We start from the raw sequence: 72,089 nt of genomic DNA, 5'->3' as shown, positions 1-72,089 counted from the left end.
ATTTGATGAATGAGTCTAAAATGAACTAATGAATGTATTGACTTTAGGTTAAGAAAGAATATTAAATGAATAACTACTTATCTGAGGTAGTTAAGGGTTGTCTAGTTAAGGTATGAAAGGGGCATAAGAATTGTCACTTCGTATCTTACCTAGTTAAGTCATAAGAATGACTCTAGTTAGAGAAGATAGTTGATTATGTAGGAATGATCTAAGCATTAGGCAGACTTAGGGATTATTTAAGTAATAGTGAAGAGTTCAATCATGGACGTTATCTTCTTTATTTACTTAAGTATGTCTTTTGATAGACTTTGGGATGAGATTATCATATTATGTATATGTTTTTATATTCAGTGAGAGTCATCTTATCCTAGTTAATCAAAATGATCGCTTAACTGGGTGTAAAGGGATTATATGGGAGGTCACTTCACAACTCACTAAAGTGAGACTTAGAATTACGTTTGGTAGGAGAATCTCATGTTGATGTGTATGATGTATTGTAAGTTTGTATATGTCATTATAGGTGGGCTAAAGGATCATTTAGGCGCGCCTATAGAGAGTGTATGGGCTCTCTCTGTTCGTCTTACTTAACGTAGTCTTAGGATAACTTATAGTGAGAGGTATGAATTCTAGAAAGTATTGCTTGTGAAGTTGAGAAACTTCATTTTAATAGTGAATTTAGTCCAATATAATTTTGCATGAGTTCACTGTATTGTTGTTAAAAAGGTGATAAATTGATTAAGTGATTTCTTATGTGTTTCTGAGGTGTTAAATGTTATTCTTATGGTTATGATATGACATTTTAATGAAAAAGAGAAATTTTCCAATAAATAACCTTTTTCATGGTTTTATGCATTAAGCATACTTAGTGCAATTGTTTATACTAATTCCATATATTTTATTATCTCTAATTGTGTTGGTGAAAGGTGAGAAGTATAGTGAAGGAAATTTTGGATTCTAGAGTAGTTCAATCAAAGTAGAATTATGTCCTCAATTTACTTGAGATCATATATATGTCTTTTATTTAAATGTATTTTAATAGACTATATATTTCTATGTTAGTGTTGTATGGGCCGTGTCCCATGTATTCTTGAGTCTAAGAATGGCCGATGTTGAGACTTAGCAATTCAGTGATTTTAAAATGAAAAGATATTTTAAGATATGAGTATGAAAAGTTTTAATCTGCACTACTTTTCATATTTTTATATGCAATGAATGATACCAAAGGACTTGTTCAAGACCTCCGAGAAGTCAAGTACTCCAGTTGCATTCAGAGAATGCCATATCTTCTAGGGTGTGATTTCGGGATGTGACAAGTTTGGTATCAGATCATAGGTTTATGAAAGTGTTCTTAGAAATTAAAAAGTTTCATAGTGCCACGTCTTGTAGAGTCTTGACCATAGATGTGACTCAGGACATATCTATGGGCGAGAGGCTATAGGAAGATAGAGTTTCACTTTCTTCAACAATCTTGTGTCGTGCGTATACAATTGAGGTTTTAAGTGTCGATTACTAATCTCTTCCCTTGTGTTTATAGGAGATGAATACTAGGAGGATGACTTCTAGAAGGTTCAAAAAGAAAGGGTAGAAGAGGAAGTTCCTCGTCAAGTTTTGCAAGTGTAGCTAGCTGCTCAAGGTGATCAAGTCCATATTTGAGGTCAAGCTAATGATGTTCTATTGGTTCCCCTAGAAATAACTAATGGGTAGACTAGAGAGGCTTTACTTGCTATACCCGAGCTTTGACTAATATGCGTTTGGCACCAAGAGTGATGTTGTGAAGAGAATTATGACATCTAGATTGAGAGACTTTGTGAGGATGAATCCTCCTATATTTCTTTGCTTTAAGGTGGTAGAGGATACCCAAATGTTTCTATTTGAGGTGTATAAGTTAATGAATGCTATTGGAGTGACTTATAGTGAGAAAGCGGAGTTGGCTTCGTATCAATTGACAGATCTTTCTCAAGTGTAGTACACAAATGGAAAGGCAGTTGTCCGGTTGATTGGGTCCTATGGAGTTGGAAGAGTTAATGGAAGATTTTCCAGGAAAGTGCTTTCCCCGTGAGAGGAGGGAAGTAAAGGTTGAAGACTTGATTAATATCAAGCAAGACAACATAGTGTGGAAGAGTACTCTTTGAATTTCCCTATTTTGTCTAAATATGCTCCATCCCTTGTGTCTAACCCTAGGGATGAGATGAAAAAGTTTATGACGGCCGTTGTAGACCTTGTGAAAGAAGAATGTCGTAGGGGCATTCTACATGATTACATGACCTTGGATAGACTTAAGGTGTATTCTCAATCCATATTGAATTCCAAACATAAGAGGATGTGTATAAATTTGAAGAGGAGTAGACAAATAGAGCAAAATAAACCTAGGTTCAAGAAGAGGGCTCAAACTCAAGATGGACCTAATGCTCCTAAGGTGAAACTTGAGAAAGGAGGTGGTTCTCAAGATTGAAAGCCTACTTGTTGCTACTTGTAGGAAGGAATATAATGGGAAGTGTCTAGCTGATGCTACATATTTGTTTGGTTGTGGGAAGGATTATAATAAGGTGAGGGGTTGTCCAATCATTGATTCTTTAGGAAAAGAAGGTAAGCAAGTTTCTCCTAATTTTCTAAAAGATGATGCTCCCAATAAAAGACGTTAATATGCACTCCGGACAAGAAGACCGAAACTGGATGAGGATGATGCAACATAGTTCTATTAAACTTAAGCTTGAGGGTAGAAATTTATAGAAGTATGTTGCGTGTTGCATTGTGTTTAGGTGTCTTGTTGAAATATAATTTCATTGATTTATTGCATTGTGCATTCTACAAAGTTATGATCATGGTGTAAGATGTGTTTATGCGGTTTTATCTTTCATATTAGCATGTTTCGATAAAGAATTTTCTAAAATATGCATTTCTTAAAAATTTGCATGATTCATTGTAGCTTTGGCAGTTCACTGTATGATTTTGCAAAAATTGACTAAGTCATTCTTTGGTCTAAAATTGTTGTAGTGAGATTATAACTTATGTATTAGCATGATATTGAATAGACAATGAGTTTTTGTTAGTTAGAATTAAGGATATGAGTTCAATGACATAATGAGTTGTACAGTTGTTTCTAACTTCTTGTTGTGTTGTGATTCTCTTAATAATGTGGAATTCACGTTTCTCCTTGATTGTGTGTTGTATAATGTGATGTATGGTATGTTCATGACCATTTAAGTTTAATCTCTATTCTTGGAAGTGTTCGGAGAGTTGAAAGTTTCATTCCAAGACGAATATTGTCCCAGTGGGGGAGTTTATAATACCTCTAAAATGACATAGGTGAAGCTAGAGCCAAACATGTTTCTCATGAGGGTATAACGTCCATAAGTTGTTTATAATGTTGTATTGAGGCAGTGTATAGAATTTAAGTTGATTTGGAAGTGAAACGTCATGGGACGACTAAGTCACCTATGTACCACATGTGTGGTTATGACGCCTTTTTCAAGTGTGATGAAGTTTGTAGGTTAAACATCCAAGAACGTCCATGACGTTTGAAATGTTTTACTTGAAACGACCATGTGTGTCTTTGCATGCTTTTTCAAGTTTTACGTGTTCGTTGTGGGAAATTATATGGGAGGTCCTAAAATTTTATACGAACCTATTTGGGTTTGAAACGTCCAGGCAAACATCCACAAGGACCATCCAAGTTTCCTTCAGGAAAGACCCTTCATTTGAGCCAAGCCGGCCTAGACCAGGCTCCAAATGACTGAGGTAAATGACGGCTCGTGGGCCAGTCTATGCCCCGTAGATGGGTGTAGTTGATCAATACATAGCCTACAGAGATAAATCTCACAAAGGCAAGTCTCTGAACCAAACAACGAGAGGGCACGACTGTCCAATTATGAACAAACAGTCCATCGACTCCTAGTCTTCGATGGTACAAGTTCCTGCACAGGTTTATCGTATTTTTAGGGGTGAAGTATTAATTTCACCCCACATCCAAATAATAGTTTGGGAGGTTTCCTAAGGGTCTTTTGGGTAATGTAAATGTGTTTATAAGTCTTAACAACATAGGAGAATTCATTCTTCAAAAATCAAAGCCAAAATATCTAAGAAATTCTCTAGAAGTCTGTTGAAGCCAAAAGTCAAGGAAGAGCTTGGATTGGAGATTTGAGTGGTGATTATCCTCCAATTGGTTTATTAAAACCCATAAGGTATGGTTTTTGATCCTTGAAACTCATTCAACATGAGGGGATCTTCAACGTGATTTTCAAAGGTTAATTAAATGATGACTTTTCTAAATTGAAATCTATCCATGGGTTCTTGCATTAAAGGTTTTAAAGAATTAATATTGATTGAATTATTGTTAATTATATTATTTTACTCAATTAACCTATGAACTCATGTAATTGATGAACACTTGTTTTTGACTACTTTATGGGTTAAGTGATATTGTTCTAATAATGCTTATGAATTCTAGTGTAGTTTTATATAGGTCATTGAAAGATGTAAGAATTGTATTCAATTTATTTCTAATTGGTTTTATTTTGATAATTATATATTGGAGTGACTAATATTCATCTAGTATTGTGATTATTGTATTGAATTGTTGGTTATGACCTTGGGTAAGGGCCTTATCGTATTGGATTGGATTTTTTTGACATTAATTGAAGTGTAGAGAATGGATTGTTGGTACAATGACCTAATTCTTTTTATTTTATGTTAACTAGACTTGAACTACGTTATAATTGTTATGGTCCACTTATGGTGACGATGATATGTGCTTTACTTGCAATTGATATGGCATCGTCGACGTTACTTTATGTATTATGATGATTACTGACTTATAGATACTAATTGAACTATTATGATGATTTGTGTAGCTTATATATGTGAAATATTAGCATATCGATCTACATGTGGTTAAATGAAAGTATGTGTTCTTTCATTCATGTTATTAGGTGATCATGTTACACTATGACAATGTTATATGTGTGTTGTCATAGAGTTGATGAATGGTTATTCTTATTTGACTATATAAGTATAGGGTGGTTATAATAATAATGTTGAGTAATGTATAGGATGTCATAAAGATTATAAGGGTCATTCCTATGTGCTTGAAAGAATGATATGCTATGTGTGATAAAGTAAATTATGTGTTGTCTTGTTTTGGTAGACTTGTGTCCCTTACTTGATACGTGTATGAATGATATGTGAATATGAGATGTCTTGACTAGGTATGTTTTGTTCAACATTGTGATGTATGAATGAATAATATGTGAGACGTCAAATGACTTTTAGAAGGCCATGTACGTGGAACCTCAAACCTAGTGGTAAGGTTATGTTATGAACTTGGACTAGAGAGCCATAATGATTTCCTTCTTTTAATAAATGACGGACTTTGGTTTGATTGTCTAGAACGACATCATATCATCCATAGGAAAGCCATGATGAGCTATCCTAGTGTCAATTGAAAGGTAGGCTAGTGCACCTCTTTGGTAGAGTGAATATTTTTTGCTTCTGCACTAGATATGGAACCTTTTCATGTGATCCATTAATGTTAAATACTCGATGAGAAGAGAGGATAACACCGAGTGATTATACCATAAGAAGTATCTCTACTTGAGAAGGAGAATAGGGTACAATGTAACTCTACTTGAGAATAAGACTAGAGTACATGAAAGCTCCTCATATTTATTTTCCATGTGCCACATAGGATGTGTCCTAGTTCTACCCTTGGCATGTAAAACACCCTTATTGGAGTAAGTTAGAACTGTGGATTCCATGTTTATATATCCTGGTTTAATGTCGGTTATTAACTATTCTCATCATATGGGATACCTACTACCATAAGAAAAGTTATGTGAGGTTTAGGTGGTGGTATAGGACGCTATGTAGACATTGCACGATAGGCTTTGAAGATGTTAGTGAGAGTCCCTAGGTCTTCTCCAATAACATTACTTTAATTTACTTTATGTGATGAATAAGTCTTAAATGAACTAATAACGGTAATGACTTAAAGTTAATAAAGCATGCAAAATGAATAAGTACTTATCTAGAGTAGTTAAGGGTTGTCTAGTTAAGATGTGAAGCGGGCATAAGAATGTTCACTTCATATCTTACCAAAATAAGTCTTAAGAATGACTCTACTTCGGGAAGATTGTTGATTATGTAGACATGATCGAAACCTTAGGCAGTCTTAAGGATTATTTAAGTAATCATGAATAGGTCAATAATGGATGTTATCTTCTCGATTTACTTAATTAAGTCATTTGATAGCCTTTGGGAGGAGAGTGTGATATTATGTATATGTCGTTGTATCAAGTGAGAATGACATTATCCTAGGTAATCTATATGATCTCTTAAGTGTGCATGAAAGGGATTGTATTGGCGGTCCCTTAACAACTCACTTAAGCGAGGCTTAGAATTAACTTAGGTAGGAGGATCTCATGTTCATGTGTATGATGTATTTTAAGTGTGTGTATCTCATTATAGGTTGTCTTAAGGATAATTTAGGTGTTCCTAGAAGGATGTATAGGCGGTCTCTCTTTGTCCTACTTTACTCAGTCTTAGGATAACTTTTAGTGAGTGGATGGCACGGTAGAAAGTAGCCCTTGTGAAGTTGAGAAACTGAACTGTAACTGTGAACTAAGTTCACTGTATCATTTCTAAAAAGGTGATAAATGTAATAAGTAATTTCTTCTGTGTTTCTAAGGTGTTAAATTCTTTTCTTATGATTATGATATCACCTTTTAATGAAAAAGAGCTTTTGTCCAATAAATGTCCATTTAGTACAAGTGCTTGTACTAATTCCATACATATTGTTATCTCTAAAGGTGTAGGTAAAAGGTTACAAAGATCGTGAAGGAAATCTTCGATTGTAGAGTCGTTCAAGAAAAGCAGAAGTATGTCCTCAATTTACTCGAGGGTGTATATATGTTTTTTTTTCAATGTATTGTAATAGACTAAGTATTTTTCTGTTAGTATTGTATGGTCCCACTTATTCTTTAGTCTAAGATTGACATATTTTGAGACTTAGAATTTCTATGATTTTAATATGAAATGATGTTTTAGGATATTCGTGTGAAATTTTTTAAGTTCGCACTACTTTTCATATGTTTATATGCAATGAATGATATAGAAGAGCTTGTAAAAGACCTCCGAGAGGTCAAGTACACCGGTTTCGTTCCAAGAATGACATATTTTCTAGGGTGTGGTTTTGAGATGACATTTAATCAGTGGTTAGTAGGGGTTTCTAGTGATTTAATATCCTAGATAAACCTATCTATAAGATACCAACCCAATTACCCCAAGTCATTCCAACTCAACTCACAAAAATCAAAACTAAACTCTCTCAACTCAAGACTCCATTGAAATTGGAGATCAAGCTTCAAGTAGGGATTCAAGAATGAGACTTTCCTCCATAAATACTTAAGCATAAACAATGTATGGTTGATTTCGCTCTAGGGAATCCTTTCCCTAAGAGGTCCTCTAATAAGATGATTTCAAAATTCTCCCAAATTCTAGGTTTCAATCTAAAATGTGGCTCTTCTTCCGAAAGTTGATTTTATTGATATAAACTGATATTGTATAATCATATATGAATGTTTATGGATGATAAAAAAATGTATTGGGGTTTTTTGAAGAATACCCCATAAGACCCATGCTTCCCCTTTTTCTAATTTCTAAATCGTAGCTTGTATTGGATAGTGATTCAAGATTGGGAAATGAATATGTTATTATGTAGTTCATGGTTTTATGATTATATTTACCTAAATTATTCATTATTACAATGTAATTAGGGTTGAATCTATAATAAAGCCTTGAACACGAAAAAGTAAACTTATCAACATAATGAAGGATATTCTTACTGATTGATTGACCCTCATTAGGTGGATCTAATTTCTTGATTCATGTATGATGGATTTGGAATATTGTTTCCTATTACATATTATGAAATCTGGTAATAAATCATATTTATGATAATATGATGCAAGTATAAATGTTGTGAGATGTTGACAATAATGTTGGTATGTTTAATAGAAGGTAATTTCATTAGCAATTTATGAATTGTCTACGAATGATGTAATCTCACATGGTGTTTGTTTTCTGATGAAAGGTCTTTCTTATGTATGAACTCTTAATATATTTTTTATAAAAGGGGAATTCCCTAAGGTAATCTTTAGGAACAAAGGCTTAAGTAAAGTCCAAATTTACCTAAATGGGCGTTTGTTCTTAGCACCGAGAGGATATTTATATGAGATAGCATTCCTTCAGAAAGGAAAGGATATTTCCAAAAAGTAGGTCTCATGAAATGGAAACCAAAATGCTAATGAAGTATAAAGAGGGTTTCTAGAAGAAGTCTTCTTATCCCTTAACTATGTGTCAAAATAGGAATGAGTAGCTAGTGGATACACCTAGATGCTATTGAGTAATGTATGTTCTATCTTTGCGAGTTTAATACTCTCGTTTTGATTTTGGAGGAAGACACTGAATTCCATAGTAACTCCTATGGTCTATGTCGGTTATGGAAAGTATGTGTTCTTTCATTGATGTTCTCAGGTGATCATGTTAGACTATGGCAATGTCTTATGTGTGTAATCTCAGAGTTAATGCATGGTTATCCTTATTTGACTATATGAGTCTAGGATGGTTATTTTAATGATGTTATAGCAATTTATAGGATAACATTAAGATGATAAGGGTCATTCCTAAGTGCTTCAAAGAATGATATGCTATGTGTGATAAAGTAAAGTATGTTGTGTCTTATTTTGGTAGACTTGTTTCCCTTACATGATACGTGTATGAAATGACATGTTAATATGACATAACTTGACTAGGTAAAATCTCTGCACCCTTGTGATGTATTTATGAATGATATGTGAGACCTTAAATGATGTTATGAAGGTCATGTACGTGGAACCTTAAATCTAGTGGTAAGGTTATATTATGAACTTGGAGTCGAGACCGAAATGGTATCCTTCTTGTAATAAATGAAATACTTATGTTTGATTGTCTTTAACGCCATCATATCATTCTTAGGAAAGTCTTGATGAGCTATCTCATTTGCTATTGAAAGGTAGCCTAATGGACCGATTTGGTAGGGTGAATGTGATTGATTTATACACTAGATGTGGAATCTCCTCATGTGATTTTTTAATGTTATAAAACGTATGAGAACAAAGGCTAGTACCGAGTTACTATGTTATGGGAGGTATCTCTACTTAAAAAGGAGACTAGAGTACAATGTAGCTCTACTCTAGAGTGAGACTAGGGTACGTAAAATCCCCTCATATTCCTTAACCATGTTCCTACATGGGATGTTTCCCAGTTCAACCCTTGGCATATAGAACTTCGTCATCGAAGTAGTTTAGAACTCCGGATTCCATGTTTATCTATCATGATATATGTTTTTTATTTCCTATTCTAATCATATGGGATCCCTACTAGCATTAGAGAAGTTCAATGAGGTTTAGGTGGTTGTATAGGACACTATCTAGACATTGCTTAATAGCTTTGATGATGTTAGTGATAGTCCCTAGGTCTTCTCCAAGACTATTACTTGCATGTAATTTATGTGATAAATAAATGAACTAATGAATGTAATGACTTAAAGTGAAAAAACCATGTTAAATGAACAAGTAGTTAACTTGTGTAGTTCAGGCTTGTCTACTTAAGGTGTGAAGGAGGCATAGGAATGACCACTTGGTATCTTACCTAGATAAGACTTAAGAATGATTCTAGTTAGGGAAGATAGTCCATTTTGAAGACATGATATAATCCTTTCGTAATCTTTTAAGGATTATTTAACTTATCTTGAAGAGGTAAATCATGGACATTATCTTCTTTAATTCCTTAACTTAGTCTTTTGATATCTTTTAGGAGGATAGTTTTATATTATGTAAATTTTGTTGTATTAGGTGAGAATGATCTTATCCTAGGTGTTCTATAGGATATCTTTAGTGGGTGTGAAAGGGATTCTATGGGCGGTCACTTCACAACTCACTCAAGTGAGAATTAGAATCACCTTTGGAAGGAGGATCCCATGTTCGTGTGTATGATGCATTGTAAGCGTGTATATCTCATTAAAGGTTGTCTTAAGGATAATCTAGGTGTGCTTAGAGAGGGTGTATGTGCGGTCTCTCTTTTTCTTACTTAAATGAGTCTTACAATAGATTTTAGTGGGAGGATTGCATGCTAGAAAGTATCCCTTGTGAAGTTTAGAAACATAATTGTAATAATGATGTTAGTTAACTGTAACTTGACATGAGTTTGTTGTAATGTTTCTAAAAAGGTGATAAATTTATTAAGTGATTTATTATGTGTTCCTAGGTGTTAAATGTTTTCTTATGACTATGATATTACATTTTGATAAAAAAAAGAGCATAATTCCAATAAATGTCTGTATTCATGTTTTGCTTTAAGCTATACTTAGTGCAAGTGTTTGTCATAATTCAATATTTTGTTGTCTGTAAAGGTGTAGATGAAAGTTGAGAAGGATTGTTAAGGAAAGCTTGGAATGTGACAAGCTTTGTAAAAAAGGGATTGTACAAGAGCTCCGTAGTGTGTGTTTAGGAATGTTACAAGCTTGGTTTTAGAGCATAGGTTTTTGAAAGTGGTCATAGGAATTAAAAAGTCTCATAAAGCAACGTCTAGTAGAGTCTGATAATGGGTGTGAGTCTCAACACATCTATGGGAGAGAGGGTATAGGGCAATAGAGTTTAACTTTTTTCATCAATCTTGACTCTTCCCTGTAGTGTTCAGGTTGCAAGTGTCTATTCCTAATATCTTCTCTTGTGCTTAAAGGAGATGAACACAAGGAGGATGGCCGCAAGAAGGTTGGAAGATGGATGGGTAGAACAGGAACTTCCTCCTCAAGTTGAGAAAACTAAGCAAGTTTCTCAAGGTGATCAAGTCCTTCTTGGAGGTCAAGGTAATGATGCTTCGGTGGTTTCCCTTGAAATAACCAATGGCGAGATTAGAGAGGTTTTACTTGTGATAGCCCGAAATTTGACTACCCATGTGAATATGTGTTTGGAACCTAGTGAATATTGTGGAGAGTAAAATGACATCTAGATTGAGAGGCTTTGTGAGGATTAATCATCGTATCTTTCTTATCTCTAAGGTGGGAAAGGATCCCCAAGAAATTCTACATGAGTTGTATAAGATAGTGCATGCTATGGGAGTGACTTCTAGGGAGAAAGCAGAGTTGGCTTCGTATTAATTGAAAGATGTTTCTTAAGTTTGGTACACACAATTAAAAGGCAATATACCGTTTGAGTTGGGTCCTATTGAGTTGGAAGAGTTTAAGGAAGGTTTACAAGGAAAGTGCTTTCCCTATGAGAGTAGGGAAGTAAAGGTCAAAGAGTTCATTAATCTTAAGCAAGGCAACATGAGTGTGGAAAAGTATTCTTTGAAGTTCACTATGTTATCTAAATATGCTCCATCTTTGATGTCTAACCCTAGGGATGAGATGAGTTGGTTTGTCACGAGTATTGCCGACCTTGTGAAAGAAAATTATCGTATGACCATGCTACATGATGACATGACCTTGGCTAGATTATGGTGTATGCTCAATCCATAGAGGATTCCAAACTTAAGAGGATGTTTAGAATTTAAAGAGGAGTGGACCAAGTGAGCAAGATCAACCTAGGTTCAATAATAGGGATCAAACTAAATATGGACCTACTGCTCCTAAGGTCAAACTTGACAAAAGGAGGTGGTTCTTAAGATGGCAAGTGTACTTGTGCTAGCTGTGGGAAGAAATATTATGGGAAGTGTCTAGCTGGTACTAGTGGTTGCTCTGGCTGTGGGAAGGATAATCATAAGGTGAGGGATTTTCTAATCATTGCTTCTAGATGAAGAGAGGGTAAGAAAATTGCTCCTTATGTTCCAAAAGATGATGCTTCAAATAAGAGGCATTTCTATGCACTCTGTACTAGAGGAGGAAAGCCAGATGAGGATGATGTTTTTAAGTCCTTGTTTCTCTTTAGTAGTATGAGATCCTTCTAAGTGGGGCTTTATGGTGAATAATGGAGTTTTGATTGATTGTCTCATCTCTTTTATTCAACTCAAGATTGAGAGTAGAAAGTGATAGAAGTACGTTGCATGTTGCATTGTGTTTAGGGATCTTCTTGAAATTGAATTTAAAAGATTCCTTTCATTGTGCATTTTATGAAGTTATCATTATGTATTAAGATGTTATTATGTGGTTTAATCTTGCATATTAGCATGTTCCCATCATGAATAGCCTAAAAGCTCCATTTTTGAAAAATTTGCGTAATTCATTTTAGCTTTGGCAGTTCATTATATGTTTTTGCGAAAATTGACTAATTCATTCTTTGGTCTAAAAATAATGTAATGAGGTTATAACTGATGTATATGAGTATTATATTGATTATAAAATGATTTTTACTATTTAGATGGAAGGATGTGAGTTTAATGACATAATGAGTTGTAGATTTGTTTCTAACTTTTTGTTGTGTTGTGATTCTCTTAATGATATGGAATTGACATTTTTCCTTTATTGTGTGCTGTATAATGTTTCTCATGGTATTATCACGAACTTTTAATTTTAATCTCTATTCTTGGAACTGTTTGGGGAATAGAAAGTGTCATTGAAGGATTAATGTTGTCCAAGTAGGGGAGACTGTAATACCACGAAAATGACTTAGGTGAAGATAGAGTCTAAATTGATTGTAATGATATAAGGTCCTTAATTTTATTATAACGTGGTATTAATTCGGTGTGTAGAGTTGTAGGTGATTTGGAAGTTAAATGTAAAGGGACGACTAAGACGTTCGATGGCTAAGTCACCTATGTTCCTCATGTGTGGTTATGTGCCTATATATGTGTTTCATGAGTTAATGAGGTCATTAGATGAGTTATTACAGTGTTTAATGACAGTGTGTCAAGTTTCATGAAGTTTGGAGGTCAAACATCCAAGAAAGTCCATGACGTTCAAAAAGTTTACCTTGAAACTACCTTGTGTTTCTTGGCATGTTTCATCAAGTTTTACGTGTTCCTTTTGGGAAATTGATGTGGGAGGTCCTAAACTCGTACGAGGACATATTTGGGTTGGAAATATTTGGGAAAACATACCCAAGTACCATCCAAAGAACCTTGAGGAAAGACCCTTCACTAGAGCCAAAGCTGCGTAGACCAAGCCCCAAACGACTGAGGCAAACGACGGCTCATGGGCCAGTTGACGCACCGTCAATGGGTTTTGTGGGTCAATACTTAAAATAGGGAGATAAATAACACAAATACAAGTCTCTAAACCAAACGACGAGAGTACATGATGGTCCGTTTGTGGACAAATAGTCTATCGAATCCCCGTCGTCAATGGTACTTGTTCCTGCGCAGTATTACTGTAATGTTACAGGTGAAATGGTTATTATAACCCACGTCCAAATAAGAGTTTGAGAGGTTTCATAAGGGTATTTTGTATATTTGAAATGTTTTTATAAATTATAAACACTTAGGAGAATTCATTCTTCAAAAATCAAAATCCAAAACCCCTAAGAAATTCTCTAGAACTCCTTTGAAGCCAAAACTCAAGGAAGAGCTTGGATTGGAGATCTCAGTGGTGATGCTTCAACAAATTGGTTGATTATCATCAATAAGGTATGGTTTTTTATCCTTGAAATTCTATTAAACAAGGAGCCAATCTTCTAAGTGATTTTTAAGGGTTAATCAAAAGATGATTTTTCTAAATTGAAATCTATCCATGGGTTCTTGAACTAATGGTTTTGAAGAATTGAATATTGAACAAATTGTTGGTATTTGGATGATTTTAAATTAGTAACATATTGAAATATGTAATTGATGAATTCTAGTTTTGACTATTTTATGGGTTAAGTGATATTGTTATAATGCTTCTGAATCATAGTGTAGTTTTCTATGGGCTATGGAATGATGTAATAATTGTACTCAGTTTATGTCTAGTTGGTCTTAGATTGATAGATTCACATTGATTTGACTAAGATTCTCTGAGTATTAAGATTATTGTATTGAATTGTTTGTTATGGCCATGGGTAAGGGCTTTATGGTACTGAATTGGATTTTTTCGACATTGATTGAAGTAGAGAGAACAGATTGGTTGTATGATTCCCTAATTCTGTTTATTTTATGTTAATTAGGCTTGAATTATTTTCTCTTTTGTAAGGTTAACTTATGGTTATGGTTCTATTTGCTTTACTTACAATTTATGTGCCTTCGTCGGTGTTATTTTATATATTATGATGATCATGACCTTGTTTGCACTACATTAAGTATTATGATTAATTATGTGAAGTTTGAGTATATCTCTAAGACTTCAAATCCAAGATGTTTTCTAGAGACTAACATGAGTTTCATAAGGTTTAGACACTTTTTTAAGGTCCATTTTAATGAATATAAGTCATTTAGGAAGTCAAGACACCAAAACATCCTAGAACGTCCTGAAATTAGTTCAATGAATTACTAGTGTGCTTTAGCCTATTTGACTAGCTTTTTGAAGTTGGAAAATGACGGAAATTGGTGAAAGGGTTTATAAAATGTGTTTAGGTTGATTCATATTCCAAATGTCCGGGTACGACTCACAAAGGAACAACCATGGTCCCTTGAGAAGGACCCTTTCGTTTGGGGTATAAAACACTACCTGGGTAGTTTGCACCCACGAGGGGAGTAGACGGAACGTCTGTGGAGCGACGGGGCATCGATGCAATCAATCTACCAACACTTAGACAAATACCCGAAGGACCTATTTTGGCAGGTCTCTGAACTCATCGAAGAAGTGCAGCACGAAAGGGGGGCAAGAGTAATCGACACACAATGGGCCATTGGTCGAGGTCTATTCTGTGATGGCCTAACTTCTGCATGTATTTAGTTTGTTCAAATTAATGAATTAAGGTGTTAGTTTGTAACGACCTGTTTAGTCGTTTTGAGCAGCAGATTTTATTTCTGGAAAAACAGGCTGAGGCGACGGACCAAACGATGATCCGTCATGGGCACAACGGACCGTCGCAGGGTCTCGTTTAAAAACACTTAGAAAATCTGAAATTGGGTGCTGAAAATTGACTCTCTAAACTTTGTAACGGAGTGGCAGGACGGACCGTCACAGGCCATTCACCCAAAATCCAGTTTCTGAACTATGCGACGGACAGCAGGAGGGTTTGAATAAGAAAATAGAAAGAAAAAGAAGGGAGAGAGAGAAACGATCGAGAAGAAGAGGAAAACACCAAGCTTTGAGGATTAACTTGCTTGATTTCAATTCTTCGGTGGGGGTAGGTTATGGTTTCATGCTTTCATAAGTAAACTCTTAATAGTGAATGATATGTATTGGTAGTATTGTAAACCCTACTATATTCTTAATGGTATGTTTGCATGAATATGATTATGTGATTGTGATAAGATAAGCATGATGAAAATATTGAATCCCAAATCTTGAAAAGAAACTTTAATATAAATTATTAATGATATGAGGACTTGGTATAGAAGAAGGCTTGATGAATTAAAGTAATGGGAGTGATGAGGAGTAACGACCCGTTTAGTCGTTTTGAGCAACAGACTTCAATTCTGGAAAAACTGGCAGAAGCGACGGACCCCACGACGGAACGTCTTGGGCACGACGGACCATCGCAGGGTCTCGTTTCAAAACACTTAGAAAATGTGAAATTGGATACTAAAAATCGACTCTCTGAACTTTGTGACGGAATGGCAGGACGGACCGTCACAGGTGTGACGGACCGTCACAGACCCTTGGTGGAAATTTGGGTCTCTGAACTCTACGACGACCTGCAGGACGGACCGTCGCAGGCACGACGGCCCATCACAGGTTGCGCAAATCCCAGGCAGAGTCGGATTTCTGGTTAAGTTTTAAGGGACGTTTTTGACTATTCTTGCCTTAATTATAAAGTTCGTGGGTTTATATTAATAACTCAAATTCTTGAGGGGTTAAAAGAGGTAACCCTAAGTTAATTAGTGGGGTTTTATTGCCATCTTTTATTCTTAATTATATACTAATTAGGGTAAAAGAAAGAGGGTTGGAATAAAGAAATTTGAAAGAACAAGAGAGAGAGGGAGAATCGAACGAGAAGGGAGAAACAAAGCTTGGAGAAAAATTTGCTTGCTTGATCACTAATCTTTGGTGGAGGTAGGTTATGGTTTTCATGCTTTCATAGTAAACTCTTAATAGAGAATGATATGTATTGGTAGTATTGTAAACCCTACTATATGCTTAATTGTATGTTTGCGTGAATATGATTATGTGATTGTGATGAGATAAGCATGATGAAAATATTGAATCCCAAATCTTGAAAGGAAACTTTAATATACATTATTATTGATGATGCCTTGGTATAGAGAAGGCCTAATGGTTTACAGAATGATGTAGGGGATCGGGTGTCACGAACCGACACGTAGAATTAGGGGATCGGGTGTCACGAACCGACACGTAGAATTAGGGGATCGGGTGTCACGAACCGACACGTAGAATTAGGGGATCGGGTGTCACGAACCAACACGTAGAGTTAGGGGATCGGAGTGTCACGTACCGACACAAGAGGAATAATGAATATGAGGGATCAGAGTGTCACGTACCGACACAAGAGAATTAAAGATAATGAATCTTGAAAGATGTTAATATACTCAATCTAACGAACATAATTCCCAAATGAGTATGGTGTTGAGGCTTGAGCCCTCATGGATGAACTTGAGGGTACTTATTGATAATTATAATACTTGTTGTGGCTACATGTTGAGTTTTATAGTTGATTTACGATAATATTGATATATACTGTTCCCTATTTTGAGTTGGCCGATGATATCTACTCAGTACCCGTGTTTTGTACTGACCCCTACTTTTATGTTTCCTTCTTGTTTATTTGTGGAGTACAGCAAACGTGCCATCGTCTTCAACTCAATAGTAATTCAAGCCAGTCTTACTACATCGGAAATTCAGGGTGAGCTAATGCTTCTAGCTTGGACTGGATCTTCTTCTTCAAGTCTTGATGCCTTGAACTTCCGGCATGGACTAGCTTCTTATGTATTTTTAGCTTTTAGAATACTCTTAGTTTAGTCATTGATTGTAGATGTTCTTGTGATGATGACTTCCAGATTTTGGGGATGATAATAATAGTTTTGAATTGTTTTTATTAATGAGTTTAAGTCTTCCGCATTACTTTCTGTTGATATACGTTGAAATGTTAAGGGTTAGATTGGTTGGTTCGCTCACATAGGAGGGTAAGTGTGGGTGCCTGTCGCGTCTCGGATTTGGGTCGTGACAAACTTGGTATCATAGCATTAGGTTCGTTGGTCTCATCACACAAGAATAGGTCTAGTAGAGTCTTAAGGAACGGTAGGGGGACGCCTTTACTTTTCCTTTAGAGGCTATAAGACTTAAGGAAAAAATTTCACTCTTTCATTTTTTCTTTCGTGCTACTACTTGAGTCCAATTGGTATCAGGGCGATACGAATTGGTATCTGACCATCTTCACTCTCTTTCGCAGATGGTTAGAACTAGAGCAACGACTACGTTAACACCAACACCGGCCAGACAAGAAACAACGGAGCCAGCCACCGGGGCTTTGGCTCGAGGAAGAACAGCGGCGAGGGGCCATGGTAGAGGTCATGGGAGGATGTCCTCTAGAGGGAGAGGACAAACACCTAGCCTATCTGATACTAGGGCAGTGACTCCCCCACCGACTGAGGAAGTAATAAGAGAAGGGGAGGATGGGGAAACTGAACAAGTGAAAAATGAGGAAACGCCACCCAAACCTACCCCAGAGATGATCAATCAGGTTCTGGCTTATCTTAGCGGGTTATCTGATCAAGGTCAGGCACCTCCAGTGTTTTCTGCGCCAACACCTCCGGTTTCAGAAGTACAACATGCGGCTACTATGGCTCCCCGCATGGATGTTCCATTGGAAATATGCACGTTTCCACGTCTGACTACTAGGCCTATAATGACAAATGATCAGCATGAACTTTTCAATAAGTTCTTGAAATTGAAAACTCCGGTCTTCAAGGGTGCTGAATCGGAGGATGCCTATGATTTTCTTGTTGATTGTCACGAGTTAATACACAAGATGGGTATAGTAGAACGGTTTGGTGTGGAGTTTGTGACTTATTAGTTTTAAGGGAACGCCAAAATGTGGTGGCGGTCACATATCGAGTGTCAACCAATAGAGGCACCACCTATGACTTGGGCCTCATTCTCTAGTTTGTTTATGGAGAAGTATATCCCCCGGACTTTGAGGGATCGGAAAAGGGATGAGTTCTTGAGCCTAGAGCAAGGTAGGATGTCGGTTAATGCTTATGAGGCTAAGTTTCGTGCACTATCTAGATATGCCACTCAACTCTGTTTCAGTCCTCAAGTGCGGATTCGCCGGTTTGTGAAGGGGTTGAGGTCAGAATTGCGGATTTCGGCCTTACAGATAGCGGCAACGGCAAAATCCTTCCAAGAGGTGGTAGACTTTGTGATAGAAGTGGAAGGAGTGAAGCCAGACGACTTCACCACAACATCGACATCAAAAAGGCTTCGAAAGGGAGGTGAGTTTAATGGTTCTTACACTAGAGGACAAGGTTCGGGAAGTTACTCAGTCCGACCAATTAAGTCTTCACTACAGACTGTAGTTGGGGGACCACCTCAGACCGATCAACACTTCTCCGAGGGGCATATGATTGACTCCAAAGAATGTTATGGATGTGGGGAGATTGGACATATTAGGAGAAATTGTCCCAGACCAAGTTACAGACCCCCAATAGCTAGAGGTAGGGGTGGTCATGGTAGAGGCCGTTATTCTGGAGGACGTGGTGGTCGAGGTAATGGTGGTCACCAAAACGGCAGAGGTAATGGGCAAACTGGGGCCACTACATCACAACATGGTAGGGGCAACGGACACACGAACGATAGGGCCCAGTGTTACGCTTTCCCTGGGCGGTCTGAAGCGGAGGCATCTGATGCTGTCCTCACAGGTAATCTTCTGGTTTGTGATTGCATGACTTCTGTATTGTTTGATCCTGGATCCACGTTTTCTTATGTATCTTCCTCATTTGCTAATGGTCTAAATTTACATTGTGAATTACTTGGTATGCCTATCCGTGTCTCTACTCCGGTGGGTGAGTCTGTGGTAGTTGAAAAGGTATATAGGTCTTGTTTGGTAAACTTTGTGGGGAGCAACACTTATGTAGATTTGGTTATCTTAGAAATGGATGATTTTGACGTGATTCTGGGTATGACTTGGCTTTCTCCGCAATTTGCAATCTTGGATTGTAATGCTAAAACGGTGACGTTAGCCAAGCCTGGGAAAGACCCGTTAGTGTGGGAGGGTGACTACACTCCCAATCCGGTTCGCATCATCTCCTTTCTTTGTGCTAGGAAAATGATTAGTAAAGGGTGTTTAGCTTTCTTGGCACATCTCAAGGACGACACTACCCAAGTACCTTCGATTGAGTCGGTTTCAGTAGTTCGTGAGTTTCTGGATGTGTTCCCTGCAGATCTTCCTGGTATGCCACCGGATAGGGATATTGACTCTGTATTGATCTTGAACCCGGTACTCGCCCCATTTCTATACCCCCTTATAGAATGGCTCCCGCGGAGTTAAGAGAGTTAAAAGCACAACTTCAAGAGTTATTGAACAAAGGCTTCATTAGACCAAGTGCATCTCCTTGGGGTGCTCCGGTTTTGTTTGTAAAGAAGAAGGATGGGAGTTTTCGAATGTGTATAGACTACAGACAACTAAAGAAGGTAACCATCAAGAACAAGTATCCTCTTCCCCGCATTGATGATTTGTTCGATCAGTTACAAGGTGCTTGTGTCTTCTCTAAGATTGACTTGAGATCCGGTTATCATCAATTGAAAATAAGGGCAACGGATGTGCCAAAGACTGCTTTTCGAACGAGGTATGGGCATTATGAATTTGTAGTGATGTCCTTTGGTCTTACGAATGCCCCTGCTGCGTTCATGAGCTTGATGAACGGGATTTTTAAGCCATATTTGGACCTCTTCGTGATCGTATTTATTGATGATATATTGGTATACTTAAAGAGCAAGAAGGAACATGAAGAGCATTTGAGAATGGTATTGGAAATGTTGAGGGAGAAAAAGCTTTATGCCAAGTTCTCTAAGTGTGAGTTTTGGGTAGATGCAGTGTCCTTCTTGGGGCACGTGGTTTCTAAGGATGGAGTGATGGTGGATCCTTCTAAGATTGAGACAGTGAAGAATTTGGTAAGACCCACTAATGTGTCAGAAATAAGGAGCTTTGTTGGGTTAGCTAGCTACTACCGCCGATTTGTCAAGGGATTCTCTTCTATTGCTTCCCAATTGACGAACTTGACTAAGCAGAATGTCCCATTTGTATGGTCGGATGAATGTGAGGAAAGCTTTCAGAAGCTCAAGACTTTGTTGACTACCGCACCTATCCTTACCTTGCCAGTAGAGGGTAAGAACTTCATTGTTTATTGTGATGCATCCTATTCTGGTTTGGGTGCAGTACTAATGCAAGAGAAGAGTGTGATTGCTTATGCTTCAAGACAATTAAAAGTGCATGAACGTAACTATCCCACTCATGATTTGGAATTGGCCGCGGTAGTGTTTGCATTAAAACAATGGAGACACTATTTATATGGGGTTAAGTATGAGATCTATACGGATCATCGTAGCCTTCAGTATGTCTTTACTCATAAAGATTTGAACTTAAGATAGAGGAGATGGATGGAGTTACTAAAGGACTACGATATCACTATCTTGTATCATCCGGGGAAGGCGAATGTTGTAGCGGATGCTTTAAGTAGGAAGGCGGGAAGCATGGGAAGTCTAGCTCACTTGCAAGCTTCTAGACGCCCATTGGCTAGAGAGGTTCAGACTCTAGCTAATGACTTGATGAGATTAGAAGTAAATGAGAGGGGAGGATTGTTGGCTTCTGTGGAGGCAAGATCTTCCTTTCTTGACAAGATTAAGGGAAGACAGTCTGATGATGAGAAAATGCGCAGAATTCAAGATAAAGTATTGCGAGGAGAGGCTAAGGAAGCACAAATCGATGAGAAAGGTGTTTTTAGAATCAAGGGAAGGGTATGTGTACCCCGCGTCGATGATTTGATCAACACTATTCTGACAGAGGCTCATAGTTCAAGGTATTTTATACATCCGGGTGCAACCAAGATGTATCGTGACCTAAAACAAGACTTTTGGTGGAGTAGAATGAAGCGTGACATTGTGGATTTTATTGCCAAATGTCCAAACTGTCAACAAGTAAAGTATGAATACCAAAGGCCCGGAGGAACACTTCAGAGAATGCCCATTCCGGAATGGAAGTGGGAAAGAATTGCAATGGATTTTGTGGTTGGTCTTCAAAAGACAATGGGTAAGTATGACTCCATTTGGGTGATTGTTGATAGGTTAACTAAATCTGCTCATTTCATTCCGGTCAAGGTGACTTACAATGCAGAAAAGTTAGCCAAACTTTACATCTCGGAAGTGGTGCGATTGCATGGGGTTCCACTATCCATCATATCAGATAGAGGTACGCAGTTTACTTCTATGTTTTGGAAAACATTGCATGCGGAATTGGGTACTAGATTTGACCTTAGTACTGCGTTCCATCCTCAGACCGATGGTGAGTCTGAAAGGACGATTCAAGTGTTGGAGGATATGCTTCGTGCATGTGTGATAGAGTTTGGTGGCCATTGCGATAGCTTCCTACCCTTAGCGGAGTTTTCATACAATAATTGCTATCACTCAAGCATTGACATCGCTCCGTTCGAAGCATTGTATGGTAGGAGATGTAGGTCTCCCATTGGTTGGTTTGACGCATTTGAGGTTAGGCCTTGGGGTACTGACCTTTTGAGGGATTCGATGGAAAAAGTGAAGTCTATTCAAGAAAAGCTTCTAGCGGCGCAAAGTAGACAAAAAGAATATGCAGATCGAAAGGTTAGAGACTTAGAGTTCATGGAAGGTGAACAACTCTTGTTGAATGTTTCGCCCATGAAAGGGGTGATGCGGTTTGGAAAAAGGGGTAAACTAAGTCCAAGGTACATTGGACCATTTGAAGTACTCAAGCGAGTAGGGGAAGTGGCTTATGAGTTAGCCTTGCCCCCAGGGCTGTCCGGAGTACATCCGGTATTCCATGTGTCGATGTTGAAAAGATACCATGGGGATGGAAACTACATCATCCGTTGGGATTCAGTTTTGCTTGATGAGAACTTGTCTTATGAGGAGGAGCCTGTTGCTATTTTAGATAGAGAAGTTCGCAAGTTGAGGTCAAGAGAGATTGCATCCACCAAGGTGCAATGGAAGAATCGACCGGTTGAAGAAGCCACTTGGGAGAACGAGGCGGATATGCGAGAAAGATACCCACATCTGTTTAAAGATTCAGGTACTCCTTTTCGCCCTTGTTTTCCTTCTTTTGATTGTTCGGGGACGAACGATGGGTAAATTGGTATCTAATGTAACGACCTGTTTAGTCATTTTAAGCAACAGACTTCAATTCTGGAAAAACTGGCAGAAGCGACGGACCCCACGACGGAACGTCTTGGGCACGACGGACCGTCGCAGGGTCTCGTTTCAAAACACTTAGAAAATCTGAAATTGGGTACTGAAAATCGACTCTCTGAACTTTGTGACGGAATGGCAGGACGGACCGTCACAGGTGTGACAGACCGTCACAGACCCTTGGTGGAAATTTGGGTCTCTGAACTCTACGACGACCTGTAGGACGGACCGTCGCAGGCACGACGGCCCGTCACAGGTTGCGCAAATCCCAGGCAGAGTCGGATTTCTGTTTAAGTTTTAAGGGACGTTTTTGACTATTCTAGCCTTAATTATAAAGTTCGTGGGTTTATATTAATAACTCAAATTCTTGAGGGGTTAAAAGAGGTAACCCTATGTTAATTAGTGGGGTATTATTGCCATCTTTTATTCTTAATTATATACTAATTAGGGTAAAAGAAAGAGGGTTGGAATAAAGAAAATAGAAAGAACAAGAGAGAGAGGGAGAATCGAACGAGAAGGGAGAAACAAAGCTTGGAGAAAAATTTGCTTGCTTGATCACTAATCTTCGGTAGAGGTAGGTTATGGTTTTCATGCTTTCATAGTAAACTCTTAATAGAGAATGATATGTATTGGTAGTATTGTAAACCCTACTATATGCTTAATTGTATGTTTGCGTGAATATGATTATGTGATTGTGATAAGATAAGCATGATGAAAATATTGAATCCCAAATCTTGAAACGGAACTTTAATATACATTATTATTGATGATGCCTTGGTATAGAGAAGGCCTGATGGTTTACAGAATGATGTAGGGGATTGGGTGTCACGAACCGACACGTAGAATTAGGGGATCGGGTGTCACGAACCGAAACGTAGAATTAAGGGATCGGGTGTCACAAACTGACACGTAGAATTAGGGGATCGGGTGTCATGAACCGACACGTAGAATTAGGGGATCGGGTGTCACGAACCGACACGTAGAATTAGGGGATCGGGTGTCACGAACCGACACGTAGAGTTAGGGGATCAGAGTGTCACATACCGACACAAGAGGAATAATGAATATGAGGGATCGGAGTGTCACATACCGACACAAGAGAATTAAAGATAATGAATCTTGAAAGATGTTAATATACTTAATCTAACGAACATAATTCCCAAATGAGTATGGTGTTGAGGCTTGAGCCCTCATGGATGAACTTGAGGGTACTTATTGATGATTATAATACTTGTTGTGGCTACATGTTGAGTTTTATAGTTGATTTACGATAATATTGATATATACTGTTCCCTATTTTGAGTTGGCCGATGATATCTACTCAGTACCCGTGTTTTGTACTGACCCCTACTTTTATGTTTCCTTCTTGTTTATTTGTGGAGTACAGCAAACGTGCCATCGTCTTCAACTCAATAGTAATTCAAGCCAGTCTTACTACATCGGAAATTCAGGGTGAGCTAATGCTTCTAGCTTGGACTGGATCTTCTTCTTCAAGTCTTGATGCCTTGAACTTCCGGCATGGACTAGCTTCTTATGTATTTTTAGCTTTTAGAATACTCTTAGTTTAGTCATTGATTGTAGATGTTCTTGTGATGATGACTTCCAGATTTTGGGGATGATAATAATAGTTTTGAATTGTTTTTATTAATGAGTTTAAGTCTTCCGCATTACTTTCTGTTGATATACGTTGAAATGTTAAGGGTTAGATTGGTTGGTTCGCTCACATATGAGGGTAAGTGTGGGTACCAGTCGCGGCTCGGATTTGGGTCGTGACATGAGGCCTTGGTATAGAGAAGGCTTGATGATTTACAGAATGATATTAGTGGATCGGAGTGTCACGTTCCGACACATAGTATTAGTGGATCAGAGTGTCACGTTTCGACACATAGTATTAGTGGATCGGAGTGTCACGTTCCGACACATAGTATTAGTGGATCGGGGTGTCACGAACCGACACGTAGAATTAGGGGATCAGAGTTTCACATACCGACACATAGCAGTAGGGGATCGTAGTGTCACGTACCGACACAAGAGGAAGAAAGATAATGAATCTTGAAAGATGATAATATACTCAATTTAATAAACTTAATTCCCAAATGAGTATGGTGTTGAGGCTTGAGCCCTCATGGATGAACTTGATGGTACTTATTGATGATTATAGTACTTGTTGTTGCTACATGTTGAGTTTCATAGTTGATTTACGATAGTATTTGATATATACTGTTCCCTATTTTGAGTTGGCCGATGATATCTTCTCAGTACCCGTGTTTTGTACTGACCCCTACTTTTATGTTTTTCTTCTTGTTATTTGTGGAGTGCAGCAAACGTGCCGTCATCTTCGACTCAACAGTAACTCAAGCCAGTCTTCGTCACACCGGATCTTCAGGGTGAGCTAACGCTTCTAGCTTGGACTGGATCTTCTCCTTCATGTCTTGATGCCTTGAACCTCCGTCATGGACTATCTTCTTATGTATTTTTAGCTTTTAGAATACTCTTAGTTTAGTCATTTGATCGTAGATGTTCTTGTGATAATGACTTCCAGATTTTGGGGAATAATAGATGTTGAATTTTAGAAGTTAATGAATTGATTTTATTAATGAGTTTAAGTCTTCCGCATTACTTTAGGCTGATATTACCTTGAAATGTTAAGGTTTAGATTGGTTGGTTCGCTCACATAGGAGGGTAAGTGTGGGTGCCAGTCGCGGCCCGGATTTGGGTCGTGACATAGTTTGTTATTTGGGGGTTAATATAAGAATAATTAAGTGAATTAACACCCCATAAAAAGACCCAAACTCCATTAAACTAATCTAAGCACTCATAAGTAACAAACCCAAACTCTCTTGCTTCTCTCTTTTTTCTCTCTCTAGCAAAGAACTCAATTGATGTTCCAGATAGGGGAGGGATTAAGGGATACAAATAGTCAAGTTTCACCATCAATATTCATGACTTAGTAAGATATAATATCTCTTTCACTTTTGATACCTCTTTCCTCAAAGGGTTCCATCAAATTAACTTTAAAGTTGGGTTTCAAGTGGGTCTTTCCATTCTCAAAGTTTATGTTATTAATTGATTTGTTTATGATTTACTTGTTTATGAATACATAACATGTGTTCTAACTTAAATATGATATATCTTTATGGTTTGGTCTAGTTTGTAGGATATGACTTTTACCCCTTAACCCTAGGTTATGATCTTGATGTGAATTATGTTATATTAGTTCAATTGACGTGGTTATTGGTTCAATTACTGCAAAATGATGTTTTTTACTAATCATTGATAAATTAGGGTGAGTTAAAGTCCTTCCATTCTAGTTCTTGCGAAATGATCAAGGTTATGAAGTATGTTGTGAGTTTCATCTAAGTATTTTATCTTAAGCTATGACCTAGTATTCAATTGTGATGTAGTGATTCTTTTAGCCTTGTTATAATGTTGATAATTGAATTGTGATGATGTTATACCCTAATTGGGTTGAAATAAGAATTGATAGTAGGACTTTGATGACGAATTATGAAGGAGACTTTGTAAGTCTTGTGATTCCTATTCTTTTCTTCAAACTATGATTAATTATGATTTAAGTAATGATGTTGTGATGAAGTATGCTTTGTATTAGGATTTATAGGGTGATATGATGTTGAATTAAAAGTCTTGACTATGGTTTGTGAGTTGTTGGCATAAGATGTAGACGTTATAAGGATGGTGAATGATATACCAATGTTCCTTATTATTAAATGATATGTAAATGTTCTAACTTCACTTATATGAATTAACATGAAAGGATTATACTCATGAAATCCTTATAGACCTATGATGATGATGAATAGAAATGTTATGCTCATGCAATCCTTATTGACATATGATGATGATGAATATACAAGGTACTAACAATAAGTTATGATGATTAAAAAAGACATTTAAAAAGGGACTTAGCTTTGCACCGAGTAAACTTGACAAAGGGAGGTGATGACTGTCCATAGAGGAATGTTCACCCTATATTCCACATGTGGTGTTGAGTCCCCAATTAAGTATACTCATCCAATCTATTCCCATGAGAGGAGGCCCCAAATTGCAATGTGGTATGTAGAGGGATTATACCTATCTCTTAGTTCATGAACAATGTTGCCCCCATCGGAAGACTAGCTAGTGGATCCACATAGAAAGCTACGTTTATATTTGGTTTGTGAGTTGTTGACATAAGATGTAGACGTTATATGGATGGTGAATGATATACCAATGTTCCTTATTATTAAATGATATGTAAATGTTCTAACTTCACTTATATGAATTAACATGAAAGGATTATACTCATGAAATCCTTATAGACCTATGATGATGATGAATAGAAATGTTATGCTCATGCAATCCTTATTGACATATGATGATGATGAATATACAAGGTACTAACAATAAGTTATGATGATTAAAAAAGACATTTAAAAAGGGACTTAGCTTTGCACCGAGTAAACTTGACAAAGGGAGGTGATGACTGTCCATAGAGGAATGTTCACCCTATATTCCACATGTGGTGTTGAGTCCCCAATTAAGTATACTCATCCAATCTATTCCCATGAGAGGAGGCCCCAAATTGCAATGTGGTATGTAGAGGGATTATACCTATCTCTTAGTTCATGAACAATGTTGCCCCCATCGGAAGACTAGCTAGTGGATCCACATAGAAAGCTACGTTTATATTTGGTTTTACTTTGGACGGTAGACCACCTTTCATGGGTGTAAGGTTTTACATCACTGATTCCACACATAGCTCTTATGATCTATGTCGGTTAAGGCAAGTGTTCCCTAAACTAAAATGAAGTAATGAAGTACAAACTAACTAGGGTAACTTGAAAGGTTGACTTAGCTTCAGTAGGGGTGTGGGACTCTAACTATGTCTTGCTTTGTAGGGGTGTGGGACAATAACTATTGTGATACGCTCAGACTTATTTCTCAAATAAGAAGTAAAGCGGTCGTGTCAAGTAAATAACCCAACTAGTGAGGTTGGGATCGTTCCCACGAGGAAAATAGTCTAGACTTAACTTCAACCTGTTATTACTATTGTTTGGTCAATGATTTCCTTGGAAAATAAAAACAATAAAGGGGGGTTTCTATTTCTAAATGAGTAAAATTAATTAACAAACTTGACAGAGACACTTAATAACTTTGAATGTTGGATTTTAATTAATTAATCAAAGTAACTAGGGTTTACGTGTTCCCTACAGGTTCATAACTTGATAGCTCTAACTATAACAATTCTTTCCTAGTATCTTGCATGAAAAGTGATAAGTTATGTATTTCTAAATCCTTGGTTCGGCATCTAGAAAATCTCACTCCGCACCTTGGTCCGGCTACGTGTGTTGTTGTCATATTAAGAATCGTATTCGATATTTGACTAAGTTATTTCCTCGTACCAATCAATACTAGCCTATTAGATAGTATACACTAAATCTATGTTAATAATTCTTTTCCTATTATCTACCTCCTTTGTCCGGCATGTATCATTAAGGCGAGTTCTAACGTTGGTCATCCGTTAAAAGGACTTCTAAGCGAAATAATTATTAATACATGCAAGAGACTATTCTAGAATTTTTATTTTTAGTTAGGGTTTATCTCATTATTTGCTTAAGGTTCCCACAACCCTAGTTATGGAGTTTATTTACTCATAGCCATAAACACAATATTCAAATATAGTAGATAAGACTTCATGTACTTACATCAATGAGAAAGAGTAAAATCCAAAAGTTTGCTTGATTAATCTCCAAAAGTCACTTGCAAGAATCTCAAAGTAATCAATAATCTCAAAAAAAGTCTAATGATTATCAAGAATCTCACAATAGAATGTTTACCAATAAGGAATTTTACAGTCTAAGAGTCTAACCTAACCGAGTCAAACTTCAAAAACGAGGTTTTTTGAACTATTTATAAAACATAAAAAATCTAACTAAACAAGGACTCTGTTTGCTGGAAATCTGCCAAAACGCGGCTGGGTAGACGGACCACGCGATGGATCGTCATTGTCACGACGGACCGCCATGGACTCCGTCGTCCCATACTTATGCAATTTCTTCTACTTCTCTCTTCACCACCCTCGAAGGCAAGTATGAAGGACCGTCATAGGCACAACGGTCCGTCGATGGCCTCCGTTTCAAAACACATCAACTCTTGGATTTTGGGTACTGGGATCATTTCTCTGAACATTATGACGAACCTACAGGACAGGCCGTCACAGACATGGCGGACCGTCACAAGCTTCGTAACCCCACACTTGGTCAGACTTACCCATCTTCCTGCAGCAGCTGCACTACGCTGCCACCTACGGACTGTCGCAAGCACGATGGACCGTCATAAGCTCCGTAGGTTGTCTCTTCTGTATTTCTTCGCTCAAAATCTCCGCATTCTGCTTTGGAAAGATTTCCTGCAAAACAAAGAGAAACTTATATAAAAATTAGCACAAAAAGACTTTCGGACACACTAAACTTAAGGAAAAAGTATTAATTATACCATGAAACCACGGTATGTCAGTCTCTAACCGTGAAAAATTATTAATTGCTCTAAAAAGTATATAAACCATGGTATGCATGTTGAGTTGACTAGTTTTTATGTTGCTGGTCTTGTGATGTACATGTCTATGACTTAATGAATATGTCTTGTTGAATTTTTTATGGTAATATTTTCAATGTAAATTGAATACTTAATGAAATGTCCTCTTTTAAGATGTTTCATGATATGTGCTCATAGGGTCTTAGTATAAGGGGAGTAATAACACCATTTCTTTCTTTTACCCAACATTTTAGGTTCCGGTCTTTGTAGAAATTTTGGATATGACTTGAATAATACTTGGATTTCTAACTCATCAATGTAGGGTAGGTCCTCACTTTTCGAGGGCAATGCCACTATCAAGCCTATGATGTTGCTTTAGTTCTAAGAATCTTATGTTTTTTCCTTTTCTTTTGGATATTAAACATCGTATGACCTATAGGTATTCTTATTTCATTAATGTATGGGATAGTCTAAACTTGATATACTCTTATTAGATGGTTATGAGATGAGACAACTATTTGAGACTATGTAATGTTCTGTATAGTTATGCTCAATAAAAGTAGAACACTAAGTAATCTTCCTATACAAAGGTCTATGTAAACTCGATATATATATATATATATATATATAGAGAGAGAGAGAGAGAGTTGATGCATTTTTATCCTTATTTAACTATATGAGTATAGGATGGTTATAATGATGATGTTAAGTAATGTATAGGAGGTCATAATGATTATAAGGGTCATTCTTAATTGCTTAAAAGAATGATATGCTATGTGTGATAAAGTAAATTATGTTGTGTCTTGTTTTGGTAGACTTGTGTCCCTTACATGATACGTGTATGAATGATATATGAATATGAGATGTCTTGACTAGGTAAGTTTTGTGCAACCTTGTGATGTATGAATGAATAATATGTGATACGTCAAATGATTGAAAGAAGGCCATATACGTTGAACCTTAAACCTAGTGGTAAGGCTATGTTATGAACTTGGAGTAGAGAGACATAATGATATCCTTCTTCCAATAAATGATGGACTTAGGTTTGATTTGATGGAATGACATCATACCATCCATAGGAAAGCCATGATGAGATATCTTAGTGTCAATTGAAAGGTTGGCTAGTGTACCTCTTTGGTAGGGTTAATGTTATTGGCTTATGCACTGAGTTATTATACTATAAGAAGTATCTCTATTTGAGAATGGGAGAAGGGTACAATGTAGCTCTACTTGAGAAAGAGACTAGAGTAGATAAAAGCTCCTCATATTTATATACCATGTGCCTACATGGGATGTGTCCTAGTTCTACCCTTGGCAAGTAGAACACCCTTATTGGAGTAGGTTAGAACTGCGGATTCCATGTTTAGCTGTCATGGTCTAATGTCGGTTATTGACTATTCTCATCATATGGGATACCTATGAGAATTAGGGAAGTTATGTTAGGTTTAGGTGGTTGTATAGGACGCTATCTTGACATTGCACAATAGGCGTTGAAGATATTAGTGAGAGTCCCTAGGTCTTCTCCAACAACATTACTTGAATGTCCTTTATGTGATGAAGGAGTCTTAAATGAACTAATGAATGTAATGACTTAATGTTAATAAAGCATGTAAAATGAATAAGTACTTGTTAGAGTAGTTAAGGGTTGTGTAGTTAAGGTGTGAAGGGAGCAGATGAATGTTCACTTCATATCTTACCTAAATAAGTCTAAAGAATGACTCTAGTTTCGGAAGATGGTTGATTATGTAGACATGATCTAAGCCTTATGTTTTCTTAAGGATTATTTATGTAATTATGTAGAGGTCAATAATGGATGTTATCTTCTCGATTTACTTAATTAAGTCTTTTGATAGACTTTGAGAGGAGACAGTGATATTATGTGTATGTTGTTGTATTAAGTGAGAATGATTATCCTAGGTATTCTCTTAAGTGTGCGTGAAAGGGATTGTATAGGCGGTCCCTTCACAACTCACTCAATTGAGACATAGAATCAACTTTGGTAGGAGGATCTTATGTTCAATGTTATGATGTATTTAAATGTGTATATCTCATTAGAGGTGGTCTTAAGGATCATTTAGGTGTGCCTAGAAGGATGTATGAGAGGTCTCTCTTTGTCTTACTTTAGTAATTCTTAGGATAATTTTTAGTGAATGGATGGCATGGTAGAAAGTATCCCTTGTGAAGTTGAGAAACTGCACTGTAACTGTGAACTTAGTTCAATGTAACTTGGCATGAGTTCGCTGTATTGTTTCTAAAAAGGTGATAAATTGATTAAGTGATTTCTTATGTGTTTATAAGATGTTAAATTCAATTCTTATGATTATGATATCACGTTTTAATGAGAAAGAGCTTTTTCCCAATAAATTTCCATTTTTCGTGATTTTAGGCATTAAGCCATACTTAGTACAAGTTCTTGTACTAACTCCATACATTTTGTTGTCTCTAAAGGTGTAGGTGAAAGGTAACAAGAACGTGAAGGAAAGCTTCGATTGTAGATTCGTTCAAGCAAAGCTGAAGTATGTCCTCATTTTACTCGAGGGTATATATATGTCTTTTTTTCAATGTATTGTAATAGACTAAGTATTTTTATGTTAGTATTGTATGGGCCGTGTCCCGCGTATTCTTTAGTATATGAATGACATATGTTGAGACTATGTATTTCTATGATTTTAATATGAAAAGATGCTTTAGGATATTCGTGTGAAAAGTTTTAAGTTCGCACTACTTTTCATATGCTTATATGCGATGAATGATATAGAAGAGCTTGTACAAGACCTCCGAGAGGTCAAGTACACTGGTTTCGTTCCAAGAATGCCATATCTTCTTGGGTGTTGTTTCTAGATGACATTTAATTATTGGTTAGTAGGGGTTTCTAGTGATTTGATTACCTAGATAAAATCTAGTGATTTAATTACCTAAATAACCTTTACTATAAGTCACCAACCCAATTAACCCAAATCATTCCAACTCTACTCACAAAAAGCAAAACAAAAATCTCTCAGAGCTCTCTAAACTCAAGAACCAATTAAAAAAGGAGATCTTGCTTCAAGTAGGGATTCAAAAATGGGACTTTCCTCCATAAATACTTAAGGATTAACAAGGTATGGTTGATTTCTCTCTAGGAAATCCTTTCCCTAATAGGCCCTCTAATTAGATGATTTCAAAGGTCTCCCAAATTCTAGATCTCAATCCAAAACGTGGCTCTTCTTTTGAAAGTTGATTTTATTGATATAAACTGATATTTTATGATCATATAGGAATTTGTATGGATGATTAAAAAATGTATTGGTTTTTTTTGGAGAATACCCCATAAGAACCATGTTTCCCCTTTTTTCTAATTTCCAAATCGTAGCTTGTATTGGATAGTGATTCAATATTGGGAAATGAATATGTTATTATGTAGTTCATGTTTTTATGATAATAATTACCTAAATTATTGATTATTACAATGGAATTAGGGTTGAATCTTGAATAAAGCCTTGAACACTAAGAAGTAAAGTTATCAATTTAATGAAGGATATTCTTACTTAATGATTGACCCTCATTAGGTGGATCCAACTTCTTGAATTATGTATGATGGATTTGGATTATGGTTTCCTATTACATATAATCCAATTTGGTAATAATGGTTTCCTATTACATATAATCCAATTTGGTAATAAATCATATTTATGATAATATGATGCAAGTATAGATGTTGTGATATGTTGACAATAAAGTTGTTATGTTTAATAGAAGGTAATTTCAATAACAATTTATGAATAGTCTACGAATGATGTTATCTCACATGATGTCTGTTTTCTGTTGAAAGTTCTTTCTTATCTATAAAACTCTTATGCTATTTGTTATAAATGGGGTAATTCCCTAAGGTAATCTTTAGGAACAAAGGCTTAAGTAAAGTACAAATTTACCTAAATGGGTGATTGTTCTTAGCACCGAGAGGATATTTATATGATATAGAATTCCTTCACAAAGAGAAAGATGGTTCCAATAAATAAGACTCATGAAATGGAACTCAATATGCTAATGAAGTATAAAGAGGGTTTCTAGAAGAAGTCTCCTTATCCTTTAACTATCTGTCAACAAAGGAATGATTAGCTATTGGATACATCTAGATGTTATTGAGTAATGTATGTTCTATCATTGCTAGTTTAAAACTCTCTTTTCTATTTTGGATGAAGACATTGAATTCCATAGTAACTCCTATGGTCTATGTCGATTATGGAAAAGTCTCCCAAACAATGTAAGAATAAAAAAGTGTATGAAAATGACTATGAATGAGGTTATGAACTCTTATAAGTTTTCCTCATATATACCACTTCATATACTTATGAGTTATGTTATGGTTGTGTCGATTTATTATAATGATGATTATGCAAAGACTTTACCTATGTCTTCGTAATAGTTTTACTTAGTATATATTTGGGTATGGGACTTCATGTATACATTTCATAAGTAAAATAAAAGGGGGTCATGGGTGGTATTTTTGATAATATAATATTTATTGACCCAACCATGTGATATATTACATATGCCTTGTACAATGTTTGTTAGAACTATGAATGTTTCTTTACCTTATCATTGGATTGATTGCATGTTCGTGAATGTTCATTGAGGCTTTAAACTTGAAAGTGTGTTATACTAACCTATATTCTTTTCCCCTTTCCCACTAACGTAGGTCTGGGCCATTGAGGTACTTCTAGGCCATTCTTCAAGAAATTTGGATTGTTATTCCCAATATGGTGAGTCCTCAAGTCATAGGAGGAGACACCTATGATTCTAGCTTTAATTAGTTTACTTTTCATTTGTGAAAGTCCATGTTGTACTTTCCTATTCTAAGATTCATCATTGATGTAAGGGCTAGGTCCCAACTTTCATATTCCTACGTCTAAATTGTATTGTGAGACAAATTTATTTCCCATTTTCATATATCTTGCATACATTGTAAAATTATCAACTTTTTCTACTTTTATTCTATGATATATTTAATAATTAATGTGAAGGAAAATGTATAAGATCTATTCTATATCGAATATGCCGGTTATGACTAGGTGGTAATCTCAAGTCGTGACACTAAGCTTGGAGCGGTTAGTCATTTTAGTTTCCAAATGTTCTAAAAGAGTACTCTTATGGATGCTCACAAGATCTTTGTAGTGCCTTGTGAAATAGCTACTATTGGCTTCTCTTATATTCTATATGATTAATTTCATTGGAGGAGTCATTTGCGAGGGTTCCGATAGTTTTCGTTTCCTCTTGCCCCTCTTTGATGGCACTTGGTTGCTGCGTAAGTTGTTTAGAGACACTACCAGTGGGAGTATATTTTCCTAACTACACAAATCAAGAGCTAGAACGTTGCCTTCGGTGGGCAAGAATAAAAAATAAGTTATTGTATTGAAGTTCTCACTGAACTCTTTCCGCAACCTTTTCCCCAATTATGACACTTCTATTGTTTATTCTTCCAATGCGCAGAGGAGATCCTCCATTCCCTTATGTCAATATGTTAGAGCTTCCAGCGCTAACATAGTGCCTCCCCGGGGTTTCCAATAGGTTGTTCACGCTTTACATTGTAAAGCTAAAGAGAGTCTTCATGATGTTTGGGGTCAAAGGTGGCCCTAGGAAGAAGGTTTTTTCTGGTAGACTTGGTGAAGGAGGTTGTTATGATCACTTCTATTCAATAGTGTAAGATCCCCATAGACACGGGCTTGTAGGACTATTTGTAACCAGAGTTGTTGTCCAAACATTGATGTAGCTCAGATCATTCCCTATCTCACCAAATTGACCAGGAATCATTGGTGTAATTGATTATCATGATTTTAGGTTGCTTCCCGATTGTCATGTTCAATGAAGGGACTTGTTTTAGGGCACCAGCTCCCTCTACTACTCCGGGACATGGTTATTTAGTGGGGGGGAGGGGTTGCAGTGATGATGAGTGTGTACGTCATTGGGGGTGGGTACTCATTTGAACTACCAATTTTTTGAAAGAGAGCTAAGACCTTTTTTGGCCGAAGGATCCCTAATAGGGTTTTCTTTATCCTTGGAGTTAATTGATGTTATGTCCATGGTCATATCCAGACTAGAAATATGATGATTACTCTCCAAAGTGGAGAGAGGAAGTTATCATGTGGCGGTTACAATTTCATTCCCCGTAGACGGAGGTTTAGGTTTGCATCTAGGAGGGGAGGCTATATCATATCTATTACCATTAGCGGGACGAAATTATATGATGTGGAGAGAGTAGGACGAGTTTAGCGTTTAGAATTAATTGATTATCTAAAAGAGAATGTTACTTCCAACCTTGTTGACTTTTCTCAAAGCAGTGGGGACACTTGGGCATTTTCAGACATTTGAAAAGGTAGCATGCCTCTCCACAAAATTTGGATCGTGGTTTTTGGGTTCATGTCACGACCGGAGAGCACCCCCTAGACGTAACGACGTTGATAGAATAGCCCTTAACATTATTCATTACATGTTATATGTCAAAAATGCAGAAAATTGAATGCTTTTACATAGGGAGGTATACATAGATCTCTCACTTATCATATATAGAGTTTACATAGCTCCTCTCTTAGTGAATCTTACTTAGGATTCTTGTTCAGACAACATAACCAATACATACGATATAGACTAATAACATCGTCTCACATTTAACCATCTAAAAGGAGTTCAACATTGGACATATCATTACAACTTTAATACGCCATTATAGGCTAACACCAATAGTCACAAATAATAATGGAATGAAATATTATCTTAGACATATAATCAAAATAGTTAGAATAGTGAGATGGTACATCCCAAACATTGAGGACTTACAAAAAACATGGGGAAATTAGTCCAAGTCTTCTTTCTTTTTTCCTTTAAGTAATTCAACGACCCGAGCTTACGTTGTTTTGGAAAAAGGGAAAGAATATGGCTAACTACGTATTGAAACATATGCAAGTAAAAACTTTGACATCATGATAAAAAATACACTTTGTTCAAAACAATGCTAACTCACTTTGAAAAGCCTTTATGCACAATTAAGAACATACGCAAGCTAATATACATAGATTTCACTTAAGAAAATTCCATATTTAACACAACACCGACATCCTCATAAAGTCAAATAAACATGGATATTATCAACATAAGTTCACATCAAGATGAATGACATCATATTAAGACCATAAAGGCATAAAATGTCACGACCGGGGAGCCCCCCCAGTAGTAACTTGAAGTACTTGACCTCATAGAGGTCATATACAAGTCCATAGTTATCTTTCCTCGCACAGTCATAAGTAAATTTAGCAAAAAGTTTAAAACATTCATAGCACATCGTATAATAGAACATCACTTCCGTTATATATAAAATTATCATAAGTACATTGTTAGAATCTAAGTCTCTTTTGACATCTTAGACTCACCATCATTAGAGTATAATAGGGACACGTCCCTTATTAACATATAATCATAACTAAACTATAACATAACTATAAATAACACCTTTGACATAGGCAATTCTTGAAATATTAAGGATCCTTTTTCTTGAACTTGGGAAGGACATATAAACCCCTTCATTTTAGAGACATCATTTAAGCATCCCTAATCTACACTTTGTGAATAAAGGTAAAGAAGAATGTTGTTAGTACAATAATTCTCTAAGTATGACAACCATGCTAAAAACATACATTTAAAATGGACATTGAATTTAAAACCATGCATGATGCCTTTTTGTAGAACTTCTTAAAACTTGATACATTAACCATCATACAGTTCACATTCTACATATTGACATATATAATGGTCATAACATCTCATAATCCATTTATTTCATTTAACACACATTTACATTTCATTTACAGTAACTTCATTTCGTTTACAATAACCTCATTATTTTTTTACTCCTTAACTTTCCAAGTAACACTTTAGTGATATTTGGTTCGATGTGTTCATAACATCCCATTCCACTATCAAAACTCAAGAATTACCTTAAAGACACAAATTAAACAAATATACGACCTTCGTTAACCTAATATATATATTCATATAAGTATAGCATATCATAAGACACATACTTCATATTTGACCAAACATAATTTATGAACTAAATTAAAGAACTCATTACAAGACCATATGCTAGTCAAGACTTCCAATATCTTCATAAAAAGAAAATAGACAACAGTAACATACTTTAACATCACTTCACATAAAACATCATCGAACTCCACTCATAATTCCAATCTAATATTACTCATGGAATGTACTGTGAAGTCCAATAACCTCACGCATACTGAGTAAACCTATAAAGAGACTACAAGCAGCTGATACTCCATTCATCATCAAGAAAAGTATAGACAACTTCATACATTTGAAGTAATTCCTCATCACATAGTCAACAAGACCGATATTATGCATGTATAGTAAGACTTCATCATATAGACTCTATACAACTCAAGCAATTCATATCATGCAAATAAGTCTATACATAATTTCATGCATAAGAGACATGTACATAGACATATACACATAGAGCACCTTCCTACAAATCCCTTCTAGAGATACTTGTGCAATACATAGGTAAAGTCCCATACCCTCACCTACACTACACAACTTTCCTTAGGTTATCCTAGTTAGGGTGCAATACTTTACTTCCATTGTCCATTTTACTTTAGGGAAAACATAGGCTTAACAAACAATAAGACCATCTAATCCAAACATGGAATTTTGTGTCACCTAACCCCACACAAAAGGAGGTGTTATACTGGACAAAGAATAACATCAAGTCATCCTAGCATCTAAGGGAATACACTTGCTAGGTCCTATGGGGGCATCATAGTTTTGGAACTAGGAGATGTATATTGATACCCTCTTTATACCCTTGGGAAGTATAGTTTCCCCCTCATGAGGAAATTTGGTTAACAAACCTTCCTCATTACAAAGGGGCACCTTCTCATTCGGTTAAGTTCAGTCACTTATAAGTTATGTTCCCCCTATTAAAAGTCTTTATGAACTTTTCTTCATAAAAATGTCCTTAGGAGAATTTACCCCTCATATGCTTATCTCATAGGTTTTAGATTAGAATGTCCTTTCATCAACCTATTTCATGTGAGTAAACCGTTCACATGGACATAGCATATTCAAGCACATCTGGTTTAAAGTAAAATTTAGAATACCTTTCAAGAGAATCCCTCTTTTCTAGATTACCATACATGCTTCATCATAAACATTCATGTGTCTGTATGTGCATAAAATGAGAAGATATTTTACAAAAACACATTCAGACACTACATGCTCATACTTCATCATATCATATACTTGACATCATAACATATAGGACATGTTCATATCTTAGTCATGCATTGATATTCATGTTCATATAGATTCAACCTAGGAAATATCCTATCAAGTCACACATGTGCAATGTATAGAAAAGGTCCCATACCCTTGTCATTACTAGTACACTATCAATTCATCCTAGTTAAGAAATACTTTCATACTTCATGGACACATACTTTACATGTATAGTAGTAGACAATAGTGGATGTGACAATTAACCTTTCATTAGACACCATTGACCTATATTAGTTGTAAGCATACATGAGGTGTGAGTGTGTTTACAGTGGTCAACATGATAACACAATGACTATAAACATAGTATTGAGGTTGCCACCCTCTTAAGACCATAATGAACATTCAAGCATACACCACAAACACATAATAGCATAGGAGACAAGACAACTTGAACATTTTTATTCTAAACTAATAACATTGGCTAAGATCACACATTAATCTAGGGGTTCATAGGTAGAGTCATAAACAAATTATTACTTCCTCCATGGCAGAACCTAAACCATACATAAGCCTAACACTTCAATCAATTATAGAAGACATCAAAGTAACCTATATCTTGAATTAGTATGGGACTGTAGGCATATAACTTTAAATTATATGATCATCATAAAAACACATTCATAACACAATTTCAAGGATATGATCATATGTGGACAATACAACACAGTTCCATACAAGGCCAATTCAATTAGAAATTCTATAGAAAAGTAGAAGAAGTAGATCAATCTTACCAATTCACCAAGCTTTGATAATTATTAAAAATAATCATAATTCATGTATAATGCCATTGATAAAAGTACATTAATATAATCGAAATCATAATTCAACTATCACAAGAGGAACATCACATTATGTACACTACATCATATATGCTATAAGACATAAAGGAATATAGATCAAAATTGCCAAACCTGAAATCCTTGATCCTTATTGATAAATTATACGAAATTCATCATCAATTAACATAGATGACGGTATCTATATTCAATTTACCATAATTAAATCACACTACAATTAATCTAACATCAAGATCACAATAACCAAAATATAGGCTAAATTGAAAAATTGGGAGGATCATGGGTTCATCATGAAATTTAATTTAAAATCACATTCAAAATAGTATTTAATAATCAATTAATAATAATCATGATTTTGAAATCATTTTAGAAAGAATCCACGGCTAGATTGAAAGATATAGAATTTGACAATAAATTATCTTCGAAATGTTTTGAACGAACTCTTTAGAGGAGAGGTTATCTAAAAATGAAGGATAACCAAACCGCATTATAGGATAAGATAACGAAACCTTGATGAATACACCATCAAAATCCAATCTAAAAAACTTAATCTTGAGATTCAACTCCAATGGAGTTTTTTATATAGGTTTTTTTTAGAGGAAGTCTAATTTTTGAAGACTGTATTGGATATGGGGTTTTGATCTTAATAACAAACATAATATACCCATAAATACATGAAATAATTGCCTTGGGTAAGTTTTGTAACATTTTATCACATCAAGGACTTCAATAACTCATAGAGCAGCTCATAACATTAAACACATCATCACATAGAAGTCAATGAACAAAATTTACAAGGAACACAAACTTTCATACCATTTTTTCTCAACGCACACAAGCAAGCAAAATCTTTTTCCACTCCCTCATTATTATGCATCAAATATATAGGCTCTTGTCATGTACATAGGAGGAACATCCTTCTACTAATTATAACATGGTATTTCAATTTCAATTCATTAAGAACTCATATGCGACGACCTTTAAGTCACACATAGAAAAGTTAAACATCATTCAAGAGGAAAATAAGAACTCATACTTCAATGCAGATAGAATGATTCAAGTAACTCAACAAGGATACTTAACATCTAGAAATAATTCCATGATAGACGTACTCAACAAGACAATGCTTAGTTATGTTTAAGGAGGAATTTCCTTCTCTGCAACACACTTACATGTCTTAATGAGTTCATACACAAGCAATGCACAAAGGTCAATTAATTTTAATAAGAAGTTCTCAACTTTTTAACCAAAGCATGCTCATACTCCCTTCTTAGTAAAGTCTAAATGGAAAATCAATGACCACCCACAAGTACACCATACAAGAAATGAGTACTCTTGAGTTGGAACAAGGAATGCTCGACCTTTTGAAGGTCTTTGACAAGTGTCTTAGGTATCATTTAATAGATAACACATGAATGTAGTTCAGAAATTAAAACTTTTCACTACAATGATAATAAGAAAATTCTTTTATAAAATACTAAAGAGTAAGTCTCGTCATCACAAGCCAATTATAAAGACACATCTAAAATATATTAGTGATATGACCCTTTATATTTACAGAAATACATATTACGTCTTATATAAGTGTTAAAGAAGAACTTAAAGAAATATAGACTATGACCTCGAATATATGAGGATATACTTAGTCTTGATATAGTCATTTCCCAAGCTTGCCTTGTACCTTTCAACTCGGCTAAAACCTATATATATAAAGTATAGAAAAGTATGGGGATATTACAAACATGTACTAAGCACGGAATATGAAAAATCATGAAAAAAGGGACAATTTAGAAGAAACATACAAGTCATGCTTTTTTGGTAAAAGCTTTATGAATTAAGTTAGAAGACATCATATGATCATCATTTAATACATCATGTGAAACTTCATTTTTTCTTAACATACGGACATATTTACAATGAACCCAAAGTATCACATGAATTGTACCTATCCTAAGTTGTCCTAAGGTGCCCTTAGGTAAGACAAGGAGATTGCTCATAGAACCTACCCAATACTCACCAAATAGATCCGTAAGACTACTTAAGGACAAGCATACTTCATTAGATTTAAAAAATCAACACACCATACTAATGACACTAAAGAAACGTACTTGTATTTAAGAACTTCACATAAGTACCCTTATCAAGTGGACATACAAGTCACAAAAAGTTCAATGTGAGAGTAACGTTCCATACTACTAACCCCACTATGTGCTCCTTGAGTATTCTATGAGAATAGATACGCTACGTTCATCATTTATAAGTTCCACCAAACAAGAAATAACTTTAGCATGCTTTCTTACCATTAGACATAAAGTCACATTACTTTCTTTTACATAACATCATGACACATTCATATATTTCACATAAGGACACAACAAGACTCCCTCAAATGTGTACTTAGTTCTTTAGATTCTTTTGTGGGGGATAAATTTAACCAATATAGACCATGAAAGCTTGACATGGAATCTCAATACTAACTTTACCGTATGAGGGATCCCTACTTTCCTAAGGTAGGGTAATAGTCTTTAGCCTTTACGTGGGTTCTCCAAAAGCTACACCTATGCGGGCACATATTTAAGAGAAGGAGAGTGCTACTAAGTAACTCATTCTCTAGTAAAGAGGAGTACACATATCAAGAGTTACATTAGGTACAACATCTTTTCTCACGAAGTATACCCACTCTTATTCAAATCTTCTCGGTGCTAAGCATAAGTCCCCCATTGAATCTTAAACATTCATTGACTATATGTTTGAAAATAACTATTGAACACCTCATCTAAACTCAGAAGGGTGTCAAACCTCAAACCTATCTTCAAAGATCATTGGAAATATCAAGGTTTGTACTAAACACTTCATCTCTACTAACGAAGAGTGATCACCCCAAAATTCCCTACTAAAGAATAGTAGGGATGGTCTATACACTTTCTCTTCACTCCCAAATAGTGTCCTCCCTATAATCCCCCATTTTCATTCATTGGCTTCATTCTTGCATTTAAGTGTATGTTTGAGCACATGTGAGCACACCTTTCACATAATGACCACTATTCCTAACACTAAATTCTAGACATGCTCAACTCTCATTTATCACAATTCACACGGAATCATACATCACATGTCAAACGTATACTTTATTTAGACATAAACCCTTCAAAATACTCATATCAACATTCCAACGAATACCATACATATACATATAAAAAAAAATCACTTCACTTCACATATCATGCCTTCAATGACATTCTCACAATAGACATATAAGTTCATATATTTCAAGTAAACCGCCACCAAAGATAGACCATAACACTCAAGAGTTACTTCAACGTAATTTAGCTAAGATAGAATAACTTACCCTTTATCAAACCCTTCATAACCTACTCACAATTTAAAAAATAATCCATAATAAAATAAACCGTAGGGAAGTAGCTAAAACTCAATAAAACCACCATGAAAAAGTAACTTTAACATTCTTTAGTCATACTCATAGAACCCTTTTCATAACCAAAAAGTTGACAAAAAGAATAGACATGATTCCATTGGGGTTTTTACATTGAAATCACCATTTAAATCTAAGAACAACTCAGTTTAAGCAATAAAACTTTTTCAAGCAACGACCCATACTTATAGTCAATGAATAAAGAAGTTTGAAGTTTGGAATGCTTTTTGAAATTTTATTGAAAGGGATCCTTGAATGAAAGAAGGTTCAAGGATGACTACCATACCTTTATATGAGTGAACCCATGAAAATTTGGTGAATATAATGTGAAGAATTTGGTCCTCTTCATTGGAGCTTCAAGCTTCTTCAATGGAGGTTTTTGGAGAGAAGTATTTTGGAGAAATTTGATTTGATCTTTAGGGTAGGAAATGATGGGTGAAGTTAGGTTTAAAATTACCTAAGTAAGTTCACAAATGATCCTCAAAATTCCGAAAAGATCCCCACACTATTTGGACCCTTTTCCTACCTTATTTTTGACTAAAAAGTCGCGTCCAAATCTGGGTTTTTTCTGCACATCAGGATAAAAGTTCAAGATTTTTGCCTCCAAAAAATTTTGAGGCAGTATACCACATGTCAACGGCGTTTCGAGAGGTAGGGCTTCAGATCCTGCCCTTATATGTTGCCTTGGGAAGCATCTTGACGCATGTTTAGGTCCTCCTGTGGGGCCCTTCGTGTAGTCCTGGAGGAGTCGTACTCAGATGTTTTGACACTTAGTACATCCCTATAAAGCATAGAAACCATTGACACTCAATTTCACTCTCAAAACATCCGCCAAAACTTCACTACAAAACACTACGACACACTAGTTAATTTTTGAGTAGTTTTGGACGTCTTGGGCGTTTAACTTCCAAATGCTCCCAAACATTACGAACTGACTTCTAATGCTGAAATATACTATTTTAGTAAATTATTTAATCATGAAACAGATGTGAAGTTATAGTTTGATCTTTTTAATTTTCAGGGTTGTTACAATCTCCCCCACTTAGAACAACATTCGTCCTCGAATGACACTTAACACTTTCAAGGATATCAAGGACACAACTAGAAGCATACCACACAAATAATAAAGGTCAAGACATTCATACACAACTCACAAACTCACAAGGATCACCAACTTCACCTCATTAAGCATTCATGCAACATAAGCAAGTTGGAACAAGTTCTACAATTCACACCACATACTCATTTCATCATTCATGGACAAACTTCCTTCTCCAACATTAATCATGCTCTTACACCTCATTTCTACACATAGTGAGACTATCATTTAAGAAAAAAATTAAATCAAAAATCAAGAATTCATATTCAAGAAATTCTAACATGAAGGAATGGAAAAATAAGAGACAAGACCACATAAAATCATATAATAAAATAAACATAACAGCCAAAAGGAATTATTATTTGACGGGGCCTTCACTCTGATTAGTCGTTGTTTTATCTCTGAGAGCTTATACATGATTACTCTTTTGATCATCGGTATTTGGACAATCATGAGAATCTTGGTTAACGTCTTCTCCTTTTCCCTTGAGGTGAGGAAAATCCCTCATCTTATGGCCCCTATTACCACATAAAAAGCAACCATCCATACTGTAAAGACACCTAGCTAAGTGTTTTTTTACACAACTAGTACACCTAGGCCTCTCATAAGCATAACCACCTCCTTGAGAATTTTTATTGTAAAGCCTATCTTTGTTCCCCAGTGAAGAGTCTTGATTAAAGAACCTCTTCTTAGCCTAAGGTTTACTTGACTCCTCCTATCTAGGCCTTTATCCCATCTCCCTAAGCTTTCACTACTCAATAGTTGAGCATAGATCATGAGTCTAGATATATCCATATCATTAAGTGGCATTATCATACAACACCTTTTTCCTTCAAGCTATACACCCCCATCACACATTTGTTCATCCTAGTCCTAGGATAGGCTATGAATGTTGGGACATACTTAGAGAGTTGAGTGAATTTTAGAGATTACTCTTTCACACTCATTCCCCCTTGACGAAGGTTCATGAATTCCACCAACTTTATCTCCCTAACTATAAGGGGGAAAATCTATCAAGAGAAGCCACTTTGAACACTCTCCAATCTACCGGACCTTCCCTTAGGGGATTCTCATCCCTCCATTTCTCAAACCACAGTTGATCCACATCTTTGAGTTGATAAGAGGCTAACTCCGCATTCTCTCATGGAGTCACACCCATAGAATCCACCACCTTGAATACCTCATCTATGAAGCCTTGTGCATCTTCATCCATCATAGTACTACAAATAATATGAGGGTTCATCCTCATGAAATATAAAATTCTAGAGGCGGGATTACTTGAATTTTGTTGAGGTTGAGGCACAACTCCTAGGTTAGCTTGGGCAAACACCTGATTAGTGATGACTAGTGCTTGAGTCATTATGAGTTAGGTCAAGACCCTAAGAGAAGCCTTTATCTCCGCATGCATTAGTAATATCCCATTTAAGATAGAGAGATTGAGGACCTTTGGGCATAGGAGGAATTTGGGGCATTTGAGGTCCTTGATGTTTCGGAGGGGGGACCTCTTTATTCATGTACTTTTGGTAAACTATAGGAACTTGCACATTCCGTGAAGGAATTCTCTAATTAGCTACATGTCCTTCCTCCCTTATATAGGGTGTCCTCCTTGTATTAATATACTATAAACAGAAGGGAAGATTTTGAGAAAAGGAACTTATATAACTCAACTCTAAGGCACAATACTAGAGAAATGAAGAAAAAGTGAAACTTTTATCTTCCTATAGTCTCTCTCCCATAGATGTGTCACGACTCATCGATGAACAAGACTGTAACAGATGTGGCTTCTGAGTATGTATATACTAAACTATTTCCCAAACCTTATTCTCTCATACCATGTTTGTAATGACCCGCAAGAACACCCTAGAAGAAAAGAGTAATCTTGAGTCGGAACAAGGCGTGCTCGACCTCTCAAAGTTCTTGAAAAAGACAGTTAGCTATCATTCATTACATAAGACATGAAAAGTAGTGCAGAAATTAATACTATTCACTACAATAATAATAAGAAATTTCTTTTACAAAATACTAAGGAGAAAGTCCAATCGTCACAAGCGAATCTTAAACACATATCTAAAATATATTATGGACACGACCCGTTACATTGAATGAAATACCTAATAAGTCTTATATAAGTTTTAAAGAAAAAAATTAATGAAACATACACTATACCCTCAAATATATGAGGACATACTCAGTATTGAGAGAGTAAATTCCCAAGATTGCCTTATACCCTTCAACTCGGCTCCAACCTATATTTATAAATTATAGAAAAGTATGAGTTTAGTACAAACATGTACTAAGTATGACATACGGAAAATCAGAAAAAAAGAAACAATTTAGAAGAAACTTACAAGTTATGCTATTTTGATAAAAGGTTGTATGATTTAAGTTAGAAGACATCATACGATCATCATTTTATACATAAGGTTAAACTTTCATTTTTCGTAACATAAGAATTTACTTACAATACACCAAAAAAATCACATGAATTATTCCTATCCTAAGTTTTCATAAAGTGCCCTTAGGTAAGACATAAGGATATTGCCCATAAAACCTATTCAATACCTACAAAATAGTTCCTTAAGACTACTTAAGGACAAGAATACATCGTTACATTGAACAAATAAACACTCCATACTAATGATACTAGAGAAACATACTTGCATTTAACAACTTCACATAAGTACCCTAGTAAAGATGACTTACAAGTCACACAAAGTGCAATGTGAGTTTAGTATCCCATACTACTACTACCCTCTCTATGTTCTACTTAAGGATTCAATGAGATTGTATACACTACATTCATCATTCATAATTTCCAATCATACAAGACATAAATTTAACATGATTTCTTAACATCAGACATAATGTCACATTACTTTCTTTTACATCACATCATAAGCCATTGATACATTTCACATAAAGACACACCAAGGCTCCCTCAAAATGTCTACATGTTCAATGGATAAGAAGGGTCCCATTCCACCACCTAACCTAAGTAGTACACCCATAAGAAGACGTAGTTCTTTACATTATTTTGTGGGAGTTAACTTTAACCGACATACACCATCAGAGCTTGACATGGAATCCCGGTACTACCCTTACAAGATGAGGGATCCCTACATGCCTAAGGAAGGGTCATATTATTTAGCTTTTACATGGGTTTTCTAATAGATACACCTACGCGGGAGCATATTTAAAGGATAATGACATTGGTACTAACTAACTGACCCTCTATTAACAAGGAGCTCCCATCTCACGGGGTACATTGGATACAACATCTCTACTCACAAATTGTACCCAACCCTTCTTCAAATCCTCTCGATGCTAAGCATAACTTACCCATGGAGTCTTAATCATTCATTGACAATAGGTTAGAAATTAACTATTAAACACCCCATATAAACTCATGAAGGGTGTCCAACTACAACCTATCTTGGAAAGTTCAATGGGAATAGTGAGGTTGTTACTAAACACTTAATCTCTACTCACGAAAAGTGTTCACCCTATAATCCCCCATTTTAATACTTAGGAATAGTCGGGATGGTTTAGACACTTCATCTTCAGTCACGACGAGTCCACCCTACAATCCCCCATTTTCATTCATTGACTTCATTCATGCATTCCTGTATGTGTGTAAGCACTTGTGAGCACACCTTTTACATATTGACAACAATTCATAACATTGACTTCCTGACATGCTCAACTCACGTTTATCACAATTCACACATTATCATATTTCACATATCAAAAGTATATTTCATTTAGCCATAAACCCTTCAAGATACTCATATAACCATTCCAACACATACCATACATATACATATCAAAGTTATCACTTCACTTAACATGTCATGCCTTCAAGGACATTCTCACAATATTCATATATCTTCATATGTTTCAAGTAAACACAACCACTAAAGGTTGAAGATACAACTTAGGAGTTACTTCCACGTAACTTTGACAAGATAAAATTATTTAACCTTTATCCGAGCCTTTACCAACTAGTCACAGTTTAAACAATAATCCATCCTAAATTCGCCCTTAAGGAAGTAGCCAAAACTCAATAAAATCACCAAGAAACAATAACTATAACATTATCTAGTCATACTCATAAAACCCATTTCATAATCCAAATTTTGATAATAAATATACACATGATTTCACTGGGGTTTGGACATTAAAATCATAATTAAAAGATAAAAACAACTCATTTTAATTAATTAAAAAATTTTCATGCAAAGACCCACACTTAGAGTAAAGGAATAAAAAAGGATGATGTTTGAAATCCTATTTCAAAACTTCCTTGAAACGTATCATTGAAGGATTACTACCATATCATAATATGAATAAAAACAACAAAAAATTTGTAAAGAAAGCGTGAAGGACTTGGTCCTCTTCCTTGGTGCTTGAAACTTCTTCAATGGAGGTTTTTTGGGAGAAGTTTCTTGGAGAAATTTGATTTGATCTTTAGCGTTTGAAATGATTGGTTGAATGAGGTTTAAAATGACCTAATTCTTTCTAAAAAAGATCCCCCAAAGTTCCCAAAAGACCCCCATACAATTCGAATCCTTTTCCAAATTGATATTTCACTTGAAAAGGTCGTGGCCAAATAAGGGAATTGGCTGCACGTCGCGAGGTAAGCTCCAGATTTTTGCCTCTTAAAAATATTGAGGTAGTAGACATCATGTCATGGGCACTCGCGATATGGGGCTTCAGATCCTGCCCTTGCACACTTCCTTGGGTAGCATCTTGACCCATGTTTGTGTCATTTTTGGGGGCCCTTCAGGTAGTCCTTGAGTAGTCGTACTCTGACGTTTTGACACTTAGTACACCCCTCTACGCATAGGAATCATTGAAACTCAATTTTACTCTCAAACTATCACAAAAAACTTCACTACAAAACACTACGATATACTTGTTCAACTTCGACTAGTTTTAAGGACATCTTGGGCGTTTGACTTCCAAATGCTTCCAAACATTACGAAGTGACTTATAATACTGAAATACACTATTTTAATACATTATTAACTAATTAAATTGATGTGAAGCTCTAGTTTGACCTATTTCATTTTTAGGGTCATTACAAAATCACTCCACACACATTACAATAATAGGAAGTCATTTAACATAGTTTTGATTTCTAGCATAACACTAGCTTTCATAAACATGCATCATTTAGGGAATTTCTTACTGTTTATAGGAACACAGAAGGACATGGTGTAAACATACCTTCACTCCTCAAGAATTATCCTACAATCATCATTCCAAAACCATAAAAGTCACAAAGTTAAGAGACTTATCATTTTTCATTTTAAGGACACTCAATTTCTCATTGATGTCTTAAAACACAACACATTAAAAGTGACATCAAACCTGTTCCTTACATTATCTCATGATGTTAAATTCACAACTAACATATAAAGATGCATAATAAACATTAGAAAATATCAATTTGATTAAAATCTTTTTTCATGCAATTTATAATCTTCAAAACATGCTTAACATAGTGTCAGTTAAGATATACATAACATATGGAGAACATGCAACTCTTGCTTTTGTACAAGTCTTCTATCATGAACAAGCTACTACGAACTCTTTTGTTTCAAGCTCAAGAATTAATTGAAGGACAAGATAGAGATATCTACAACCATACTACTCATATCATTGTCATCCCACTTAGGGTAAACCAATTTAAAAGAAACTTCACTCAACCTTATGAGAACTTTAGCTCACAAACTTTAATAACCAAGCACATCATCGTACTCTTAGGACTTAAGCTTAAGAAAACCCTTCATCAACATCACAAAAAGTGATTCTTAACATAAAGAAGTTCAAAGAAATCAACAAAGGGACATCAATAGAACTGATATATCACCATCTACGAACATTATCCCTCACTTGGGGTAAGCCTAATAACATTATTCCCTTAAACTCAAAGGCAAAGGTTAGTCAAAACTAACCCTACAAGCTCCTCACGTTAAAAGTTTTAACATATTTAAGAGTTATCACTCCTTATCTGATCAAGTAGTCTACTCAACCATTATCATTTTTATAAGTCTAACATCCAAAGGAAACTAATAAAAACTAATTTAGGTCATACTAGCCAACCACATGATGTCTCAACTATACCATGATTACCAAGGGTCATGAAAACCTTAGGGGAAATATATAGAGGTGACTTAGCCATAAGGTCTCTTTTTTTTCCTTCAACACCAAAGGCAAGGTAAATTCTAGTTCATTTAAACCCACATTCACATCTTTGGTGGAACCTTTCAACAAACTATGCCCAAGAACAATCTAAGAACTTTTTTTCAAATGGCCAAACTTATGATCAAACATAAAAGAAAACTAACCACTTTAAAAGAAGGCCAACATCAATTCTTTCCGCCTCTTTAAGGTGTAAGGGGTACATACTACCCTCTAGGTAAACCCTAGGCAAAACATAATTCCAAACTATGTAACAAAACTCATTTCTCCCTTTTTTCCCAACATATAATAGGATCATAAAGAAAGCAATCAATTACTCATAAGAGTTCTTCCATTACTAGAATACTCCGTCTTCACCTCACAAGGTAAACAAACTTCCATCACTTCTCGGACCAAGCTTATAAAAAGGACTCCCATCCATACAAGGCAACTATGAAGAATAAAAAATAAATGGGAACATGCATATTTGGTTATTTAAAACATTTCTTGAACGCATTTAAAGCCTAAACCATATCATTATGGTATCACCATATCATTTATGTAAAAACTTATCATTCCAAAAGGAAAAATATTTTATCCACAACAACCATTAGCATTTTACAACCGTATCATGACAGAAATTGTTATATAACATATCATTTCACATAAATCACATATATGGAAATAAATGCCATCACATCAGCACATGTCAAATGTACTTTAACGTATACTCATCAAACAATTAAACCAAGATAAGAATCAAAACTCACCTTTTTCTCTCTCAAGCATAGATATACAATCTCATCCAAACAATCACATCTAAAACACCACCAAACAATAAAACATAAGAGAGAGATCATATAGAGTCATTTTCTATGGCACAACACGAGAATAGAGAAGCATAGAAACTCTATTGTCATATAGTCTCTCACTTATAGAAGTGTCACGACTCACCACTGATGAATGATACTTTACTAGACATGGCAATACGAGACTTAAAACCCTAAACAACGTTAAATACCTCATTGTCTAATACCACATTTCTCACAACCAGAGAGCACCACCTTGAAGTAACATGTACATGACTTCATTGATGTATTATACAATCCCATAGTTTTCATTTATCACACTGTCATATGTCAATTTAGTAGGGAACTTAAGAAATTGATAGCATATTATATGCTAGAACATCACTTCCATTATATATAAAAGTATCATAAGTACATACTTAGACTGTAAGTCTCTTTTGCCATCTTAGACTCAACATCATTAGAGTACATTAGGGACAGGACCCTTTCAAACATATAATCATAACTAAACTATTACATAACTTTAAATGAGAACTTTGACATACACAATCCTTGAAATCTTAAGGATCCCTTTCCTGGAGATTGGGAAACACATATCAAGCCCGTTAGACATGCTTTAAGAATCCTTAAGCTTTGTGTTTAAATGTGAAGAAGTATGGTGTTAGTACAAGAATGCATTATGTATGGCAACCTTGAAAAAACAAGCATTGAAAATGGACATTGAATTTAAAACCATGCATCATGCCTTTTTGTAAAATTTCTTAAAATATGATATGAAGCATCATACATTTCACATACTTAATATAGACATATACAATGGTTGTAAAATCACATAACCCATATATTGCATGTAAGGAACTTTTACATTTCATTCATTGTAACCTCTTTTCATTTAGTGTAACCTCATTCTTTTATTAACTCCTTAACTTCCCAACATACCCTTTAGTGATACTTGGTACAATGTATTAATAATGTACCATTGCATTATCCACACTCAATCATCACGACAAGGTAAACATACAACTTTCATTGATCAAACATATATATTCATAGAAGTATATCATATCATAAGACACATACTTCACATTTAATCCTATATACTTTATGAAATACTTTGAAGATTTAATTACAAGGCCACATACAAGTAAATTCTTAAAATATTATCATAGTTAGATAAAAGTCAACGTTAACATTGTCACATCCGGGAATAGCCCCGAGACATCAACAATGTAATCGTCCTCTTTGAGGACTAAGACTAGCCAATTAGCTTACATCATTACATTTATAGGTCAAGCATAGCGGAAAATTAAGATCTTTTAATTAAATTTACTCAGAGGTTTTTATAGATCTCTACATACACATATTGTTTATATGTTTGAGTATACATAGACCCTTTGTATTGGAAGATTTCTTAGTCTTCTATTTTTATTGGACATAAGTATATAAAATAAGACATAATCATAATAGTCTTCCCTCCTCATAAAGATCTAATAAGAGTGTAATAACATGCGCATAACCCATACATAAAAGTAAGAATGTCTCACATGGGCTATACAATATTTCATACTAAATGGAAAATAAAGAAAGATAGAAGTCATAAACTCAAAATAACTCCATTAGCTAGATATTGGCATCACCCTCGGAATTTCAAGACCTACCCTACTATGATGATCAAGAGATCCAAGCCTTCTTCAAGTCGTCTTGAAAAGCATTTCAATAACTGGAACCTAAAATATTGGGGGAAAGTAAGAAATGGAGTTAGTACACCACTGGTACTAAATATGAAACCATATGCACACATACTTTGAGATCATGCTAAAAAAAAGACATTTCATAAAGTTAGCACTTTCCATTTAAAAACCTTTATGCCTATTCAACAAGACCATACAAACTAATTGAAAATGTTCATTAAATAATAATCGTGTACATAACAAGACAAACAACATTTACTAGTCATTTCAAAATACATATATTATCATTGATCTTATAGACAAGTAACTCTAACATAAAGTCATAATACCAACAACCATGAATAAGAGTACATTTCAACATCAATAAAGCAAGATAATTACCATTGAACCCCTATCAAGTCAACAAGTGCAATGACAAATCAAACCCCATAATCTTATTCCATGAAGTAACAAAAAAAGAATCATGACTAACATCCTACTTCACATATCATAACATTTACGAGTACATATCATCAAACATTAACCATATAGACCAGCACATATTTATAAGTGAAACTAATCAACATATAGTATCAACAATGTGCAAGTTCATCATATATATGTCATACAACATTCTAAGAATTTTCATACATCACAACATCCTCCTAAGTCTATCTTCAAGGCTAACCAACGCAATGTTTAGGTAGAGTCCCATACCCCTATCTAGAATAAGCAAAACCCCTTAGGTAATCTTAGTTAGAGGTCAATCCCTTAACTCATTTTCCCTTTTAGTAACATGTTGCACTAACAAAAATAGACAATATGAGATAATGTGTAATCCGGTGTCATCCACCGCTACATTGAAAGAAGGTGGAATACCGGCCAAGGTAGTACCAAAATAACATAGAAACCACGTGGATCCACTAGCTAGTATTCCTATGGGGGCAACATAGTTCAATATTTAATAGATATAGTTGGGACCCTCTTTATGCTACATGCATTTTAGTATCCAATCTCAAAAGTGCATGAGTGATCCTACCTTTCCTATATGGGAAGGGAAACTACTCGTTGTAGTTCACTCGTTGCTAAACTAGAGTCCCTTTTTGAAATGTCTTTAATGTCCTTATTAGTCATCATATATTATTGTAGGTCCTAGGGTGTAACCCTTGTATAAAATAATCATCATCATCATAACTCAATAAGAATTTCATGAATATTATCCTTCCATTAAAATTCATAAAGGAGGGTTTAGCACATTAACATTCTCATATCATGATAAGGCGCATTGGTAAATCATTCACCATCATAATAACATTTACATCTTAAGAAAACACCTCACAATCATAATCATAAAATTTCAATTCAACATCAAAAAACCATATCAATCCTTATAAAGTGCATACTCCAATACAACATTATGACTTAATCACATTTAACCACAATTTTAAGTAAAGGATAGGGATCATAATACATACCAAGTCCCTTTCTTAATCCATCATCAAGGTTTTATTATCAATCGTTAAATAAACCGTATCAGGGTATAAAATCATTATAATTTAATTACCGACATGATATAATGTCTACAAGAGTAACTACATCACAATTCAATACTAGATCAAAGTTTAAGACAAGTTACTTAGGTCAATGTACAATATACTTCATAACCTAGATCATCTTATCAAGAACTAGAATGAAAGACTATAAATATTCATAATTAGTTTAACAACATCACCTAGTAGTAATTCAACCAATAACTTAGTCAATTTAACCAGTACAACGAATTCACATCATGATTAAAGCCAAGGATTAAGGGGAATAGGTCACCTTCTACAAATTAGAAAGAACAATAAATACACATCATAATTCGGTTAGATTACATTTTAATATATTCATAATATCCAAAAGAAATAATAAACAAATCAATTCATAACATAAATTTCGTATTGGATGAAAACCCGCTTGAAAACATAACATTGGAAATCAATTTAATGGAACCCTTTGAAAGAAAAGGTCTTAAAGGTGAATTTGATACCATAACTTACTATTATGAAGTTTAATTGAGAAAATTTACCCTTTGCAGTCTTTAATCCATCCCCTAGTTTGGTCTTCAATGGGGTTCTTCACTAGAGAGAGAAGGAAGAGAGTTTTGTTTTTGTGAGTTGTGATTAGTATAATGGAGTTGGGGTCTTTATATGGGTCTTAATTAAGTTAATTAGGCGTCCTTTATTACATAATTAACAACCAACCCCTTAATTAATTAATAAAGACTTTGTCAAAACATGGAGAAAATTGGATCCCTCACAGATGAGACCTCGACCACCGCCCGTTTGTGAGTTTATGGTTCCTACCCCCCTTCCGTGCTGCACATTTGTGGTTTCATTCAGATACTGTGCAAATGAGGTTTACAAGGAATTGTCTAATTCTTGATAGATGGAGGCATTGACGCCCTGTTGATTCAAAAATGGCCGGTCTAGGTATCCGTTGGTGACATTGTCTATTGACAGTTTTTTTTCCAACTTTTGCAAGGATCCTCCTAAAGGGACTTTGGTTTGTCCTTAGGGAGTTGTACCCGGTTATTTCTACAATGAATAAACTCTAATACGTTTTAGACACCCTTATACAAATATTCATGAATTTCCAACTCTTAAAGCTAGTCAAGTAGGCTAAGACACAATACTACCTCTTTGAACTAGTTTCCATACGCCATGGATGTTCTTGTACATTTTGGTAAATAGACTTCCTACACGACTTATATTCATTAAAATGGAACTTAAAATTGTGCCTAGACCTTAGAAACTTATGTTAGGTTCTAGAACACGTCTTTTAATTTTTGAAATGTTACATTATCTCCCCATATGAACATTCGTTCCCGAATGACACTAAAAATATTTTGAAGGAAGGGATAGAATAAAGACTAGCAGCTCAACCAACAATTATAGATAACAGAATCAACTATATCACTCAAACAAGGAAATTGAAAACTTCAACAAGCACACATAAAGCTCAACATTACATTATGAGTAACATCCTTCTCACAACAACAATAGAACATCAAATTTATGAGTAAGTTATGCCAAAGTTCAACTTACCAACATGCTACATATAATTTCATAAAGACTCACCATATCAAAATGCACAACAGAAACTCAAAACAAGCCAAAGAGCAAAATTCACAATTTTTAAGTTAATTAGTAATGTTATTGTAACTTCAGTGTAACAATATAAAAAATGCACATTTTGCATAACTTTACCATAAAAAAAAAGAAACTTCAATTTTTAGTCATTATTTTCATTATTAATAAGTATTACTTGTATCATTTTGAAAATCCAAGATTTTTTTCTTAAAGCATAACATAGGTGTCATGCGGTATAAACACTACTTTAAGAAGAAATTAAAAGAATATAGGTCATTAGGAGGTTTTTGAACCAAAACGTCCAAGAACATCCATGACGCTCGAAAACTAGTTCTAAAGGGTACTAGCGTGCCTTAGCCTATTTGACTAGCTTTCAAGAGTCGGAAATTTATGAAATTTTGTGGAATGGTGTAAAACACGTGTTTAAGGTGATTTGTTGTCAAAATTTATGGGTATGACTCCCCAAAGAAAAACCAAGGTCCCTTATGTAGGACCATAGCACGTCGAAGGCAGCACTGCCTGGGACGTGCGTAACCACGAGAGGCCATCAATAACCAATCGACGTCCCACACTAAGACAAAAGGTTTGCGGCCCTAAGATGCAAAGTCTCTGAACTCAATAATGGTTGTGCAGCACGGAAGGCACAATGCCCATCGACTCACAGACGGACTGTATACGAGGTTCCGTCTATCAAGGTCCATTTTCAATACAATTTAAATTAACTCTGGTTAAAATAATTAAGGGTTTTAGTGGTTATTTAGGTATTAATGGAAGATTAATTAACTAATTTAACCCCTCATATAAATACCCCAACCCTCATTAGCCTAATCACAACTCATAGTAATAAACTCTTTTCATTCTCTTTTCTTTCTCTATCTATTGGACGACATCATTGAAGACAAGCTAGGGGGAGGTTTTGGAGTCTAGAAAGAGACTATTTCATCAAAAAATATTCATCAAACATTAAGGTATAGGATATAATTCACCTTTAAGACTTCTTTCATCAAAGGGATCTTTCCAAGTATTTCAAAAAGTTTGGTTTTAAAGTGGGTTTCATTCAATTAGGAAATTGATATTATTAACTGAATTTTTATAGTTTATTTAGGATATAAAGGATATATTAACATGCATTCTAACTTTATTATAGTAAATTGGGGTGATTTGATATATATTGAAGAGCATGGTCCTTAATTCTTAACCATAGGTTTGATCTTCATGTGAATTGGGTTGTGATTGATTCAATTGACTTCAACTAGTTAAATCACTATTAGATGATGTTGTCAAACTAATCATGCACAAATTAATATGAATTGTTATCTTACATTATGGTTCTTGAGAAGTGAGCTAGGTTATGGGAATTGACCTAAGTATCTTTGTTTAAGGTTTGATTTAGTATTGAATTATGGTATAGTAACCCTTCTAGTATTCTTATCCTATTTATTATTTAATTATGATGTGTATTATATAAACTGGATTGAATTGAGGGTTTATGATAAGGCCTAAATGATGAACTATGAACGAGACTTTGTAAGTCTTATTAACTCTACCTTTACTTCCCATTGTGATTAAATGTTGTTAAGTCATGATGTTATATTGGAGTAAACCTTGTATTAGGTCGATATGATTGTATGATGTTTGATTGAAATCTCTTTACTATCCTGTGAGGTTGATTAAGGTTTATGTGTTATAAGGATGGTGAAGACTATCAATGTGCATAATTATGATGTGAAATGATGATTAGCCAACCTCACTTATATGACTTGTAATGAAAGGAACTATGCTCATACAATTATTATTGATATATTGATGATGATGATTATACAGGGGTAGAGCCTATAACATAAACTAATCTGTGATTGATAATTAAAGGCTTAAAACCATTTTTAAAAGGGACTCTAGGTTAGCAATGAGTCAACTAGATTGAGGAGTGTCCCTTCCCACATATGGAATGTAGGAGGACTAAAGTACTCTTGAGAGTGGATATTACAACGCACGGAGAATAGAGTGGGTACCGACTATATCTTCTATTTCATTAACTGTCTTACCGCAATAGGATTACTTGCTACTAGATCGATATAGTTGCTATGTTAAATGTTTTTTTACTACGTTAGCAAGTAGACTGCCTTCTTTCGGTGTAGGGTTGTATGACACCAGATTCCACACTATGTCATGTGTTCTATGTCGGTTAAGGAAAGATGTTCCCAAAATGGTAAAAACAATTTAAAAATTAAACTCTAACTAGGATAACCCAAGGGGTGTAGCTTAGTCTCATTAGGGGTATGAGACTCTACCTAAGCACTGCACTAGTTAGCGTTGAGGGCAGTATTAGGAGGATGTTCTCATGTATGTTTATATCTATGATGATTTATTATATGTATTTGAAGGAATATCACATTATTTATACTATATGTTGACTAGTTCAATTATGAGTACGTGTTGGTTTGTATTGTTTAAGTAATATGAAATGTATATCTAAATGTCATGTTATATGAAGTAGGGTGTTAGTCATTATTCTTGTCGGGTTACTTGATTGAGTTAGGTTATAGGTTTTTTCTTAGGAATTGGACTTTTTGACCTGATAGGGGTTCATGGGTAATTGTCTTGCTTTGCAATAATGAAATGTACTCTTATCCTTGCTTATTGTTTTATATGACTTTGATGTAGAGTTACATCAATAAGCTTCTACTTGCATAGTGGGAATGTTTGGTTGGACTGGACTTGATATTGTGGTATTGTCATGATCATATCTATGACTTAATAAATGTGAATTATTTTTTGGTAGTATTGTATAATATTCATATATGTTTTAAAGAAAAATGCATAATAATAGAAATGTCATTTTTTAGCATGTTTTATAAATATATGTGGATATGGTCTCATACTTAATGCATATGGAGTATTAACCCCATTTTCTTCGTATTTACCAAACATTTTAGGTTCAGGTTGTGAAGTCTCATTCAATATGACTTGAAGAAGTCTTGGTCACTCTCTACCATCCATGTGGGTAGGTCCTCACTTTCCGAGGGCGATCCTAATATCTTTTTTATGAAGTTGCTTTGTTTTTCTAAGACTTTCATGTTCATTCCACTTTCATATGAGTAAGATTTGTATAAGCCTATATGTGGCTTCTTTATAGTGATGTAGGACTATGCCCAAATTTGTATGATATTTAGATGATATGAGATGAGACAATCCTATACGAAGGGTCAATCTACGCTCGATATATATACTATGTGTATGTAGAGTTTTACATAAAACTCCAAGTAGAAGTAGTAAAAGTTTTAAATTTCGCTAAATTTGACTTATGAATGTGGTGATGTAAAATAAGAGGCTAGTCATAGTCCTCAAAGAGGGAGAAGATGCTAGTTACATCTAGGGGAAAACCCATTGTCACACTACTATTCTTAGTTATCAAATAAATGGGGTAACGGACTTTATATCGGCCTCGACCTCCCATTGTGCACCCTCTAGTAGGTGATCCTTCCAAAACACCTATACGCAACCTACTTCTTTATTCATTAATTTCTTTAATTTCCTATCAAGGATTTGAACTTGAACCTTATAATATGAGAGGTTATGTTTTACACCAAAATCCATAATAGAAAGAATAGACTAGGGGTCACCTATACACTTCTTAATCATGGAATCATGGAAAATCGGATGAAACCGAAGACAATTCAATAAAAAGCTTCAATTCATATGAAACTTTACCAACTGTTTGCAAGATTTCATAGGGACCCATATAACGAGGACTCAACTTCCCTTTCTTGCCAAATCTAGCAAACCCTTTCATAGGCGAAATTTTCAATTACAGTTTATAACCTTTTTCAAGCTCTAAAGCCCTTCTGCTATGATCGACATAAGACTTTTGCTGACTAGAGGACGTTCGCGATCGGTTCCTTATGATATGAACATTCTCCAAAGTATTATAAGTCAAATTGGGACAAAGAAGTGAAGGATCACCCACTTCAAACTATGAGATGAGACCTACACCTCCTACCATACAAGGTTTCATAAGGATCCATGCATATGGGTGAATGAAAACTATTATTATAAGAAAACTCCACCAAAGGCAAAAATTTGTCCTAATTTCCCTTGAAATAATACAAGCCCTAAGCATAACATCAAGTGTTTGAATAGAACGCGACCATTGACCATCCATTTGGGGTGGTAAAGCGGTGCTTAACTTTACCTTAGTACCCAACACTTTTTCGAATGACTTCTAAAACCTAGATGTGAATTTTGTACCCTATCCGATATGATGGATAACGGAATGCCATGGTGAAACACAATCTCATATATGAAGATCCTTGCATAATCTTCCGCTGAATAAGTAGACTTGATAGTAATGAAGTCAGCGGATGTCACGACCAGAAAGTACACCCTAGAAGTTAGGGAGAACCCTTGGGTCATGACAGAGTGTACTAGACCCTATGGGGTCTTGTACAATCCCTTTAACTATCGTCATTAAATAATACATTAACAATAGTGCATAATTAAAACCTTTCAACACATTTAATATAAAAAGGAATTATTTTATATATACTTAGAAAATCTCATCGTCATAGGTCAAACTTAAAGACACGACATAAATAACTTAAGGACACGACCCTTAACATTTAAAGAAATACATAATAAGTTCTAACATAAGGAAACATAGAAGATAGGAATTATTCCCTCGGATATATGAGGACACACTTTGTCTTGAGAGGAACTTTACCAAGCTTTGCCTTCTAGAATTAAACCTTGCTCCCAAAACCTATACTTATAAAGTATAAAAAAGTATGGGGTTAGTAGAAAACAATTAAATAAGTATGACATATGTAAAAACTTGAAAAAAGGGACATTTTAGTAAAATACACTTCCATGATAAAAAATTATAACATTCATGAACTTAGAATCAAAACAACATAAGAAACATCATTTAACACTTAGATAAGGATTTCCATAATTTTTTTAAAAGAAAGCATTTTACAGTATACAGTAAGCATTTTAAAGTAAGGCATGAAAGAAGTACACATATGCCTCCTTGAATACACACCAATGCAATCCTCAAGTTTATCCCCTTTTTGGTGTACTCACCTCGGGAGAACAAGATGCCACTCAATGGCAAGAGAATAGAAGAACACCCCAAAAACACATAAACACTTGTCTTTTTGAATGCCTACTTTGGACAATGAGTTAGATGAACTACCATACCACATACCCTAAGTAGTATACTCTTTTAGACTTCGTGGCACCAAGATACCCCTTTCGGAAGGTCTTAGCTAGTGCAATATATAGATAGCGTTCCATACCACCTACCCTAAGTAGTACGTTCTTTTATAAGACTTAGTTCATTCAATTAATACAGGACTCACAAGGACTTCCCTTTCAGAATGCCTACTTGCTGCTATGGATTAATAGCATCCCATTCCACTACCTACCCTAAGTAGCACACTACTTTTATAATACTAAGCATATTCATTACTTTTGTTGGAGGTTAGCTTAATCGACATAGAGCATGAGAGCTAGATATTGAATCCCGATATTAACCCCCATCAGATGAGGGATCCTCACTTGCCTAAAGTAAGTTCATTCTCTTAGATTTAAATTGGCTTGACCAATAGCTACACTTATGCAGGTGTATAGTTGAGGGATCACGAGATTGCTACTAAGTAACTCATTTTCTAATAACGAGGAGTACTCATCTGAAGAGGTACATTTGAATACAACATCTCAACTCATGAAGTGTATCCAACTCTTCTTCATATTTTCTCGGTGCTAGGCATAAATTCCCACGGATTCTCAACATAACATACTATATGTTAAGGGTATATAGTGAACACCACACTTAACTCAATAGGGCATTCATCCTCCAACCTATAGAAGAAAGCTGTTATGATGTAGTGGAGTTGCTCATAAGCACTTCATCTAAACTCACAAAGAGTGTTCACCCCAGAAATCCTCTTTTAGCTTACCGTAGCTATATTCATCCATTCAAGTGTGAGTGTGTGTGTACATTTAAGCACACCTTGCACATAAAAATCATTTCATTTACATTTTACTTCTATACTAGCTTAGACCTTCATACATCATGTCACACAATTTACATGCTTCACATAATAATATTAGTTACTTAGACATAATCCTTATCATATTTCTCTTAACAAGATTCATAAAACAATTAACAAGAATAACTTCATTTAAGTATACTCTCTAGACTACTTCACACAATAGATTCATAAGGCACATTTAACAAGAATAACATTATTATTGTCGTACTTCACAATAAAATCCTTCACGGCCTTATTCACAATAAATAAGTAACATCAAATTCGTACAATTCAAGTAGGTACAACTACTAAGAAGGTGGACCATACAGCTCCAGAGCGTTTCAAAATTAAAGCTAAACAACATAACAAACATTCCCTTTAATCAAAGCTTTAATCCCGAATGAAATTTTTCTCAACATTTCATCACAATATATCCTTTAAGGAAATGTCTAAAAACAATATCAACTCAAAGAAAACAAAGCTTAAAGACTAAAAAATCATGCTAATTTAACCCATTTCTTAAGTCAAAATTTGACATAAAATTTTTACATTTTTTTCAGTGATGTTTTAGCATTAAAATCATTAACTAACCTTAAGAATATAATTTTTAAATCATTAAAAAAAATTTAATGCAAGACCCATATTTAGAGTTGAAGCTACGAGAAACTAGGGTTGAAAAACTCTTTTTGAAATCCTCTAGAAAGGCGCTCCTTGAATGGATGAGAATACAAGGATGGATACCATACCACATATAGAATAATCACCAAATAATTTTTATGAAGTCACGCCCGCCAAAAGCTCTCCTAGTTCCTTCTTGACTTCTAGTTTCCATGGTAATTTGAGAGTGTATTCTAAGAGGGAGGGGTTTAGGGTTTTATGAAGTGGTGTCTTATATTGGGTCTTCGGTTTTAAAACAATTTATTATATATAAATAAACCTAAAAATAAATTCCTAGGTTGATTATTACTTGTAGTGAGTTTACAAAACAACCCAAGCCTTCAAAAGAAAGGACTACTTTTGCCAAGCTCATAGACGAGACCTAACAATCGAACCATTTGTCCAACAATGGACCATTGGTGGGGTGTCATGGGTTTACACGTAGCTCCATTTGGATTGTGGATAACCATTCTTTTAGGTACAATCTATGAGACAAGACGACGGGCCGTTGGTTCAACCACTGGCCATCAATTGCCCTCATTGGTAAACATTGCCAAGGTAGTTTGGGTCCTTTTCTTGGCCCCCTTGTGGGTCCTACATGGAGTGGTACCCGAATGTTAATCCCCTAAAAGTAGTTGTATAGGTAATAGGAAGATGACACATCAATTTCAAGAAAAACTAAGACGTAAAACTCACTCAAACACATCAAGACACACAAGCACTCTCTAAAGCATACTTAACAACTGCGGTGGACTTTCTTGGTCATTTAACCTTCAAATTTCACACACATCCTAAGGACACTAAAATATTTCATTTTATGAAAATATTAACTCAAGCAATAGTCATGAAGATCTAGTTCACCTTTGTTCATTTTAGGGCGTGATAGCGGACTTGGTCAGCTTATCCTCAATGACCCATAGAGTCATATTGCCTTGGAGTCCGAGGCAACCCTACTGCTAAAACCATATTGATTTATTCCCACTTAAAAGTAGGAACTTGGATTTACTACAAAAATCCACCCGAATTTCGATGCTCTACTTTCACTTTCTGGCAACTTGAACGCTTAGCAATAAATTCCGCTATGTCCTGTTTCAAACCTTCTCACAAAATTACTTCCCTAAGGTCATGGTACATTTTTGTCAAACCCAGATTAATAGATTAATGGGGCCCATGGGCTTACTCAAAGATTCAGTTACTCAACCCATCAATATCAGGAATACATAAGTTTCTTTGATACCTCAAGAAACCCCCCCCCCAAAGAAGAATGGATCATTAAGCTTACCAAGAACCAATTCCTTCAACTTCATCAAGGTGTTATTTGGAATTCATATAAACCACCAAGGATTGGTCAGAGTTATGATGGATCATAAAGCCAGTATTCTGAGAATCTTCCAACCTCACACCTAATCTAGCCAACCTATGAATATCTCTCAGTAGGTCTTTCTTGGATTACTCTATGTGAGCATGTTCATACGACTTAGAGCATCCGCAACCATATTGGCCTTCCCGAGGTGATAGATCACACTCATGTCGTAATCTTTCAGCAATTCTTACTACCTTGCTTATCGGAGATTCAAATCCTTTTGGGTATACAAATATTGGAGACTCTTATGATTGGTATACACATAAACATGGACTCCATACAAGTAACACCTTCATATTTATCGGTAAAATACCACGGACGCTAACTAAAGATCATTAGTTGGATAGTTTCTCTCATGCAACTTAAGTTGCAAACAAATATAGGCTATTTCTTTCCCATGTTCCATAAGCATACACCCTAAACCCACTCGGGATGCATCTAAATACATAACAAAACCCTTTGTACCCTTCGGTAAAGTCAACAATGGAGCGTAAGTAAACCTATCTTTAAAGATTTCAAATCTTCTCTCACATGCCTCCAATAAATAAAATTTCATACACTTTTAGGTCAAAGTTGTCAAGGGTGATTCAATGGACCGCAAAACCATTAAAAACCTTCAATAATAACCCACTAGACCCAAGAAACCCCTAATATATGTTAGAGTCAATGGTCTATGTAAATTTTTCACCATCTTGGTTTCCATTAATTAACCTTAACTCCCTCACAAGAGATGATATGACCATGAAATGCCATCGACCTCTACAAAAACAATAGGTTCTATACTTAGCAAATAATTGGTTCTCCATAAGAACTTGTAAAACCACCCTCAAATGGTTCATGTGATCACCCTCATTCTTCAAATATGCCAATATGTCATCAATGAAGATAGTAAAAAATAATCTAGGTAACTTCGAAACACCCTATTCATGAGATCCATAAACGCGGCCGGGGTATTTGTGAGACAAAAGACATTATTAAGAATTCATAGTGACCATATCTATTCCAAAATATCCTCTTTGGTTTTTCCTCACCTCTCACCCTATGTTGGTGATACCTTGATCTCAAGTCAATATTAGAAAAGTAGCTTACCGCTTGGAGTTGATCAAACAAGTCTTCAATCTAAGAGAGAGTATACTTTTTCTTAATAGTAATTTTATTGAGTTTTCGGTAATCAATGAACATCCTAAGGGACCCATCCTTCTTCTTTGATACTAAAATAAATTTCCCATTAGGGAGGAATACTGAGAAGATCATTTGGAAAGATCTCTTGAAATTCCCTCAAAATACGGACTTACTCTATCAGAGGAATTTCGGAGTCTAAATCATAGACTCTTACTATATGATGTACACAACCTTTATCGATCATGTTTCATTCTTTCAAATAAGAGATGATATTACCTCTAGGCATAGAATATCCCCTCTTCCACTTTAAAAAAGGCTCATTTGGAAAGTATGACCACCCTCGTTCTACAATCTATAGAGGCAAAGCAAGCATGCAACCAATCAATACCAAAAATGACATGAAAATCAAGCATATCAAGTTCTAATAGTTCAAAATAAGAAACTCTATTGAGAAATATTATACGAAAATTTCTATCACCCTTTTTACAACAACTAACTCACCCCCTAGGGTAGACACTATAAAAGGTTCATGCAAATTTTCGGGCAAGATGTCAAACTTTTATCTACAAGAGAAGTAAGAATTGATACAGTAGAACCGAGATCAAGTAAGTCATATACATCAATAAAACAGACTTTTAACATATCGGTCACCATGTCGAGAAAAGTCTCTTTCTCACCACTAAAGCGGAGAGCATAGAAGCGATTCTTCTTTGGTGCCTTACTTTAACCATAATCTTGAGCTTGACCATTACCCTTGTTTTGAACCCTCACATTAGGGAAATCTCTAATCTTGTATGTGATTTTACCAATACTAAACAAATTATCCATCCAATTAAGACAATCCTTATAGGGATTCTTGCCACACTTTCCATATGTTGGAATCTCTGTTGGTGAACTAGTATCTTTTCCCTTTTTAAGCTTAGGGTTAGACACTCTATACTACCTAGACTTAGGGAACTTAGAAGGAACATTATTAGAAGCCCGCTTCTGAAACCTAGGTTTGTCTTGTATCTTAAGCCTTCCATTTGAAGAACCTCTATCAAATTATCTTGCCTTCTTGACCTCCTTACTCTTCCTCTTAGATCTTTCCTCTTCTACATGTTGAGCATGAACCATGAGACAAGATATGTTCATTTTTTCATGTAGCATAGACGAATGACACTCCTCTTGTAAATAATCTAACACCCCCGTCACAGAACAACTCATTTGATCTCTAGGATCAAAAATAAAAGATTGAGTATATTTTTACACTTTAGTGAATTTCAAGGAGTATCCATGAACACTCATACCTCCTTGGCGAAGGTTTATAAACTCCAACTCTTTATCTTCCTTCTTCTCCCTAGGAAAGAACCGATCAAGAAAAGCCTTCTTGAACACTTCCCATGTTACGGGTCCACTTCTTAAAATCCAATTTTCCCTCCATTAAATGTACCATGCTTGAGCCGCATCCTTCTCACTAGTAGAGTACTCCATAGCATAAAGGATCTTGTAGATTTTATCGATGAACTGTTGGGGGTCTTCTTTAACTTGGACCCATTGAAAGCAGGAGAGTTTATCCTAGTGAAATCCCTTACATGGGAAGGCATGGTAGCAACTTGTTGATGATATCAGGGTACATCCACCCAATTAGTTTGGGCGGTCATGGCTTTGCTTGAGTACTGCGGGTTGTGCTTTGGTGTTAATGTCTTGGGAAATTTGGAAGAGAGCAGGCCTTATGTTTACATCCGTCAACGGAGGAGGATTTATCGGGTCTTGGTCATCCTCCACATATTCCTCAAGATAAGGAACTTGATCACAACGGGGATTAACTCCAGCATTGGTAAACTCGTCATCAAGTTGCGTGCCAAATTTCTTTGTGTATTCATTACCTATAATAACAATAAGAGGATTAGATGCAAAAGCACATTACGTAACACTCTAAAGGCACGATATTGGACTTCCAAGAAAGTGAGAGTTTCCTAAGCATCTTTAAGATTCCTATTTATAAGTATGTCGCGCTTCATAATTATGAATACGGACCTACATAGACGTGGTTGAGAGACACATCAACTCAAACATATTTAACCTCATGCTCTGATACCACGTTTGTCACAATTGAGAATAGCCTCTAGACATAACTGGCATTATCATCCCGTGTGACAACTATGGCTAGAATCTTAAGCTTACATCAATACATTCATTGGTCAAAGTCAGCGGAAAATTTCAAAATTTTCATTACATCTACTTGGAAGTTTACATAAAACTCTACAGACACATAGTATATACGTGTTGAGTATTCATAGACCCTTCGTATTGGAAGATTACATAGTCTTCTACTTTTATTCCACATAAGTATATAAAATATAACATAGTCATAATAGTCGTCTCATCTTAAAGAAAGAATGCCTCACCTGGATTATACAATGTTACATACTAAATGGAAAAGAAAGAAACATAGAAGTCTTAAACTCAAAACAACTCCATTAGCTAGATAGTGGCATCACTCTCGGAAAGTGAGGACCTACCCTACTTGGATTATGAAGAGATCCAAGCCTTCTTCAAGTCGTCTTCAAAAGCACTTCCATGACCGTAACCTAAAATGTTGGGGAAAGGGGAGAAATGGGGTTACTACATCACTTGTACTAATTATGAGACCATATACACATCTTTTAAAATCATGTTAAGAAAAGGGACATTTCATAAAATATGCATTTTTTATTTAAAAACCTATATGCATATTCAACAAGATCGTACAAACCAATTGAACATGTTTATTATCAGAAGCACGTATATCACAAGACGAATAACATAAACAAGTCAAGTTAACATACCTATACTATAAAGCAGGAATAAGAGTACATTTCAATTTCACGAAAGCAAGACAATTACCCATGAACCCCTATCAAGTCAACAAGTGCAATGACCAAGCAAATCCCCATAACTAGCATCCTACTTCACGTATCATGATATTTAAGACTACATATCATCTTCCTTTAACAATATAGACCAACATATATTCAAAAGTGAAACTAATCATCATATAGTATCAACAAGGTGCAAGTTCATCATATACATGTCATATAACATTATAAGCATTTTCATATATAAGAACATCCTCCTCAGACTCACTTCATGGTTAACTAGTGCAATATTTTTGTTGAGTTCCATACCCCTACCTACACTAACCTAAACCACTTAGGTTATCTTTGTTAGAGTTCAACCATTTACTTCATTTTAAATTTTGGGAACATCTTTCCCATACTGACTTAGACCGCATGAGCTACTGTGGAATCCGGTGTCATGGAATTCTACACAAAAAGAAGGCAGACTAATTGCCAAGGTAATATCAAAACATGAACATAGCAACTACGTGGATCCACTAGATAGTAATACTATGAGGGCAACATAGTTAAAGAACTTTCATATAGTTTGTACCCTATTTATGCTACATGCATTATAGTCTTCAATATCAAGAGTACATTAGTGATCCTACCTTTCCTATCTGGGAAGGGACACTCCTCAATATAGTTCACGCTATGATAAGCTAGAATCACTTTTTGTAATGTGTAAATGTCTTTATTAATCATCATATCTTATTGTACGCCTTAGGGTGTAACCTTTGTATAACATCATCCTCATCATAGCTCAATAAGAATTGCACGAGTATTGTCCTTTTATTATAATTCATATAGGTGAGGTTAGGACATTAATATTCTCATATCATGATAATGTACATTGGTAAATCATTCACCATCCTTATAACATTTAAATCTTAAGTCAATAACTCACAATCATAATATAGACATTTCAATTCAACATTATACCATCCTATCAATCTTTATACATGGCATACTGCAATACAACATCATGACTTAATCACAATTAAACACAATTTGAAGAAAATGATAGGGATCATAAGACTTACCAAGTCTCCTTCATAATCCATCATCAAGGTTTTACCATAAACCCTTAAATCAACCCAATTAGGGTATAAAATAACCATAATTTAATAACCTACATGATATTAAGGATAAAAGAATCAGTAAATCATAATCCAATACTACATCAAAGCTTGAAACATGATACTTAGGTCAATTTACAATATACTTCTAACCTAGATAATCTTATCAAGAACTAGAATGAAACACTATATATATATTCATAATTAGTTTACAAAATCATGTAGTAGTTATTCAACTAATAACTAAGTCAATTTAACCAATACAACCTAATTCATACCATGATCAAAACCTAGGATTAAGGGGTATTGGTCACCTTCTTCAAACTAGACCAAACCATAAAATACATCACAATTAGGGTAGAATACATGTTAATATATTCATGATATCCAAAAAAAATCATTAAAGAATGAATTTATAACATCAATTTTGTATTGGATGAAAACCCACTTTAAAACTTAAATTTGAAAATCAATTTGATGGAAACCCTTTTAGGAAAGAAGTCCCTAAGGTGAATTAGAGTATTATTTTTGTGTGTTGTGATTAGTATAATGGTATTGGGGTCTTTATATGGGGTCTTCATTAACTTAATTCGGTTTCCCTATTCCCCTAACTAAAAACCTAACCCCTTAATTAATTAATTAGGACTTATTCAAAACGTGTAGGAAAATTAGATACCTCAAAGACGAGACGTCAACCACGGTCCATCTCTGAGTCGACGATTGATCCCCCCCCCCCCGTGATGCACATACATGTTTTGATTCAGACACTATGAAAAAGAGGTCATTAAAGGAATTGTCTAAGTCTTTATAGAAAGAGTCATCAATGCTCCGTCAATTCACTAACGGTTTATCTGTTGCATCCATTGGTGACACTGTCTCTTTACACTTTTTTTGCCAACTTTTGCAAGGATCATCCTCAATGGCACTTGGTTGGTCCTTGGGGAGTCGTATCCGAAAGATTCGACTATGAATCAGTTGTAATACGTTATAGACACCCTTCCACCAATTTTCATAATTTCGTGACTCCTAAAAGCTAGTAAAATAGGCTAAGGCAGTCTAGAATGACCAATATTAATTTAAATTGACCTTAAAACAGTGCCTAGACCTTAGGAAAATTTTGATAGGATCTTAAACAAGTCTTGGATTTTTGAAATGTTACAAATATACTTTAACATTCACTTCACATAAAACATGATAGAACTGCACTCATAATACCAATCTAAGATTTCTAGTGCAATGTACATGTGAATTCCCATAACATAAAACATAATAAGTAAGCCTATAGAGATACTAAAAGCAACATATACTCCATACATAATAAAGACATGTATAGCCAACTTCATCATATAGTAAACACGATTGACATTATGCATTTAGAGACATATACATAGTCATATAGATATAATGTCATGCATAAGAGACATATACATAGTCATATACATATAGAAAACTTTCCTAGAACTCCCTTCAAGAGTTACTTGTGTAATGCATAGTTAAAGTTTCATACTTCACCTACACTAAGAAACTTCCCTTAGGTTATCCTAGTTAGGGTCCATTAATTTACATCCATTGTTCATTTTACTTTGAGGAAACAGTTGCCTTAACCTAAAATAAGATCATGTAAGCAAAACATAGAATTGGGTGTCCGGGAACCCTACAAGAAAAAGAGGTGTTAAACCTTCAAAAGAAGAACATTAAAATCAAGTATATGTAGATCCACTTGATAAGTCCAATAGGGGAAACATATTTATGGAATTAGGAGATTTATATTGAAATCCTATTTATTTAACATCAGGGTTTACCCCTTAGACGTAATCAGCGTCGTCGTCCTTTTCTAGTACTAAGATTATCCTCTTAGTATCATGTCATTACAATCATATGTTAAAAAATGCAGAAAAATTTAAAACTTTCGTTATCACTACTTGAAGATTAACATAGACCTCTATATACACATAATATATATTCATATCAAAGTATACATAGATCCTTAATTTAGAAAGGTTAGATAGCCCTCTACTTTTATTGCATATACATATATAAAAATATAGAATTAGTCTCAATGATTGTCTCATCTCGTATGGTCTAAACAGATATATCGATATTGGCATAGTCCTTATATCAATTCAACAAGACCATGTATAGGTCCTACGGAAAAAAAATATTCATTTAAAAAGGAACCGAATGATAGAGTCAATGAGCTCATAAAAAATCCATAACATAGATGATGGTAGTTCTCTCGAAAGTTGAAGAACTACAATACTATGATGAAAGGAAGAATCAAAGCCGTCAATAAAGTCGCCTTCAAAACTCTTCAATGACCCCAACTTAAAATGTTTGGTATAAGGGAGGAAACTAGGGTTGTACTCTACATGTACTATTTATGGGATCTTATTCACAAACACAAGCAAAACATGCTAAAAGGGACTTTTTAGTCAAAACGTGCCATTTTACCCCTTTAGGGACTTCATGCAAAGTCAAGTAAGTCATATCAATCAACCAAACATGCTTGATATCTCAACAAGTAATTCTTATCCCAACACACTTGAAATCATGACTTACTACAACCCTAACATCAATAAATACTATCAAAAGAATGAATAAGAGTCAAACATATCATAATAAGCAAGAAAACTACACACATGTCCTTAACAAGTCGACAAGTGTAATGACAAAAGAAATCCCCATAACACTCAATCAAGTATCTCCAACAATAAAACATGACTAATGTCCAAGTTTACATATCATTGCGTTTAGGATTACGTTTCATCACATACTAAAATTAAAACCCAAGCCATATTCATAAATGAACTAATCAACATATTATATCAAAAATGTGCCATGGTCATCATATATAGATCATATACTATCATAGCATAAGCTTATATAAAAACCTCCTCCTAAGACTCCACTCAAGGCTAACTAGTGAAATGTTTAGTAGAGTCCCATACCTCTACCTATACTAAGCTAGACCCCTTAGGTTATCCATGTTAGAGTTCAAGACCTTTAATTCATTTTACCTTTTGGGAACATATTGCCCTAACCCATATAGACCACATGAGATAGTGTGGAGTCCGGTGTCGTAATACCGTACACCGAAAGAAGGCGGACTAATTGCCAAGATAGTACAAAAACATGAAACATAGCAACTACGTGGATCCACTAGCTAGCATTCCTTTGGGGGCAACATAGGTCAAGAACTAGGAGATTTAGTTGGGACCCTCTTTATGCGCCATGCATTATCATCTCCAATCTCTAGAGTAATGTAGTGTTCCTACCATTCATGTGTGGGAAGGGACTCTCCTCTATCTAGTACACTCGGTGCTTAGCTAGATCCCTTTTGTAAATGTCTTTAAGCCTTTAATTATAATCATAGCTTTATTTAGGCCATAGGGTCTACCCCTTGTATTATCATCAACATCAATAACTTAATAAGAATTTTATGAGTATAAGTCCTTTCATCATAATTCATTTAAGTGAGGTTAACACATTAGCATTTTACAACATATTAAGGCACATTGATAGTTTTCAGTATTCCTATATTACAT

General features: G+C 35.2%; 1 long non-coding RNA gene across 1 annotated transcript; it reads left to right on the top strand.

The window, feature by feature from the left end:
- The first annotated feature begins 31,957 nt into the window (after window positions 1-31,957).
- Window positions 31,958-33,896, top strand: LOC109119170 (uncharacterized). The gene is made up of 2 exons (XR_002026382.1): window positions 31,958-32,070; window positions 33,648-33,896. It is a non-coding gene; the product is annotated as an uncharacterized lncRNA (long non-coding RNA).
- The last annotated feature ends 38,193 nt before the right edge of the window (window positions 33,897-72,089 follow it).

Source organism: Solanum lycopersicum, chromosome 12 (genome assembly GCF_036512215.1).
Source record: "Solanum lycopersicum chromosome 12, SLM_r2.1".
Taxonomy (NCBI): domain Eukaryota; kingdom Viridiplantae; phylum Streptophyta; class Magnoliopsida; order Solanales; family Solanaceae; genus Solanum; species Solanum lycopersicum.
The sequence above is the reverse complement of the archived record's forward strand: the minus strand, read 5'-3'. Positions and strand labels throughout refer to the sequence as shown.